This window comes from Melospiza melodia, chromosome W (genome assembly GCF_035770615.1).
Source record: "Melospiza melodia melodia isolate bMelMel2 chromosome W, bMelMel2.pri, whole genome shotgun sequence".
Taxonomy (NCBI): Eukaryota; Metazoa; Chordata; class Aves; order Passeriformes; family Passerellidae; genus Melospiza; species Melospiza melodia.
The window spans coordinates 50,867,344-50,939,432 of NC_086225.1; positions in this window are offsets into that span (position 1 = coordinate 50,867,344).

Below are 72,089 nucleotides of genomic sequence, written 5' to 3' on the forward strand. Positions count from 1 at the left end.
TCCCTTCACTGAAAAATTACTGTTTACAACGAATAAGCAATTGACGATCAAAATTGATTGAAAGCATCTTAAACATGTCAAGTATTTCATTGTAGATGATCTGTGATCCAAATGCTTCTTCCACCTTCGAGAGGGACAGAAGAATTCTTCCATATCATGATGGTTTAAAATTGTATCAACCAATGTTTTCTGCTGAAAAGATATCATCTATTTTTTTCTATTTTTGGAAGAAAATATTCCTAGACATACAACAGGTGAGAACTAAGTAATTTTAAAGAAACAAATGAAATTAAAATATTCTGTAAATAGAATGAAATGAAAAGCTGTGTTTTAAATAGGAGCTAAATATGAAACAGAATTTTTGTACCAGGCATTTGAATTACTGCACCAGCTCTTTTGCCCATCAAGAGAGGCATTTAGCATTTCAGTCTTTTCCAAGGTGTTCATGATCTGCTATGCTGATCTCTGTGTGTGCCTAGGTGTGTGTGGAAGGGGGGGCATGTGAAGGGGAGTGTGTATGTTTGCTTTACAATTGTTGTGGCAGATTCATGCCTCAGCTCCACATTTTGTTTTAAAAAGGTCACACCGAGTGGATATGAAGTTTACTATCAACAAGAGATCAATTCCCAAATCATCCATTTGACTCTCCCTTATAAATCATGTGCTTTGTTGCATATTTTATCAAATATACTTTCAAGCCAGATGGAGGAAGGAGGATGTGGGAATCCCTCCACCATCTTGCAACTTTTATGCAAGTAGGTTTTCAAGAAAATCATCATTTCTCTTTTAAATATGTCTGGAACAGGCATGATGGTAGTGTCAACCTGTTGGAGCTTTTGTTGCTGGAAGAAGTTGTACAAAAGGATTGGTTTTTACATTGACCAGTTACTGAATCAAGCGCAGGAATACATTGGAAATTTAGCTGGGGGTTCCTTTTCCCAGCAGACTACTTCTAGAACGAGCTTGTACACTGAAGCTGACTCTTTTGCTCTCTTTTTGTTTCTTTCCTATTTTCTTGGCTTCTTTGCCACTATCTAGACAATTTTGGAACTTTGTTCCCAACTAAAATGGTTTCAATAGTCTGATTGTGATCATACATTTTTACAAGGAATTTTTAAAATCTTTCCTCGAGTTCAGAAAGTCAAGGACTTAGATCTTTTTCTTCCCTTATCAATATTGCAATGAAATTGATAAATAAAGACCAACTCTTTATTTTTGTTTTTAACCCACGTAGATAATTCCCATCCATTAATCCATTTTGTGGACCAATAGTTGCCATTCTGATGGAAGCTGTCACTTCTTAACAATAGGCATTCTGTGACTATGTTGACAGCACTTTGGGTGAAGATCCTAACTGGTCTTAGATACACATAGGGAGAAATTTGCTCAGCCAGTGTCAGTCTTAAGCATGCGTATCAGAAGATCTTTCTAGAGCTGGGAATTTTCCCATGAAAGGGATTCAGTTAGGGAAGAGACACTTGTGCCAGAGTTTTACATTCTTCTTGAACACTGCTTAAGGAACTTAGATGCCATGTCCATTTGGATCTCTGTCTGCACAGAACTTTGTCATGCCAGTGCTTGAAATGCATCTTGAAGAGAATTCACTAGCACAGAATGAAAGAGAGTGGAAGGGGTTGGTGGGGCTAACCAGGCCCAACCCCCCTGCCTAAACCAGGATACCTAGAGCCTCTTGCCCAGGATTCTATCTGGGTCTACTTTTAATGTCTTCAAAGATCCAGGCTCCACAATCTTTCTGGGCAGTCTGTGCCGTGGTTCAGTCACCCTCACAGTAAAGAAACATTTACTGATGTTCAAAGGCAATCTCCTGTATTTCAGTGTGTGCCCACTGCCTCTTGTCTTTTCCCTCAGCATCACTGAAAAGACACTGATTCCCTCCCCTTTGCACTATTGCTTCCATATGTATGTGTGCTGCCATGTAGAGATATGTCAAAAACCGCCCTGAAGCCCAGGCAGATAATATTCCCTTCATCTACCAGTCAAGTTGATTCATCAGAGGAGTTTAAAGTGATGTTCAGCATGAAATTCCCCTGAAAAATCATGCTAACTACATTATTTGGTCGTCTTTCATGTGCCTGGCAAGGATTTCCAGGAAGAGCTGCTTCATCAACTTCCTGGGGATAAAAAAGAGGCTGGCTGGTTTGTACTATCGCGAGTCCTCTTAATTGCCTTTTATGAAGATGGGTGTCATTTGCTTACATCCACTCTTTAGCCTCTCTTGTCGTCTACATCTTAGCAAAAAGCTTTTCCACTACATCAGGCAAGGTGAAATTGTGCCAGCACAGAAAACATCTCCCATCGTGTTCTAGACATTGCACGGAGGTCTGCCAAGTGTTTGGCAGGAAGAAAAGTTGTCCAAAACAGCTTCTAATCGAATGTTCATGTGATTGGAAAAGTCAGGAGAGTGCAAAGGTACTGTTTTCTATCAGTTGGCAAGGTGCGCACACAATCCCAGTGTTGTACAGCTTGCTTCTTCACCTTTCCGAAGCTGCCGCTCTCTCCGTCTCCCGGAGCCGAAGAAGCGGCTTCTTCGCGCAAAGACGATTGTGCCGCTCACAGTGCTCTCCTTAGCGCGGCTTCTGCTGAAAGACGCCCGGGAGCGGCTCTTAGCTCCGGAGAGCATCCTACCTTCGTCTTTAGCGTCTCTTCTCATCTACATCTCAGCAAAAAGCTTTTCCACTATGTCTGGCTAGGAAAAACTGTGCCAGCACAGAAAACATCTCCCAAGGTGTTCTAGAAGTTGCAGAGATGTCTGCCAAGTGTTTGGCAGGAAGAAAAGAAAAGTTGTCCAAAACAGCTTCCAATCGAATGTTCATGTGACTGGAAAAGTCAGGAGAGTGCAAAAGTACTGTTTTCTATTAGTTGGCAAAGTGCGCACACAATCCCAGTGTTGTACAGTTTGCTTCTTCACCTTCCCGAAGTTGCCGCTCTCTCCGGCTCCCGGAGCCGAAGAAGCGGCTTCTTCGCGCAAAGACGATTGTGCCGCTCACAGTGCTCTCCTTAGCGCGGCTTCTGCCGAAAGACGCCCCGGAGCGCCTCTTAGCTCCGTACCTTCCAATTCAATTTTTTGGCTCGACAAACCAAATGGTATACTTGCAGCAGTAGGGCAGGACAGTGAACTGGACTTTCTCCTTGTAGAGAGAAGCTAACGATGAAGTTTCACTGCAATCAGAGCAGGCTGTCAAACAAGAAAAATGTCATGAAAATAAGCCAGCCTTATCCTCTTAGTCTTGCTTGTTGTGATTGGCCAAGAATGAAATGTGTCAACTCTGTGTTTCTGGGTATCACATCAGTAACAGGTACTTCAGCTGCTGTACTTCTCTCCTAAAGTTAAGAACAGAATCCAAGGAATTGTGATTCCATGGTCTCAATTCACCCTATGAAAAAGGAGTGGAAGGTGCAGGGGTCAATTAACTTGAATGGCCTATGTCAATCAGCGGCCACTGATTTCCTGAAGGCTTCAACAGGTTACTTGCCCATGTTTTTCTTGGAATTGTTTTAACCTTTGGTCATGTTTTTCTTGGGATTCTTTTACCCTTTCCCCATTTGTTCAGCCTTTGCTCTCAAGCCTTTGCTGACATTTCCAATATCTCAGTAGCCTGGAAAAGTGTTGTCTTGATTGATCACATCATTATTCCCTTCCAAGGGTCGTTTGCCTCAAGTCTCAGTTTGGCTGGTTTTCTGCTAGTTGATTGTCAGAGGGCAGCAGGTGTTTTGTAAGAGCAAGTACACAATCCCATAGCTTGCTTTTCTTTGGATTTGGCCTGTCTAGAAAATGGAATGACTAAACATCTCTGAGAGGCTTTTCTCTCCCCATTAGGTTTCACTGGAAGGGCAGATGCAAATCGTCTACCTAAAGTCTTGGCACAGAAGAAAGTAGTGGTTTGCTGCTGCATATAGCTAGAAGCTTAAAAAAGGAAGGCCTTGGGCTGAGGCCCATTACTTTGGCTAAGTAGAAAAGGACTGTGGGAGGTGAGGAAGCTGAATTAGACGTAAATCAACAAGTTCTAGAACTGTCGTGTGTTCACAGCGTGGTGCATGGTGGTTGGTTGAATTGTGTTTGTTATGGCTTAAAGCTATGGAAGCGATAAAGGCCTGATGTTGGAATCCATAAGGTTAGAGGATTTTTAAGAAATGGTTAAAAAGAAGTACGTAGGCCTTAGACTGGAGTTTTGTTAGCATTGCCGAAAAGTTTCCCATGCAAGCAGAAAAGATTTCCGTGCAAGCAGAAAAGTTTCCCAAGCAGTAGAAGTGAAAAATGGAAACAAGGTTATTTAATGTATATCTTTAGAAGGTTAGCATGAATAGAACTCTGTTCTTTGTCTCTTATCAACTAGTCTTTGTTTTAGCTACGATTACCTATGTTTTATAAGATTGGATAGAATGCTTGTCAAGATGTGTTTTCTGTGTCTGATTGGCTGAATTCTAGTCTGAGATGATTTTATGTATTGCTGTATGAGCCCTGTTGAAGGAGACATTTTTTGGTGTGGATCAGTGAGCTGTCATGTCTCCATTTTGTATTTTGAGACTGATGTGCTGGAAATAAAAGCAAAAATCTCTTCACTGGTCTGGTTACCATGTTATCCATATTTGGATATTTTGCCGCGGCCTAGTGGGTTCCTTTTTTAAGGCGTGGGTTCCTGACACTATTGGACTTATACCTGTCCCGTCCCCCGCATATTGGTGCCTCGTGTGAGGACGTAGAATAGAAGAAAAACAAAGAAAAATCGTGGAAGTACCAGCTGCGGAGACCCAAGTGTTAACAAGGAGCACACTGTATCATCTCTCCCGCCGAAGCCAAGAAAATTGTAAGTAACTTATCTCGGGAGAGCGCTTGGGTGACGTTGGGAGGCAAAATAGCGAAAAAGAAAATTATTAAAAGAACACAAAAATGGGAACGAATTTATCAAAAGTTGAATGGGATGTTTTTCATCAATTAGAGACAATGTTACAAGAAAAAGGTCACTCTGAAATTTCAAAAACTGAGCTTAAAAATTTACTTATCTGGGTTAAAGCGAATACGCAAGATTTAAATCTGCAGTCTGCTTTTACTTTTCATTTTTGGGATCAGATAAACTGGAGAATCTATAAACTAGTCTCTCTCAAAAAAGATGAAAGCTTAAGAGAACTTATGCCGGTTTGTAGAGCGCTGTTGGAGCACTGTTTTAAACAAACGGATAATAATAAGATCAACTTGGACTCAGAAAACAAAGCTTCTGGTTCTGTCTCATTAAATTCCAGTAAACCGGAGACTGTGTGAGTATCGGAGAATGTTACAAGTGTTGTTGCAAATGCTGAAAGTATTGCTTTGAACTCTGTTGAACAAAATCTTTCTTCTCTCTCTCTGGGAAAAAATGAGACTCTTTTGGACTTTTCTTTGCGTTGTTCTGTTAATGTAAAAATATGTGACTCTTGTAAGGGGGATGGAACAAAGTGTGTAAAAGATGGAAATGAAAAAGTGACTGTACTTCCTAAAATTGTTTGTGCAGGGACACTGAAGCCTGAATTGGATTCTGTTGGGCCTGGGGTGGAGGCTAAGGTGGCTGCTTCCACTCGGGAAATTGTGGTTCCGGGGAACTCTTTTTCAGTTAAGCAAAAACATGGTTGTTCTGGTGTTTGTCAATCTATAGATACAGAGAAAGAAAAATTGGCTTTAAGGGTGGAGTCCTTTGAAAGGAAGAGATGGAAGAAACTCGCGACTGTGTTGTTGCTGAAATTCAAAAAGCTGGACTTGAAATCTCTGCAACGAAAATTCAACAAGTTTCACCTTAGAAGTACCTGGGATGGAAGATGATGGAAGACAATGGAAGACGACAATAATACCACAGAAAATTCAGATCCGAACCAGAGTCAACAACCTACAAGAGTTACAACAACTTCTAGGAGAAATCAACTGGGTCAGACCGATGCTGGGAATCACCAATGATGAACTGAGTCCGCTCTTCCATTTGCTGAGAGGAAGTTGCGACATCACTTCGCCAAGAACTTTAACCCCTGAAGCTCGTGCTGCTCTCGGTAAAGTCACAGAAGCTCTTCAAAAAAGACAAGCTCATCGCTGCGTTCCTGAAAATCCTTTCTTTCTTGCAATCTTAGGAGAGAAGATGCAGCTTTGTGGTCTCATTTTCCAGTGGGATGCCACAGAACAAGATCCTTTGTTAATAATGGAATGGGTTTTTCCTCCCTACAGGTTTTCAAAGACCATTTGCTCAGTTTTAGAAATGATTGCATACATTATAATTAAGGCTAGAACCAGATTGTTAACTTTGGCAGGTCAAGAATGTTCAGTTATCTATTTGCCATTGAAAAATGATTATTTCAATTGGGCAATGCAAAATTCTGATGATTTACAATATGCATTCTTAGGTTTTCCAGGTGTTTGTTCCATACACTATCCAGCTCACAAACTACTGCAAGCAAAATTGAGTTTCAGAGGAAAACCTAAATTAAGTGAAGAACCTTTACATGCTGTGACTCTCTTCACTGATGGCTCTGGTAAAAGCCACAAGTCCGTTGTGACTTGGTTTAATCAAAAGACTGATGTTTGGGAATCTGATATTCAAACAGTAGAGGGATCCCCTCAAATTGTTGAGTTTGCTGCAGTAGTTTGAGCTTTTCAGCCGTTTCCTCAGCCTTTTAATTTGGTCACAGATTCTGCTTATGTTGCTAATGTAGTCAGGAGAATAGAAGGTTCCATTTTAAAGGATGTTAGTAATGAAACTTTACATCGTTGGCTTTCATGTCTTTTTATAACTTTGCAATATAGAACTTATCCGTATTTTGTTTCTCACATTAGGGCGCATTCTTCACTTCCTGGATTTTTAGTGGAAGGAAATGCAAGAGCGGACAAGCTGACAATGGTCATTTCTAACACATTGCCAAATATTTTTGAACAAGCAAAATTGAGTCATGCCTTTTTCCACCAAAATGCACAAGCACTCATGCGAATGTTCCAAATCACTAAAAGTCAAGCTAAAGCTATCATTCATACTTGCCCTGACTGTCAATTGGTACAACCTCCTGTTTCTACAGGAGCAATCAACCCCCGAGGCTTACAAAGCCTACAGTTGTGGCAAACAGGTGTTACTAAATAGCCTTCTTTTGGTAAATTTAAAAATATTCATGTTTCCATAGACACGTTCTCTGGTGCAGTTTTTGCTTCCCTTCACACAGGTGAAACTGGCAGCCATGCCTGTCATCATTTCCTGCAAGCTTTTGCTTCATTGGGTATACCCCAAGAAGTAAAAACTGACAATGGTCCCGCATACATATCTCAAAAATTGGCCACATTTTTAAATGAATGGGGTGTTCCACACATTTTTGGTATTCCCCACTCTCCCACAAGCCAAGCAATCATTGAAAGAACACATCAAACCTTAAAACGCATATTAGATCAACAGAGAGGGGGAACGGAAATCACCCCACAGATGAGACTGAGTAAGGCTTTGTATGGTTTTAATTTTCTAAATAGTTCAAGTACAGAACCAGATCCACCAATCTTTAGACACTTTTCAAATAGCACACAGGCAAAACTGAAAGAACATCCTCCTCTTCTAATTAGAAACCCTGACTCTGGACAGATGGAAGGCCCGTTTCAATTAATAACGTGGGGCAAAGGGTATGCTTCTATTTCCACAGGTGCTGGAAGAATTAAGTGGGTTCCTGCCAAAAACGTCAAACCGTATCGCACTTCAGAACCTGTTGTCGAGCCTAGAACTGAGGAAGCGAGTACGCAGACGTGGACCGAATCGAAGGATCCCGGGTCTCGCCTGACGCCTCTTGTGCCTGACGTTCTTTGTGCATCGGTGGAACCCATGAACTCTGATTTTGTGCCAATGTTATTTATGAGTATACGAATTGAATGCTGAATGTTTGTTTAACAAAGCTAATTTTTGGCTGAAAATTTAGGTTATTGTTTTTGTTTAGAAAGAATTCTGCCAAAACTTAGTTCTTGAAAGAGATGGGGAAGAATCAAATGGTATACTTGTTTTGCTTGATTTTAATTGTTTTTTGTCGTGCAGATTTGCCTGTGGATCAACCGAAAACGAGTGTTTGGGTGACCTTAGCCAAGGCTGCCGGATCGGATACTATATGTCTGTCTAATTCAGAACCAGAAAAGCCTTTCTCAACCTGTTTGGTTGGTGTGCCAGTGAAAGAGTTTCCTTTGGTCAGAAAAGAATCCAATGGTAAACCAGGTGGAATTGACAATGGAAACAGTCCTTCCTTCAATTGGAACATTTGTTCGAAAAAACTTCTCAGGGCAGCAAATGTTTCAAACAGTTGGGATGTGTTTCTGGAGACGGACCAATATCCACGGCAATTGCCAAAAGGGTATTGGATCATTTGCGGAGACAGAGGTTGGCAAGGCATTCCAGCCCACCTTGAAGGTGGCCCTTGTAGCATTGGTATGCTTACCATAATTGCCCCCACTGCCAAAGCAGTGATGAAAAAGAAACAAAGGAAAACAAGAGCTGTTCCTCATTATGATGAGAACTGTCAGAGTGATTTTATGCCTTGGAATGCCGCCAGAAGGCTTTCAGCAGGTATATTTCTACCCCAATTGGCTTCAGCTGTGGCATTGAGACAATTAGATCGAGTTGGATGTTGGCTGAGCAAACAAGCTAATGCCACATCCTCCGCAATCAGTGATATGTTGACCGATGTTGATAGTATTAGACATGCGACTCTTCAAAACAGAGCAGCCATTGATTTTCTCTTACTGGCACAAGGACATGGTTGTGAGGAATTGGAAGGATTGTGTTGTATGAATTTGTCTGATCATTCTGAATCCATTCACAAAAGCATTCAAAAATTAAAGGATCTGACAGCCCAAATTAAAGAAGATGGAGGTTCCTGGTTGGATGATTTGTTTCAAAATTGGAGTTTTGCACCTTGGCTAAGGCAGCTTTGCAAGATAGGTCTTTACATATTAGGTGTTCTAATACTGATATTGATAGTGGCACCTTGTATACTCTGTTGTGTTCGGCGAATGATGAACAAAACAGTCCGAGAAGTTTTTGTCATTCAAGCAGGAGAACTAGGAAGTAGAAGCACAGAGAGTGTATGAAATCTCACGAAAGCAGTAGATGAGGGTATTGACATGAACGAAGGTTTTGAATTAAGGCCTTGGAATCGACCAGAGTTTTTTGAACGATGCCTTGTGACTGTTGCCAAACGTGATTCATATCTCTCTTTCAGGGATTGGGTCTTCACAGCATTAAGTTGCTGTGCCGTCATATAGCAATGCTTCAGTTTAGTGAAAATAGGTCTTCAGCAGATAATAAGCAGAAATTTTGCAATAGAGCTATGAAACGCAAATAGCAAGCGACAAGAAAATGAAAGCTTCTGGGTCAAACAGAGAGGGGGAAATGTTGGAATCCATAAGGTTAGAGGATTTTTAAGAAATGGTTACAAAGAAGTATGTAGGCCTTAGACTGGAGTTTTGTTAGCATTGCAGAAAAGTTTCCCATGCAAGCAGAAAAAGTTTTCCATGCAAGCAGAAAAGTTTCCCAAGCAGTAGACGTGACAAATAACAATAGGCTTCTGTAGAATTGGCTTTAGGATGGCAACAAGGTTATTTAATGTATATCTTTAGAAGGTTAGCATGAATAGAACTCTGTTCTTTGTCTCTTATCAACTAGTCTTTGTTTTAGCTACGATTACCTATGTTTTATAAGATTGGATAGAATGCTTGTCAAGATGTGTTTTCTGTGTCTGATTGGCTGAATTCTAGTCTGAGATGATATTATGTATTGCTGTATGAGCCCTGTTGAAGGAGACATTTTTTGGTGTGGATCAGTGAGCTGTCATGTCTCCATTTTGTATTTTGAGACTGATGTGCTGGAAATAAAGGCAAAAATCTCTTCACTGGTCTGGTTACCATGTTATCCATATTTGGATATTTTGCCGCGGCCTAGTGGGTTCCTTTATTAAGGCGTGGGTTCCTGACACTATTGGACTTATACCTGTCCCGTCCCCCGCATATTGGTGCCTCGTGTGAGGACGTAGAATAGAAGAAAAACAAAGAAAAATCGTGGAAGTACCAGCTGCGGAGACCCAAGTGTTAACAAGGAGCACACTGTATCATCTCTCCCGCCGAAGCCAAGAAAATTGTAAGTAACTTATCTCAGGAGAGCGCTTGGGTGACGTTGGGAGGCAAAATAGCGAAAAAGAAAATTATTAAAAGAACACAAAAATGGGAACGAATTTATCAAAAGTTGAATGGGATGTTTTTCATCAATTAGAGACAATGTTACAAGAAAAAGGTCACTCTGAAATTTCAAAAACTGAGCTTAAAAATTTACTTATCTGGGTTAAAGCGAATACGCAAGATTTAAATCTGCAGTCTGCTTTTACTTTTCATTTTTGGGATCAGATAAACTGGAGAATCTATAAACTAGTCTCTCTCAAAAAAGATGAAAGCTTAAGAGAACTTATGCCGGTTTGTAGAGCGCTGTTGGAGCACTGTTTTAAGCAAACTGATAATAATAAGATCAACTTGGACTCAGAAAACAAAGCTTCTGGTTCTGTCTCATTAAATTCCAGTAAACCGGAGACTGTGTGAGTATCGGAGAATGTTACAAGTGTTGTTGCAAATGCTGAAAGTATTGCTTTGAACTCTGTTGAACAAAATCTTTCTTCTCTCTCTCTGGGAAAAAATGAGACTCTTTTGGACTTTTCTTTGCGTTGTTCTGTTAATGTAAAAATATGTGACTCTTGTAAGGGGGATGGAACAAAGTGTGTAAAAGATGGAAATGAAAAAGTGACTGTACTTCCTAAAATTGTTTGTGCAGGGACACTGAAGCCTGAATTGGATTCTGTTGGGCCTGGGGTGGAGGCTGAGGTGGCTGCTTCCACTCGGGAAATTGTGGTTCCGGGGAACTCTTTTTCAGTTAAGCAAAAACATGGTTGTTCTGGTGTTTGTCAATCTATAGATACAGAGGAAGAAAAATTGGCTTTAAGGGTGGAGTCCTTTGAAAGGAAGAGATGGAAGAAACTCGCGACTGTGTTGTTGCTGAAATTCAAAAAGCTGGACTTGAAATCTCTGCAACGAAAATTCAACAAGTTTCACCTTAGAAGTACCTGGGATGGAAGATGATGGAAGACGATGGAAGACGACAATAATACCACAGAAAATTCAGATCCGAACCAGAGTCAACAACCTACAAGAGTTACAACAACTTCTAGGAGAAATCAACTGGGTCAGACCGATGGTGGGAATCACCAATGATGAACTGAGTCCGCTCTTCCATTTGCTGAGAGGAAGTTGCGACATCACTTCGCCAAGAACTTTAACCCCTGAAGCTCGTGCTGCTCTCGACAAAGTCACAGAAGCTCTTCAAAAAAGACAAGCTCATCGCTGCGTTCCTGAAAATCCTTTCTTTCTTGCAATCTTAGGAGAGAAGATGCAGCTTTGTGGTCTCATTTTCCAGTGGGATGCCACAGAACAAGATCCTTTGTTAATAATGGAATGGGTTTTTCCTCCCTACAGGTTTTCAAAGACCATTTGCTCAGTTTTAGAAATGATTGCATACATTATAATTAAGGCTAGAACCAGATTGTTAACTTTGGCAGGTCAAGAATGTTCAGTTATCTATTTGCCATTGAAAAATGATTATTTCAATTGGGCAATGCAAAATTCTGATGATTTACAATATGCATTCTTAGGTTTTCCAGGTGTTTGTTCCATACACTATCCAGCTCACAAACTACTGCAAGCAAAACTGAGTTTCAGAGAAAAACCTAAATTAAGTGAAGAACCTTTACATGCTGCGACTCTCTTCACTGATGGCTCTGGTAAAAGCCACAAGTCCGTTGTGACTTGGTTTAATCAAAAGACTGATGTTTGGGAATCTGATATTCAAACAGTAGAGGGATCCCCTCAAATTGTTGAGCTTGCTGCAGTAGTTTGAGCTTTTCAGCTGTTTCCTCAGCCTTTTAATTTGGTCACAGATTCTGCTTATGTTGCTAATGTAGTCAGGAGAATAGAAGGTTCCATTTTAAAGGATGTTAGTAATGAAACTTTACATCGTTGGCTTTCATGTCTTTTTATAACTTTGCAATATAGAACTTATCCGTATTTTGTTTCTCACATTAGGGCGCATTCTTCACTTCCTGGATTTTTAGTGGAAGGAAATGCAAGAGCGGACAAGCTGACAATGGTCATTTCTAACACATTGCCAAATATTTTTGAACAAGCAAAATTGAGTCATGCCTTTTTCCACCAAAATGCACAAGCACTCATGCGAATGTTCCAAATCACTAAAAGTCAAGCTAAAGCTATCATTCATACTTGCCCTGACTGTCAATTGGTACAACCTCCTGTTTCTACAGGAGCAATCAACCCCCGAGGCTTACAAAGCCTACAGTTGTGGCAAACAGGTGTTACTAAATAGCCTTCTTTTGGTAAATTTAAAAATATTCATGTTTCCATAGACACGTTCTCTGGTGCAGTTTTTGCTTCCCTTCACACAGGTGAAACTGGCAGCCATGCCTGTCATCATTTCCTGCAAGCTTTTGCTTCATTGGGTATACCCCAAGAAGTAAAAACTGACAATGGTCCCGCATACATATCTCAAAAATTGGCCACATTTTTAAATGAATGGGGTGTTCCACACATTTTTGGTATTCCCCACTCTCCCACAAGCCAAGCAATCATTGAAAGAACACATCAAACCTTAAAACGCATATTAGATCAACAGAGAGGGGGAACGGAAATCACCCCACAGATGAGACTGAGTAAGGCTTTGTATGGTTTTAATTTTCTAAATAGTTCAAGTACAGAACCAGATCCACCAATCTTTAGACACTTTTCAAATAGCACACAGGCAAAACTGAAAGAACATCCTCCTCTTCTAATTAGAAACCCTGACTCTGGACAGATGGAAGGCCCGTTTCAATTAATAACGTGGGGCAAAGGGTATGCTTCTATTTCCACAGGTGCTGGAAGAATTAAGTGGGTTCCTGCCAAAAACGTCAAACCGTATCGCACTTCAGAACCTGTTGTCGAGCCTAGAACTGAGGAAGCGAGTACGCAGACGTGGACCGAATCGAAGGATCCCGGGTCTCGCCTGACGCCTCTTGTGCCTGACGTTCTTTGTGCATCGGTGGAACCCATGAACTCTGATTTTGTGCCAATGTTATTTATGAGTATACGAATTGAATGCTGAATGTTTGTTTAACAAAGCTAATTTTTGGCTGAAAATTTAGGTTATTGTTTTTGTTTAGAAAGAATTCTGCCAAAACTTAGTTCTTGAAAGAGATGGGGCAGAATCAAATGGTATACTTGTTTTGCTTGATTTTAATTGTTTTTTGTCGTGCAGATTTGCCTGTGGATCAACCGAAAACGAGTGTTTGGGTGACCTTAGCCAAGGCTGCCGGATCGGATACTATATGTCTGTCTAATTCGGAACCAGAAAAGCCTTTCTCAACCTGTTTGGTTGGTGTGCCAGTGAAAGAGTTTCCTTTGGTCAGAAAAGAATCCAATGGTAAACCAGGTGGAATTGACAATGGAAACAGTCCTTCCTTCAATTGGAACATTTGTTCGAAAAAACTTCTCAGGGCAGCAAATGTTTCAAACAGTTGGGATGTGTTTCTGGAGACGGACCAATATCCACGGCAATTGCCAAAAGGGTATTGGATCAGTTGCGGAGACAGAGGTTGGCAAGGCATTCCAGCCCACCTTGAAGGTGGCCCTTGTAGCATTGGTATGCTTACCATAATTGCCCCCACTGCCAAAGCAGTGATGAAAAAGAAACAAAGGAAAACAAGAGCTGTTCCTCATTATGATGAGAACTGTCAGAGTGATTTTATGCCTTGGAATGCCGCCAGAAGGCTTTCAGCAGGTATATTTCTACCCCAATTGGCTTCAGCTGTGGCATTGAGACAATTAGATCGAGTTGGATGTTGGCTGAGCAAACAAACTAATGCCACATCCTCCGCAATCAGTGATATGTTGACCGATGTTGATAGTATTAGACATGCTACTCTTCAAAACAGAGCAGCCATTGATTTTCTTTTACTGGCACAAGGACATGGTTGTGAGGAATTTGAAGGATTGTGTTGTATGAATTTGTCTGATCATTCCGAATCCATTCAAAAAAGCATTCAAAAATTAAAGGATCTGACAGCCCAAATTAAAGAAGATGGAGGTTCCTGGTTGGATGATTTGTTTCAAAATTGGAGTTTTGCACCTTGGCTAAGGCAGCTTTGCAAGATAGGTCTTTACATATTAGGTGTTCTAATACTGATATTGATAGTGGCACCTTGTATACTCTGTTGTCTTCAGCGAATGATGAACAAAACAGTCCGAGAAGTTTTTGTCATTCAAGCAGGAGAACTAGGAAGTAGAAGCACAGAGAGTGTACGAAATCTCACGAAAGCAGTAGATGAGGGTATTGACATGAACGAAGTTTTTGAATTAAGGCCTTGGAATCGACCAGAGTTTTTTGAACGATGCCTTGTGACTGTTGCCAAACGTGATTCATATCTCTCTTTCAGGGATTGGGTCTTCACAGCATTAAGTTGCTGTGCCGTCATATAGCAATGCTTCAGTTTAGTGAAAATAGGTCTTCAGCAGATAATAAGCAGAAATTTTGCAATAGAGCTATGAAACGCAAATAGCAAGCGACAAGAAAATGAAAGCTTCTGGGTCAAACAGAGAGGGGAAAATGTTGGAATCCATAAGGTTAGAGGATTTTTAAGAAATGGTTACAAAGAAGTATGTAGGCCTTAGACTGGAGTTTTGTTAGCATTGCAGAAAAGTTTCCCATGCAAGCAGAAAAGTTTCCCAAGCAGTAGACGTGACAAATAACAATAGGCTTCTGTAGAATTGGCTTTAGGATGGCAACAAGGTTATTTAATGTATATCTTTAGAAGGTTAGCATGAATAGAACTCTGTTCTTTGTCTCTTATCAACTAGTCTTTGTTTTAGCTACGATTACCTATGTTTTATAAGATTGGATAGAATGCTTGTCAAGATGTGTTTTCTGTGTCTGATTGGCTGAATTCTAGTCTGAGATGATTTTATGTATTGCTGTATGAGCCCTGTTGAAGGAGACATTTTTTGGTGTGGATCAGTGAGCTGTCATGTCTCCATTTTGTATTTTGAGACTGATGTGCTGGAAATAAAAGCAAAAATCTCTTCACTGGTCTGGTTACCATGTTATCCATATTTGGATATTTTGCCGCGGCCTAGTGGGTTCCTTTTTTAAGGCGTGGGTTCCTGACACTATTGGACTTATACCTGTCCCGTCCCCCGCATATTGGTGCCTCGTGTGAGGACGTAGAATAGAAGAAAAACAAAGAAAAATCGTGGAAGTACCAGCTGCGGAGACCCAAGTGTTAACAAGGAGCACACTGTATCATCTCTCCCGCCGAAGCCAAGAAAATTGTAAGTAACTTATCTCGGGAGAGCGCTTGGGTGACGTTGGGAGGCAAAATAGCGAAAAAGAAAATTATTAAAAGAACACAAAAATGGGAACGAATTTATCAAAAGTTGAATGGGATGTTTTTCATCAATTAGAGACAATGTTACAAGAAAAAGGTCACTCTGAAATTTCAAAAACTGAGCTTAAAACCTTACTTATCTGGGTTAAAGCGAATACGCAAGATTTAAATCTGCAGTCTGCTTTTACTTTTCATTTTTGGGATCAGATAAACTGGAGAATCTATAAACTAGTCTCTCTCAAAAAAGATGAAAGCTTAAGAGAACTTATGCCGGTTTGTAGAGCGCTGTTGGAGCACTGTTTTAAACAAACTGATAATAATAAGATCAACTTGGACTCAGAAAACAAAGCTTCTGGTTCTGTCTCATTAAATTCCAGTAAACCGGAGACTGTGTGAGTATCGGAGAATGTTACAAGTGTTGTTGCAAATGCTGAAAGTATTGCTTTGAACTCTGTTGAACAAAATCTTTCTTCTCTCTCTCTGGGAAAAAATGAGACTCTTTTGGACTTTTCTTTGTGTTGTTCTGTTAATGTAAAAATATGTGACTCTTGTAAGGGGGATGGAACAAAGTGTGTAAAAGATGGAAATGAAAAAGTGACTGTACTTCCTAAAATTGTTTGTGCAGGGACACTGAAGCCTGAATTGGATTCTGTTGGGCCTGGGGTGGAGGCTGAGGTGGCTGCTTCCACTCGGGAAATTGTGGTTCCGGGGAACTCTTTTTCAGTTAAGCAAAAACATGGTTGTTCTGGTGTTTGTCAATCTATAGATACAGAGAAAGAAAAATTGGCTTTAAGGGTGGAGTCCTTTGAAAGGAAGAGATGGAAGAAACTCGCGACTGTGTTGTTGCTGAAATTCAAAAAGCTGGACTTGAAATCTCTGCAACGAAAATTCAACAAGTTTCACCTTAGAAGTACCTGGGATGGAAGATGATGGAAGACGATGGAAGACGACAATAATACCACAGAAAATTCAGATCCGAACCAGAGTCAACAACCTACAAGAGTTACAACAACTTCTAGGAGAAATCAACTGGGTCAGACCGATGCTGGGAATCACCAATGATGAACTGAGTCCGCTCTTCCATTTGCTGAGAGGAAGTTGCGACATCACTTCGCCAAGAACTTTAACCCCTGAAGCTCGTGCTGCTCTCGGTAAAGTCACAGAAGCTCTTCAAAAAAGACAAGCTCATCGCTGCGTTCCTGAAAATCCTTTCTTTCTTGCAATCTTAGGAGAGAAGATGCAGCTTTGTGGTCTCATTTTCCAGTGGGATGCCACAGAACAAGATCCTTTGTTAATAATGGAATGGGTTTTTCCTCCCTACAGGTTTTCAAAGACCATTTGCTCAGTTTTAGAAATGATTGCATACATTATAATTAAGGCTAGAACCAGATTGTTAACTTTGGCAGGTCAAGAATGTTCAGTTATCTATTTGCCATTGAAAAATGATTATTTCAATTGGGCAATGCAAAATTCTGATGATTTACAATATGCATTCTTAGGTTTTCCAGGTGTTTGTTCCATACACTATCCAGCTCACAAACTACTGCAAGCAAAATTGAGTTTCAGAGAAAAACCTAAATTAAGTGAAGAACCTTTACATGCTGTGACTCTCTTCACTGATGGCTCTGGTAAAAGCCACAAGTCCGTTGTGACTTGGTTTAATCAAAAGACTGATGTTTGGGAATCTGATATTCAAACAGTAGAGGGATCCCCTCAAATTGTTGAGCTTGCTGCAGTAGTTTGAGCTTTTCAGCTGTTTCCTCAGCCTTTTAATTTGGTCACAGATTCTGCTTATGTTGCTAATGTAGTCAGGAGAATAGAAGGTTCCATTTTAAAGGATGTTAGTAATGAAACTTACATCGTTGGCTTTCATGTCTTTTTATAACTTTGCAATATAGAACTAATCCATATTTTGTTTCTCACATTAGGGCGCATTCTTCACTTCCTGGATTTTTAGTGGAAGGAAATGCAAGAGCGGACAAGCTGACAATGGTCATTTCTAACACATTGCCAAATATTTTTGAACAAGCAAAATTGAGTCATGCCTTTTTCCACCAAAATGCACAAGCACTCATGCGAATGTTCCAAATCACTAAAAGTCAAGCTAAAGCTATCATTCATACTTGCCCTGACTGTCAATTGGTACAACCTCCTGTTTCTACAGGAGCAATCAACCCCCGAGGCTTACAAAGCCTACAGTTGTGGCAAACAGGTGTTACTAAATAGCCTTCTTTTGGTAAATTTAAAAATATTCATGTTTCCATAGACACGTTCTCTGGTGCAGTTTTTGCTTCCCTTCACACAGGTGAAACTGGCAGCCATGCCTGTCATCATTTCCTGCAAGCTTTTGCTTCATTGGGTATACCCCAAGAAGTAAAAACTGACAATGGTCCCGCATACATATCTCAAAAATTGGCCACATTTTTAAATGAATGGGGTGTTCGACACATTTTTGGTATTCCCCACTCTCCCACAAGCCAAGCAATCATTGAAAGAACACATCAAACCTTAAAACGCATATTAGATCGACAGAGAGGGGGAACGGAAATCACCCCACAGATGAGACTGAGTAAGGCTTTGTATGGTTTTAATTTTCTAAATAGTTCAAGTACAGAACCAGATCCACCAATCTTTAGACACTTTTCAAATAGCACACAGGCAAAACTGAAAGAACATCCTCCTCTTCTAATTGGAAGCCCTGACTCTGGACAGATGGAAGGCCCGTTTCAATTAATAACGTGGGGCAAAGGGTATGCTTCTATTTCCACAGGTGCTGGAAGAATTAAGTGGGTTCCTGCCAAAAACGTCAAACCGTATCGCACTTCAGAACCTGTTGTCGAGCCTAGAACTGAGGAAGCGAGTACGCAGACGTGGACCGAATGGAAGCATCCCGGGTCTCGCCTGACGCCTCTTGTGCCTGACGTTCTTTGTGCATCGGTGGAACCCATGAACTCTGATTTTGTGCCAATGTTATTTATGAGTATACGAATTGAATGCTGAATGTTTGTTTAACAAAGCTAATTTTTGGCTGAAAATTTAGGTTATTGTTTTTGTTTAGAAAGAAATCTGCCAAAACTTAGTTCTTGAAAGAGATGGGGAAGAATCAAATGGTATACTTGTTTTGCTTGATTTTAATTGTTTTTTGTCGTGCAGATTTGCCTGTGGATCAACCGAAAACGAGTGTTTGGGTGACCTTAGCCAAGGCTGCCGGATCGGATACTATATGTCTGTCTAATTCGGAACCAGAAAAGCCTTTCTCAACCTGTTTGGTTGGTGTGCCAGTGAAAGAGTTTCCTTTGGTCAGAAAAGAATCCAATGATAAACCAGGTGGAATTGACAATGGAAACAGTCCTTCCTTCAATTGGAACATTTGTTCGAAAAAACTTCTCAGGGCAGCAAATGTTTCAAACAGTTGGGATGTGTTTCTGGAGACGGACCAATATCCACGGCAATTGCCAAAAGGGTATTGGATCATTTGCGGAGACAGAGGTTGGCAAGGCATTCCAGCCCACCTTGAAGGTGGCCCTTGTAGCATTGGTATGCTTACCATAATTGCCCCCACTGCCAAAGCAGTGATGAAAAAGAAACAAAGGAAAACAAGAGCTGTTCCTCATTATGATGAGAACTGTCAGAGTGATTTTATGCCTTGGAATGCCGCCAGAAGGCTTTCAGCAGGTATATTTCTACCCCAATTGGCTTCAGCTGTGGCATTGAGACAATTAGATCGAGTTGGATGTTGGCTGAGCAAACAAGCTAATGCCACATCCTCCGCAATCAGTGATATGTTGACCGATGTTGATAGTATTAGACATGCTACTCTTCAAAACAGAGCAGCCATTGATTTTCTCTTACTGGCACAAGGACATGGTTGTGAGGAATTGGAAGGATTGTGTTGTATGAATTTGTCTGATCATTCTGAATCCATTCACACAAGCATTCAAAAATTAAAGGATCTGACAGCCCAAATTAAAGAAGATGGAGGTTCCTGGTTGGATGATTTGTTTCCAAATTGGAGTTTTGCACCTTGGCTAAGGCAACTTTGCAAGATAGGTCTTTACATATTAGGTGTTCTAATACTGATATTGATAGTGGCACCTTGTATACTCTGTTGTCTTCGGTGAATGATGAACAAAACAGTCCGAGAAGTTTTTGTCATTCAAGCAGGAAAATTAGGAAGTAGAAGCACAGAGAGTGTACGAAATCTCACGAAAGCAGTAGATGAGGGTATTGACATGAACGAAGGTTTTGAATTAAGGCCTTGGAATCGACCAGAGTTTTTTGAACGATGCCTTGTGACTGTTGCCAAACGTGATTCATATCTCTCTTTCAGGGATTGGGTCTTCACAGCATTAAGTTGCTGTGCCGTAATATAGCAATGCTTCAGTTTAGTGAAAATAGGTCTTCAGCAGATAATAAGCAGAAATTTTGCAATAGAGCTATGAAACGCAAATAGCAAGTGACAAGAAAATGAAAGCTTCTGGGTCAAACAGAGAGGGGGAAATGTTGGAATCCATAAGGTTAGAGGATTTTTAAGAAATGGTTACAAAGAAGTATGTAGGCCTTAGACTGGAGTTTTGTTAGCATTGCAGAAAAGTTTCCCATGCAAGCAGAAAAAGTTTTCCATGCAAGCAGAAAAGTTTCCCAAGCAGTAGACGTGACAAATAACAATAGGCTTCTGTAGAATTGGCTTTAGGATGGCAACAAGGTTATTTAATGTATATCTTTAGAAGGTTAGCATGAATAGAACTCTGTTCTTTGTCTCTTATCAACTAGTCTTTGTTTTAGCTACGATTACCTATGTTTTATAAGATTGGATAGAATGCTTGTCAAGATGTGTTTTCTGTGTCTGATTGGCTGAATTCTAGTCTGAGATGATTTTATGTATTGCTGTATGAGCCCTGTTGAAGGAGACGTTTTTTGGTGTGGATCAGTGAGCTGTCATGTCTCCATTTTGTATTTTGAGACTGATGTGCTGGAAATAAAAGCAAAAATCTCTTCACTGGTCTGGTTACCATGTTATCCATATTTGGATATTTTGCCGCGGCCTAGTGGGTTCCTTTTTTAAGGCGTGGGTTCCTGACACTATTGGACTTATACCTGTCCCGTCCCCCGCATATTGGTGCCTCGTGTGAGGACGTAGAATAGAAGAAAAACAAAGAAAAATCGTGGAAGTACCAGCTGCGGAGACCCAAGTGTTAACAAGGAGCACACTGTATCATCTCTCCCGCCGAAGCCAAGAAAATTGTAAGTAACTTATCTCGGGAGAGCGCTTGGGTGACGTGGGGAGGCAAAATAGCGAAAAAGAAAATTATTAAAAGAACACAAAAATGGGAACGAATTTATCAAAAGTTGAATGGGATGTTTTTCATCAATTAGAGACAATGTTACAAGAAAAAGGTCACTCTGAAATTTCAAAAACTGAGCTTAAAAACTTACTTATCTGGGTTAAAGCGAATACGCAAGATTTAAATCTGCAGTCTGCTTTTACTTTTCATTTTTGGGATCAGATAAACTGGAGAATCTATAAACTAGTCTCTCTCAAAAAAGATGAAAGCTTAAGAGAACTTATGCCGGTTTGTAGAGCGCTGTTGGAGCACTGTTTTAAACAAACTGATAATAATAAGATCAACTTGGACTCAGAAAACAAAGCTTCTGGTTCTGTCTCATTAAATTCCAGTAAACCGGAGACTGTGTGAGTATCGGAGAATGTTACAAGTGTTGTTGCAAATGCTGAAAGTATTGCTTTGAACTCTGTTGAACAAAATCTTTCTTCTCTCTCTCTGGGAAAAAATGAGACTCTTTTGGACTTTTCTTTGCGTTGTTCTGTTAATGTAAAAATATGTGACTCTTGTAAGGGGGATGGAACAAAGTGTGTAAAAGATGGAAATGAAAAAGTGACTGTACTTCCTAAAATTGTTTGTGCAGGGACACTGAAGCCTGAATTGGATTCTGTTGGGCCTGGGGTGGAGGCTGAGGTGGCTGCTTCCACTCGGGAAATTGTGGTTCCGGGGAACTCTTTTTCAGTTAAGCAAAAACATGGTTGTTCTGGTGTTTGTCAATCTATAGATACAGAGGAAGAAAAATTGGCTTTAAGGGTGGAGTCCTTTGAAAGGAAGAGATGGAAGAAACTCGCGACTGTGTTGTTGCTGAAATTCAAAAAGCTGGACTTGAAATCTCTGCAACGAAAATTCAACAAGTTTCACCTTAGAAGTACCTGGGATGGAAGATGATGGAAGACGATGGAAGACGACAATAATACCACAGAAAATTCAGATCCGAACCAGAGTCAACAACCTACAAGAGTTACAACAACTTCTAGGAGAAATCAACTGGGTCAGACCGATGCTGGGAATCACCAATGATGAACTGAGTCCGCTCTTCCATTTGCTGAGAGGAAGTTGCGACATCACTTCGCCAAGAACTTTAACCCCTGAAGCTCGTGCTGCTCTCGGTAAAGTCACAGAAGCTCTTCAAAAAAGACAAGCTCATCGCTGCGTTCCTGAAAATCCTTTCTTTCTTGCAATCTTAGGAGAGAAGATGCAGCTTTGTGGTCTCATTTTCCAGTGGGATGCCACAGAACAAGATCCTTTGTTAATAATGGAATGGGTTTTTCCTCCCTACAGGTTTTCAAAGACCATTTGCTCAGTTTTAGAAATGATTGCATACATTATAATTAAGGCTAGAACCAGATTGTTAACTTTGGCAGGTCAAGAATGTTCAGTTATCTATTTGCCATTGAAAAATGATTATTTCAATTGGGCAATGCAAAATTCTGATGATTTACAATATGCATTCTTAGGTTTTCCAGGTGTTTGTTCCATACACTATCCAGCTCACAAACTACTGCAAGCAAAATTGAGTTTCAGAGAAAAACCTAAATTAAGTGAAGAACCTTTACATGCTGTGACTCTCTTCACTGATGGCTCTGGTAAAAGCCACAAGTCCGTTGTGACTTGGTTTAATCAAAAGACTGATGTTTGGGAATCTGATATTCAAACAGTAGAGGGATCCCCTCAAATTGTTGAGCTTGCTGCAGTAGTTTGAGCTTTTCAGCTGTTTCCTCAGCCTTTTAATTTGGTCACAGATTCTGCTTATGTTGCTAATGTAGTCAGGAGAATAGAAGGTTCCATTTTAAAGGATGTTAGTAATGAAACTTTACATCGTTGGCTTTCATGTCTTTTTATAACTTTGCAATATAGAACTAATCCATATTTTGTTTCTCACATTAGGGCGCATTCTTCACTTCCTGGATTTTTAGTGGAAGGAAATGCAAGAGCGGACAAGCTGACAATGGTCATTTCTAACACATTGCCAAATATTTTTGAACAAGCAAAATTGAGTCATGCCTTTTTCCACCAAAATGCACAAGCACTCATGCGAATGTTCCAAATCACTAAAAGTCAAGCTAAAGCTATCATTCATACTTGCCCTGACTGTCAATTGGTACAACCTCCTGTTTCTACAGGAGCAATCAACCCCCGAGGCTTACAAAGCCTACAGTTGTGGCAAACAGGTGTTACTAAATAGCCTTCTTTTGGTAAATTTAAAAATATTCATGTTTCCATAGACACGTTCTCTGGTGCAGTTTTTGCTTCCCTTCACACAGGTGAAACTGGCAGCCATGCCTGTCATCATTTCCTGCAAGCTTTTGCTTCATTGGGTATACCCCAAGAAGTAAAAACTGACAATGGTCCCGCATACATATCTCAAAAATTGGCCACATTTTTAAATGAATGGGGTGTTCCACACATTTTTGGTATTCCCCACTCTCCCACAAGCCAAGCAATCATTGAAAGAACACATCAAACCTTAAAACGCATATTAGATCGACAGAGAGGGGGAACGGAAATCACCCCACAGATGAGACTGAGTAAGGCTTTGTATGGTTTTAATTTTCTAAATAGTTCAAGTACAGAACCAGATCCACCAATCTTTAGACACTTTTCAAATAGCACACAGGCAAAACTGAAAGAACATCCTCCTCTTCTAATTGGAAGCCCTGACTCTGGACAGATGGAAGGCCCGTTTCAATTAATAACGTGGGGCAAAGGGTATGCTTCTATTTCCACAGGTGCTGGAAGAATTAAGTGGGTTCCTGCCAAAAACGTCAAACCGTATCGCACTTCAGAACCTGTTGTCGAGCCTAGAACTGAGGAAGCGAGTACGCAGACGTGGACCGAATGGAAGCATCCCGGGTCTCGCCTGACGCCTCTTGTGCCTGACGTTCTTTGTGCATCGGTGGAACCCATGAACTCTGATTTTGTGCCAATGTTATTTATGAGTATACGAATTGAATGCTGAATGTTTGTTTAACAAAGCTAATTTTTGGCTGAAAATTTAGGTTATTGTTTTTGTTTAGAAAGAATTCTGCCAAAACTTAGTTCTTGAAAGAGATGGGGCAGAATCAAATGGTATACTTGTTTTGCTTGATTTTCATTGTTTTTTGTCGTGCAGATTTGCCTGTGGATCAACCGAAAACGAGTGTTTGGGTGACCTTAGCCAAGGCTGCCGGATCGGATACTATATGTCTGTCTAATTCGGAACCAGAAAAGCCTTTCTCAACCTGTTTGGTTGGTGTGCCAGTGAAAGAGTTTCCTTTGGTCAGAAAAGAATCCAATGATAAACCAGGTGGAATTGACAATGGAAACAGTCCTTCCTTCAATTGGAACATTTGTTCGAAAAAACTTCTCAGGGCAGCAAATGTTTCAAACAGTTGGGATGTGTTTCTGGAGACGGACCAATATCCACGGCAATTGCCAAAAGGGTATTGGATCATTTGCGGAGACAGAGGTTGGCAAGGCATTCCAGCCCACCTTGAAGGTGGCCCTTGTAGCATTGGTATGCTTACCATAATTGCCCCCACTGCCAAAGCAGTGATGAAAAAGAAACAAAGGAAAACAAGAGCTGTTCCTCATTATGATGAGAACTGTCAGAGTGATTTTATGCCTTGGAATGCCGCCAGAAGGCTTTCAGCAGGTATATTTCTACCCCAATTGGCTTCAGCTGTGGCATTGAGACAATTAGATCGAGTTGGATGTTGGCTGAGCAAACAAGCTAATGCCACATCCTCCGCAATCAGTGATATGTTGACCGATGTTGATAGTATTAGACATGCTACTCTTCAAAACAGAGCAGCCATTGATTTTCTTTTACTGGCACAAGGACATGGTTGTGAGGAATTTGAAGGATTGTGTTTTATGAATTTGTCTGATCATTCTGAATCCATTCACAAAAGCATTCAAAAATTAAAGGATCAGACAGCCCAAATTAAAGAAGATGGAGGTTCCTGGTTGGATGATTTGTTTCAAAATTGGAGTTTTGCACCTTGGCTAAGGCAACTTTGCAAGATAGGTCTTTACATATTAGGTGTTCTAATACTGATATTGATAGTGGCACCTTGTATACTCTGTTGTCTTCGGCGAATGATGAACAAAACAGCCCGAGAAGTTTTTGTCATTCAAGCAGGAGAATTAGGAAGTAGAAGCACAGAGAGTGTACGAAATCTCACGAAAGCAGTAGATGAGGGTACTGACATGAACGAAGGTTTTGAATTAAGGCCTTGGAATCGACCAGAGTTTTTTGAACGATGCCTTGTGACTGTTGCCAAACGTGATTCATATCTCTCTTTCAGGGATTGGGTCTTCACAGCATTAAGTTGCTGTGCCGTAATATAGCAATGCTTCAGTTTAGTGAAAATAGGTCTTCAGCAGATAATAAGCAGAAATTTTGCAATAGAGCTATGAAACGCAAATAGCAAGCGACAAGAAAATGAAAGCTTCTGGGTCAAACAGAGAGGGGGAAATGTTGGAATCCATAAGGTTAGAGGATTTTTAAGAAATGGTTACAAAGAAGTATGTAGGCCTTAGACTGGAGTTTTGTTAGCATTGCAGAAAAGTTTCCCATGCAAGCAGAAAAGTTTCCCAAGCAGTAGACGTGACAAATAACAATAGGCTTCTGTAGAATTGGCTTTAGGATGGCAACAAGGTTATTTAATGTATATCTTTAGAAGGTTAGCATGAATAGAACTCTGTTCTTTGTCTCTTATCAACTAGTCTTTGTTTTAGCTACGATTACCTATGTTTTATAAGATTGGATAGAATGCTTGTCAAGATGTGTTTTCTGTGTCTGATTGGCTGAATTCTAGTCTGAGATGATTTTATGTATTGCTGTATGAGCCCTGTTGAAGGAGACATTTTTTGGTGTGGATCAGTGAGCTGTCATGTCTCCATTTTGTATTTTGAGACTGATGTGCTGGAAATAAAAGCAAAAATCTCTTCACTGGTCTGGTTACCATGTTATCCATATTTGGATATTTTGCCGCGGCCTAGTGGGTTCCTTTTTTAAGGCGTGGGTTCCTGACACTATTGGACTTATACCTGTCCCGTCCCCCGCATATTGGTGCCTCGTGTGAGGACGTAGAATAGAAGAAAAACAAAGAAAAATCGTGGAAGTACCAGCTGCGGAGACCCAAGTGTTAACAAGGAGCACACTGTATCATCTCTCCCGCCGAAGCCAAGAAAATTGTAAGTAACTTATCTCGGGAGAGCGCTTGGGTGACGTTGGGAGGCAAAATAGCGAAAAAGAAAATTATTAAAAGAACACAAAAATGGGAACGAATTTATCAAAAGTTGAATGGGATGTTTTTCATCAATTAGAGACAATGTTACAAGAAAAAGGTCACTCTGAAATTTCAAAAACTGAGCTTAAAACCTTACTTATCTGGGTTAAAGCGAATACGCAAGATTTAAATCTGCAGTCTGCTTTTACTTTTCATTTTTGGGATCAGATAAACTGGAGAATCTAAAAACTAGTCTCTCTCAAAAAAGATGAAAGCTTAAGAGAACTTATGCCGGTTTGTAGAGCGCTGTTGGAGCACTGTTTTAAACAAACTGATAATAATAAGATCAACTTGGACTCAGAAAACAAAGCTTCTGGTTCTGTCTCATTAAATTCCAGTAAACCGGAGACTGTGTGAGTATCGGAGAATGTTACAAGTGTTGTTGCAAATGCTGAAAGTATTGCTTTGAACTCTGTTGAACAAAATCTTTCTTCTCTCTCTCTGGGAAAAAATGAGACTCTTTTGGACTTTTCTTTGCGTTGTTCTGTTAATGTAAAAATATGTGACTCTTGTAAGGGGGATGGAACAAAGTGTGTAAAAGATGGAAATGAAAAAGTGACTGTACTTCCTAAAATTGTTTGTGCAGGGACACTGAAGCCTGAATTGGATTCTGTTGGGCCTGGGGTGGAGGCTGAGGTGGCTGCTTCCACTCGGGAAATTGTGGTTCCGGGGAACTCTTTTTCAGTTAAGCAAAAACATGGTTGTTCTGGTGTTTGTCAATCTATAGATACAGAGGAAGAAAAATTGGCTTTAAGGGTGGAGTCCTTTGAAAGGAAGAGATGGAAGAAACTCGCGACTGTGTTGTTGCTGAAATTCAAAAAGCTGGACTTGAAATCTCTGCAACGAAAATTCAACAAGTTTCACCTTAGAAGTACCTGGGATGGAAGATGATGGAAGACGATGGAAGACGACAATAATACCACAGAAAATTCAGATCCGAACCAGAGTCAACAACCTACAAGAGTTACAACAACTTCTAGGAGAAATCAACTGGGTCAGACCGATGCTGGGAATCACCAATGATGAACTGAGTCCGCTCTTCCATTTGCTGAGAGGAAGTTGCGACATCACTTCGCCAAGAACTTTAACCCCTGAAGCTCGTGCTGCTCTCGGTAAAGTCACAGAAGCTCTTCAAAAAAGACAAGCTCATCGCTGCGTTCCTGAAAATCCTTTCTTTCTTGCAATCTTAGGAGAGAAGATGCAGCTTTGTGGTCTCATTTTCCAGTGGGATGCCACAGAACAAGATCCTTTGTTAATAATGGAATGGGTTTTTCCTCCCTACAGGTTTTCAAAGACCATTTGCTCAGTTTTAGAAATGATTGCATACATTATAATTAAGGCTAGAACCAGATTGTTAACTTTGGCAGGTCAAGAATGTTCAGTTATCTATTTGCCATTGAAAAATGATTATTTCAATTGGGCAATGCAAAATTCTGATGATTTACAATATGCATTCTTAGGTTTTCCAGGTGTTTGTTCCATACACTATCCAGCTCACAAACTACTGCAAGCAAAATTGAGTTTCAGAGAAAAACCTAAATTAAGTGAAGAACCTTTACATGCTGTGACTCTCTTCACTGATGGCTCTGGTAAAAGCCACAAGTCCGTTGTGACTTGGTTTAATCAAAAGACTGATGTTTGGGAATCTGATATTCAAACAGTAGAGGGATCCCCTCAAATTGTTGAGCTTGCTGCAGTAGTTTGAGCTTTTCAGCTGTTTCCTCAGCCTTTTAATTTGGTCACAGATTCTGCTTATGTTGCTAATGTAGTCAGGAGAATAGAAGGTTCCATTTTAAAGGATGTTAGTAATGAAACTTTACATCGTTGGCTTTCATGTCTTTTTATAACTTTGCAATATAGAACTAATCCATATTTTGTTTCTCACATTAGGGCGCATTCTTCACTTCCTGGATTTTTAGTGGAAGGAAATGCAAGAGCGGACAAGCTGACAATGGTCATTTCTAACACATTGCCAAATATTTTTGAACAAGCAAAATTGAGTCATGCCTTTTTCCACCAAAATGCACAAGCACTCATGCGAATGTTCCAAATCACTAAAAGTCAAGCTAAAGCTATCATTCATACTTGCCCTGACTGTCAATTGGTACAACCTCCTGTTTCTACAGGAGCAATCAACCCCCGAGGCTTACAAAGCCTACAGTTGTGGCAAACAGGTGTTACTAAATAGCCTTCTTTTGGTAAATTTAAAAATATTCATGTTTCCATAGACACGTTCTCTGGTGCAGTTTTTGCTTCCCTTCACACAGGTGAAACTGGCAGCCATGCCTGTCATCATTTCCTGCAAGCTTTTGCTTCATTGGGTATACCCCAAGAAGTAAAAACTGACAATGGTCCCGCATACATATCTCAAAAATTGGCCACATTTTTAAATGAATGGGGTGTTCGACACATTTTTGGTATTCCCCACTCTCCCACAAGCCAAGCAATCATTGAAAGAACACATCAAACCTTAAAACGCATATTAGATCAACAGAGAGGGGGAACGGAAATCACCCCACAGATGAGACTGAGTAAGGCTTTGTATGGTTTTAATTTTCTAAATAGTTCAAGTACAGAACCAGATCCACCAATCTTTAGACACTTTTCAAATAGCACACAGGCAAAACTGAAAGAACATCCTCCTCTTCTAATTGGAAGCCCTGACTCTGGACAGATGGAAGGCCCGTTTCAATTAATAACGTGGGGCAAAGGGTATGCTTCTATTTCCACAGGTGCTGGAAGAATTAAGTGGGTTCCTGCCAAAAACGTCAAACCGTATCGCACTTCAGAACCTGTTGTCGAGCCTAGAACTGAGGAAGCGAGTACGCAGACGTGGACCGAATGGAAGCATCCCGGGTCTCGCCTGACGCCTCTTGTGCCTGACGTTCTTTGTGCATCGGTGGAACCCATGAACTCTGATTTTGTGCCAATGTTATTTATGAGTATACGAATTGAATGCTGAATGTTTGTTTAACAAAGCTAATTTTTGGCTGAAAATTTAGGTTATTGTTTTTGTTTAGAAAGAATTCTGCCAAAACTTAGTTCTTGAAAGAGATGGGGAAGAATCAAATGGTATACTTGTTTTGCTTGATTTTAATTGTTTTTTGTCGTGCAGATTTGCCTGTGGATCAACCGAAAACGAGTGTTTGGGTGACCTTAGCCAAGGCTGCCGGATCGGATACTATATGTCTGTCTAATTCGGAACCAGAAAAGCCTTTCTCAACCTGTTTGGTTGGTGTGCCAGTGAAAGAGTTTCCTTTGGTCAGAAAAGAATCCAATGATAAACCAGGTGGAATTGACAATGGAAACAGTCCTTCCTTCAATTGGAACATTTGTTCGAAAAAACTTCTCAGGGCAGCAAATGTTTCAAACAGTTGGGATGTGTTTCTGGAGACGGACCAATATCCACGGCAATTGCCAAAAGGGTATTGGATCATTTGCGGAGACAGAGGTTGGCAAGGCATTCCAGCCCACCTTGAAGGTGGCCCTTGTAGCATTGGTATGCTTACCATAATTGCCCCCACTGCCAAAGCAGTGATGAAAAAGAAACAAAGGAAAACAAGAGCTGTTCCTCATTATGATGAGAACTGTCAGAGTGATTTTATGCCTTGGAATGCCGCCAGAAGGCTTTCAGCAGGTATATTTCTACCCCAATTGGCTTCAGCTGTGGCATTGAGACAATTAGATCGAGTTGGATGTTGGCTGAGCAAACAAGCTAATGCCACATCCTCCGCAATCAGTGATATGTTGACCGATGTTGATAGTATTAGACATGCTACTCTTCAAAACAGAGCAGCCATTGATTTTCTCTTACTGGCACAAGGACATGGTTGTGAGGAATTTGAAGGATTGTGTTGTATGAATTTGTCTGATCATTCTGAATCCATTCACACAAGCATTCAAAAATTAAAGGATCTGACAGCCCAAATTAAAGAAGATGGAGGTTCCTGGTTGGATGATTTGTTTCAAAATTGGAGTTTTGCACCTTGGCTAAGGCAACTTTGCAAGATAGGTCTTTACATATTAGGTGTTCTAATACTGATATTGATAGTGGCACCTTGTATACTCTGTTGTCTTCGGTGAATGATGAACAAAACAGTCCGAGAAGTTTTTGTCATTCAAGCAGGAGAATTAGGAAGTAGAAGCACAGAGAGTGTACGAAATCTCACGAAAGCAGTAGATGAGGGTATTGACATGAACGAAGGTTTTGAATTAAGGCCTTGGAATCGACCAGAGGTTTTTGAACGATACCTTGTGACTGTTGCCAAACGTGATTCATATCTCTCTTTCAGGGATTGGGTCTTCACAGCATTAAGTTGCTGTGCCGTAATATAGCAATGCTTCAGTTTAGTGAAAATAGGTCTTCAGCAGATAATAAGCAGAAATTTTGCAATAGAGCTATGAAACGCAAATAGCAAGCGACAAGAAAATGAAAGCTTCTGGGTCAAACAGAGAGGGGGAAATGTTGGAATCCATAAGGTTAGAGGATTTTTAAGAAATGGTTACAAAGAAGTATGTAGGCCTTAGACTGGAGTTTTGTTAGCATTGCAGAAAAGTTTCCCATGCAAGCAGAAAAAGTTTTCCATGCAAGCAGAAAAGTTTCCCAAGCAGTAGACGTGACAAATAACAATAGGCTTCTGTAGAATTGGCTTTAGGATGGCAACAAGGTTATTTAATGTATATCTTTAGAAGGTTAGCATGAATAGAACTCTGTTCTTTGTCTCTTATCAACTAGTCTTTGTTTTAGCTACGATTACCTATGTTTTATAAGATTGGATAGAATGCTTGTCAAGATGTGTTTTCTGTGTCTGATTGGCTGAATTCTAGTCTGAGATGATTTTATGTATTGCTGTATGAGCCCTGTTGAAGGAGACGTTTTTTGGTGTGGATCAGTGGGCTGTCATGTCTCCATTTTGTATTTTGAGACTGATGTGCTGGAAATAAAAGCAAAAATCTCTTCACTGGTCTGGTTACCATGTTATCCATATTTGGATATTTTGCCGCGGCCTAGTGGGTTCCTTTTTTAAGGCGTGGGTTCCTGACACTATTGGACTTATACCTGTCCCGTCCCCCGCATATTGGTGCCTCGTGTGAGGACGTAGAATAGAAGAAAAACAAAGAAAAATCGTGGAAGTACCAGCTGCGGAGACCCAAGTGTTAACAAGGAGCACACTGTATCATCTCTCCCGCCGAAGCCAAGAAAATTGTAAGTAACTTATCTCGGGAGAGCGCTTGGGTGACGTGGGGAGGCAAAATAGCGAAAAAGAAAATTATTAAAAGAACACAAAAATGGGAACGAATTTATCAAAAGTTGAATGGGATGTTTTTCATCAATTAGAGACAATGTTACAAGAAAAAGGTCACTCTGAAATTTCAAAAACTGAGCTTAAAAACTTACTTATCTGGGTTAAAGCGAATACGCAAGATTTAAATCTGCAGTCTGCTTTTACTTTTCATTTTTGGGATCAGATAAACTGGAGAATCTATAAACTAGTCTCTCTCAAAAAAGATGAAAGCTTAAGAGAACTTATGCCGGTTTGTAGAGCGCTGTTGGAGCACTGTTTTAAACAAACTGATAATAATAAGATCAACTTGGACTCAGAAAACAAAGCTTCTGGTTCTGTCTCATTAAATTCCAGTAAACCGGAGACTGTGTGAGTATCGGAGAATGTTACAAGTGTTGTTGCAAATGCTGAAAGTATTGCTTTGAACTCTGTTGAACAAAATCTTTCTTCTCTCTCTCTGGGAAAAAATGAGACTCTTTTGGACTTTTCTTTGCGTTGTTCTGTTAATGTAAAAATATGTGACTCTTGTAAGGGGGATGGAACAAAGTGTGTAAAAGATGGAAATGAAAAAGTGACTGTACTTCCTAAAATTGTTTGTGCAGGGACACTGAAGCCTGAATTGGATTCTGTTGGGCCTGGGGTGGAGGCTGAGGTGGCTGCTTCCACTCGGGAAATTGTGGTTCCGGGGAACTCTTTTTCAGTTAAGCAAAAACATGGTTGTTCTGGTGTTTGTCAATCTATAGATACAGAGAAAGAAAAATTGGCTTTAAGGGTGGAGTCCTTTGAAAGGAAGAGATGGAAGAAACTCGCGACTGTGTTGTTGCTGAAATTCAAAAAGCTGGACTTGAAATCTCTGCAACGAAAATTCAACAAGTTTCACCTTAGAAGTACCTGGGATGGAAGATGATGGAAGACGATGGAAGACGACAATAATACCACAGAAAATTCAGATCCGAACCAGAGTCAACAACCTACAAGAGTTACAACAAGTTCTAGGAGAAATCAACTGGGTCAGACCGATGCTGGGAATCACCAATGATGAACTGAGTCCGCTCTTCCATTTGCTGAGAGGAAGTTGCGACATCACTTCGCCAAGAACTTTAACCCCTGAAGCTCGTGCTGCTCTCGACAAAGTCACAGAAGCTCTTCAAAAAAGACACGCTCATCGCTGCGTTCCTGAAAATCCTTTCTTTCTTGCAATCTTAGGAGAGAAGATGCAGCTTTGTGGTCTCATTTTCCAGTGGGATGCCACAGACCAAGATCCTTTGTTAATAATGGAATGGGTTTTTCCTCCCTACAGGTTTTCAAAGACCATTTGCTCAGTTTTAGAAATGATTGCATACATTATAATTAAGGCTAGAACCAGATTGTTAACTTTGGCAGGTCAAGAATGTTCAGTTATCTATTTGCCATTGAAAAATGATTATTTCAATTGGGCAATGCAAAATTCTGATGATTTACAATATGCATTCTTAGGTTTTCCAGGTGTTTGTTCCATACACTATCCAGCTCACAAACTACTGCAAGCAAAATTGAGTTTCACAGAAAAACCTAAATTAAGTGAAGAACCTTTACATGCTGCGACTCTCTTCACTGATGGCTCTGGTAAAAGCCACAAGTCCGTTGTGACTTAGTTTAATCAAAAGACTGATGTTTGGGAATCTGATATTCAAACAGTAGAGGGATCCCCTCAAATTGTTGAGCTTGCTGCAGTAGTTTGAGCTTTTCAGCTGTTTCCTCAGCCTTTTAATTTGGTCACAGATTCTGCTTATGTTGCTAATGTAGTCAGGAGAATAGAAGGTTCCATTTTAAAGGATGTTAGTAATGAAACTTTACATCGTGGGCTTTCATGTCTTTTTATAACTTTGCAATATAGAACTAATCCATATTTTGTTTCTCACATTAGGGCGCATTCTTCACTTCCTGGATTTTTAGTGGAAGGAAATGCAAGAGCGGACAAGCTGACAATGGTCATTTCTAACACATTGCCAAATATTTTTGAACAAGCAAAATTGAGTCATGCCTTTTTCCACCAAAATGCACAAGCACTCATGCGAATGTTCCAAATCACTAAAAGTCAAGCTAAAGCTATCATTCATACTTGCCCTGACTGTCAATTGGTACAACCTCCTGTTTCTACAGGAGCAATCAACCCCCAAGGCTTACAAAGCCTACAGTTGTGGCAAACAGGTGTTACTAAATAGCCTTCTTTTGGTAAATTTAAAAATATTCATGTTTCCATAGACACGTTCTCTGGTGCAGTTTTTGCTTCCCTTCACACAGGTGAAACTGGCAGCCATGCCTGTCATCATTTCCTGCAAGCTTTTGCTTCATTGGGTATACCCCAAGAAGTAAAAACTGACAATGGTCCCGCATACATATCTCAAAAATTGGCCACATTTTTAAATGAATGGGGTGTTCCACACATTTTTGGTATTCCCCACTCTCCCACAAGCCAAGCAATCATTGAAAGAACACATCAAACCTTAAAACGCGTATTAGATCAACAGAGAGGGGGAACGGAAATCACCCCACAGATGAGACTGAGTAAGGCTTTGTATGGTTTTAATTTTCTAAATAGTTCAAGTACAGAACCAGATCCACCAATCTTTAGACACTTTTCAAATAGCACACAGGCAAAACTGAAAGAACATCCTCCTCTTCTAATTAGAAACCCTGACTCTGGACAGATGGAAGGCCCGTTTCAATTAATAACGTGGGGCAAAGGGTATGCTTCTATTTCCACAGGTGCTGGAAGAATTAAGTGGGTTCCTGCCAAAAACGTCAAACCGTATCGCACTTCAGAACCTGTTGTCGAGCCTAGAACTGAGGAAGCGAGTACGCAGACGTGGACCGAATGGAAGCATCCCGGGTCTCGCCTGACGCCTCTTGTGCCTGACGTTCTTTGTGCATCGGTGGAACCCATGAACTCTGATTTTGTGCCAATGTTATTTATGAGTATACGAATTGAATGCTGAATGTTTGTTTAACAAAGCTAATTTTTGGCTGAAAATTTAGGTTATTGTTTTTGTTTAGAAAGAATTCTGCCAAAACTTAGTTCTTGAAAGAGATGGGGAAGAATCAAATGGTATACTTGTTTTGCTTGATTTTAATTGTTTTTTGTCGTGCAGATTTGCCTGTGGATCAACCGAAAACGAGTGTTTGGGTGACCTTAGCCAAGGCTGCCGGATCGGATACTATATGTCTGTCTAATTCGGAACCAGAAAAGCCTTTCTCAACCTGTTTGATTGGTGTGCCAGTGAAAGAGTTTCCTTTGGTCAGAAAAGAATCCAATGGTAAACCAGGTGGAATTGACAATGGAAACAGTCCTTCCTTCAATTGGAACATTTGTTTGAAAAAACTTCTCAGGGCAGCAAATGTTTCAAACAGTTGGGATGTGTTTCTGGAGACGGACCAATATCCACGGCAATTGCCAAAAGGGTATTGGATCATTTGCGGAGACAGAGGTTGGCAAGGCATTCCAGCCCACCTTGAAGGTGGCCCTTGTAGCATTGGTATGCTTACCATAATTGCCCCCACTGCCAAAGCAGTGATGAAAAAGAAACAAAGGAAAACAAGAGCTGTTCCTCATTATGATGAGAACTGTCAGAGTGATTTTATGCCTTGGAATGCCGCCAGAAGGCTTTCAGCAGGTATATTTCTACCCCAATTGGCTTCAGCTGTGGCATTGAGACAATTAGATCGAGTTGGATGTTGGCTGAGCAAACAAGCTAATGCCACATCCTCCGCAATCAGTGATATGTTGACCGATGTTGATAGTATTAGACATGCTACTCTTCAAAACAGAGCAGCCATTGATTTTCTCTTACTGGCACAAGGACATGGTTGTGAGGAATTTGAAGGATTGTGTTGTATGAATTTGTCTGATCATTCTGAATCCATTCACACAAGCATTCAAAAATTAAAGGATCTGACAGCCCAAATTAAAGAAGATGGAGGTTCCTGGTTGGATGATTTGTTCCCAAATTGGAGTTTTGCACCTTGGCTAAGGCAACTTTGCAAGATAGGTCTTTACATATTAGGTGTTCTAATACTGATATTGATAGTGGCACCTTGTATACTCTGTTGTCTTCGGTGAATGATGAACAAAACAGTCCGAGAAGTTTTTGTCATTCAAGCAGGAGAATTAGGAAGTAGAAGCACAGAGAGTGTACGAAATCTCACGAAAGCAGTAGATGAGGGTATTGACATGAACGAAGGTTTTGAATTAAGGCCTTGGAATCGACCAGAGTTTTTTGAACGATGCCTTGTGACTGTTGCCAAACGTGATTCATATCTCTCTTTCAGGGATTGGGTCTTCACAGCATTAAGTTGCTGTGCCGTAATATAGCAATGCTTCAGTTTAGTGAAAATAGGTCTTCAGCAGATAATAAGCAGAAATTTTGCAATAGAGCTATGAAACGCAAATAGCAAGCGACAAGAAAATGAAAGCTTCTGGGTCAAACAGAGAGGGGGAAATGTTGGAATCCATAAGGTTAGAGGATTTTTAAGAAATGGTTACAAAGAAGTATGTAGGCCTTAGACTGGAGTTTTGTTAGCATTGCAGAAAAGTTTCCCATGCAAGCAGAAAAAGTTTTCCATGCAAGCAGAAAAGTTTCCCAAGCAGTAGACGTGACAAATAACAATAGGCTTCTGTAGAATTGGCTTTAGGATGGCAACAAGGTTATTTAATGTATATCTTTAGAAGGTTAGCATGAATAGAACTCTGTTCTTTGTCTCTTATCAACTAGTCTTTGTTTTAGCTACGATTACCTATGTTTTATAAGATTGGATAGAATGCTTGTCAAGATGTGTTTTCTGTGTCTGATTGGCTGAATTCTAGTCTGAGATGATTTTATGTATTGCTGTATGAGCCCTGTTGAAGGAGACATTTTTTGGTGTGGATCAGTGAGCTGTCATGTCTCCATTTTGTATTTTGAGACTGATGTGCTGGAAATAAAAGCAAAAATCTCTTCACTGGTCTGGTTACCATGTTATCCATATTTGGATATTTTGCCGCGGCCTAGTGGGTTCCTTTTTTACGGCGTGGGTTCCTGACACTATTGGACTTATACCTGTCCCGTCCCCCGCATATTGGTGCCTCGTGTGAGGACGTAGAATAGAAGAAAAACAAAGAAAAATCGTGGAAGTACCAGCTGCGGAGACCCAAGTGTTAACAAGGAGCACACTGTATCATCTCTCCCGCCGAAGCCAAGAAAATTGTAAGTAACTTATCTCGGGAGAGCGCTTGGGTGACGTTGGGAGGCAAAATAGCGAAAAAGAAAATTATTAAAAGAACACAAAAATGGGAACGAATTTATCAAAAGTTGAATGGGATGTTTTTCATCAATTAGAGACAATGTTACAAGAAAAAGGTCACTCTGAAATTTCAAAAACTGAGCTTAAAAACTTACTTATCTGGGTTAAAGCGAATACGCAAGATTTAAATCTGCAGTCTGCTTTGACTTTTCATTTTTGGGATCAGATAAACTGGAGAATCTATAAACTAGTCTCTCTCAAAAAAGATGAAAGCTTAAGAGAACTTATGCCGGTTTGTAGAGCGCTGTTGGAGCACTGTTTTAAACAAACTGATAATAATAAGATCAACTTGGACTCAGAAAACAAAGCTTCTGGTTCTGTCTCATTAAATTCCAGTAAACCGGAGACTGTGTGAGTATCGGAGAATGTTACAAGTGTTGTTGCAAATGCTGAAAGTATTGCTTTGAACTCTGTTGAACAAAATCTTTCTTCTCTCTCTCTGGGAAAAAATGAGACTCTTTTGGACTTTTCTTTGCGTTGTTCTGTTAATGTAAAAATATGTGACTCTTGTAAGGGGGATGGAACAAAGTGTGTAAAAGATGGAAATGAAAAAGTGACTGTACTTCCTAAAATTGTTTGTGCAGGGACACTGAAACCTGAATTGGATTCTGTTGGGCCTGGGGTGGAGGCTGAGGTGGCTGCTTCCACTCGGGAAATTGTGGTTCCGGGGAACTCTTTTTCACTTAAGCAAAAACATGGTTGTTCTGGTGTTTGTCAATCTATAGATACAGAGAAAGAAAAATTGGCTTTAAGGGTGGAGTCCTTTGAAAGGAAGAGATGGAAGAAACTCGCGACTGTGTTGTTGCTGAAATTCAAAAAGCTGGACTTGAAATCTCTGCAACGAAAATTCAACAAGTTTCACCTTAGAAGTACCTGGGATGGAAGATGATGGAAGACGATGGAAGACGACAATAATACCACAGAAAATTCAGATCCGAACCAGAGTCAACAACCTACAAGAGTTACAACAACTTCTAGGAGAAATCAGCTGGGTCAGACCGATGTTGGGAATCACCAATGATGAACTGAGTCCGCTCTTCCATTTGCTGAGAGGAAGTTGCGACATCACTTCGCCAAGAACTTTAACCCCTGAAGCTCGTGCTGCTCTCGACAAAGTCACAGAAGCTCTTCAAAAAAGACAAGCTCATCGCTGCGTTCCTGAAAATCCTTTCTTTCTTGCAATCTTAGGAGAGAAGATGCAGCTTTGTGGTCTCATTTTCCAGTGGGATGCCACAGAACAAGATCCTTTGTTAATAATGGAATGGGTTTTTCCTCCCTACAGGTTTTCAAAGACCATTTGCTCAGTTTTAGAAATGATTGCATACATTATAATTAAGGCTAGAACCAGATTGTTAACTTTGGCAGGTCAAGAATGTTCAGTTATCTATTTGCCATTGAAAAATGATTATTTCAATTGGGCAATGCAAAATTCTGATGATTTACAATATGCATTCTTAGGTTTTCCAGGTGTTTGTTCCATACACTATCCAGCTCACAAACTACTGCAAGCAAAATTGAGTTTCAGAGAAAAACCTAAATTAAGTGAAGAACCTTTACATGCTGTGACTCTCTTCACTGATGGCTCTGGTAAAAGCCACAAGTCCGTTGTGACTTGGTTTAATCAAAAGACTGATGTTTGGGAATCTGATATTCAAACAGTAGAGGGATCCCCTCAAATTGTTGAGCTTGCTGCAGTAGTTTGAGCTTTTCAGCTGTTTCCTCAGCCTTTTAATTTGGTCACAGATTCTGCTTATGTTGCTAATGTAGTCAGGAGAATAGAAGGTTCCATTTTAAAGGATGTTAGTAATGAAACTTTACATCGTGGGCTTTCATGTCTTTTTATAACTTTGCAATATAGAACTAATCCATATTTTGTTTCTCACATTAGGGCGCATTCTTCACTTCCTGGATTTTTAGTGGAAGGAAATGCAAGAGCGGACAAGCTGGCAATGGTCATTTCTAACACATTGCCAAATATTTTTGAACAAGCAAAATTGAGTCATGCCTTTTTCCACCAAAATGCACAAGCACTCATGCGAATGTTCCAAATCACTAAAAGTCAAGCTAAAGCTATCATTCATACTTGCCCTGACTGTCAATTGGTACAACCTCCTGTTTCTACAGGAGCAATCAATCCCCGAGGCTTACAAAGCCTACAGTTGTGGCAAACAGGTGTTACTAAATAGCCTTCTTTTGGTAAATTTAAAAATATTCATGTTTCCATAGACACGTTCTCTGGTGCAGTTTTTGCTTCCCTTCACACAGGTGAAACTGGCAGCCATGCCTGTCATCATTTCCTGCAAGCTTTTGCTTCATTGGGTATACCCCAAGAAGTAAAAACTGACAATGGTCCCGCATACATATCTCAAAAATTGGCCACATTTTTAAATGAATGGGGTGTTCCACACATTTTTGGTATTCCCCACTCTCCCACAAGCCAAGCAATCATTGAAAGAACACATCAAACCTTAAAACGCATATTAGATCAACAGAGAGGGGGAACGGAAATCACCCCACAGATGAGACTGAGTAAGGCTTTGTATGGTTTTAATTTTCTAAATAGTTCAAGTACAGAACCAGATCCACCAATCTTTAGACACTTTTCAAATAGCACACAGGCAAAACTGAAAGAACATCCTCCTCTTCTAATTGGAAGCCCTGACTCTGGACAGATGGAAGGCCCGTTTCAATTAATAACGTGGGGCAAAGGGTATGCTTCTATTTCCACAGGTGCTGGAAGAATTAAGTGGGTTCCTGCCAAAAACGTCAAACCGTATCGCACTTCAGAACCTGTTGTCGAGCCTAGAACTGAGGAAGCGAGTACGCAGACGTGGACCGAATGGAAGCATCCCGGGTCTCGCCTGACGCCTCTTGTGCCTGACGTTCTTTGTGCATCGGTGGAACCCATGAACTCTGATTTTGTGCCAATGTTATTTATGAGTATACGAATTGAATGCTGAATGTTTGTTTAACAAAGCTAATTTTTGGCTGAAAATTTAGGTTATTGTTTTTGTTTAGAAAGAATTCTGCCAAAACTTAGTTCTTGAAAGAGATGGGGAAGAATCAAATGGTATACTTGTTTTGCTTGATTTTAATTGTTTTTTGTCGTGCAGATTTGCCTGTGGATCAACCGAAAACGAGTGTTTGGGTGACCTTAGCCAAGGCTGCCGGCTCGGATACTATATGCCTGTCTAATTCGGAACCAGAAAAGCCTTTCTCAACCTGTTTGGTTGGTGTGCCAGTGAAAGAGTTTCCTTTGGTCAGAAAAGAATCCAATGGTAAACCAGGTGGAATTGACAATGGAAACAGTCCTTCCTTCAATTGGAACATTTGTTCGAAAAAACTTCTCAGGGCAGCAAATGTTTCAAACAGTTGGGATGTGTTTCTGGAGACGGACCAATATCCACGGCAATTGCCAGAAGGGTATTGGATCATTTGCGGAGACAGAGGTTGGCAAGGCATTCCAGCCCACCTTGAAGGTGGCCCTTGTAGCATTGGTATGCTTACCATAATTGCCCCCACTGCCAAAGCAGTGATGAAAAAGAAACAAAGGAAAACAAGAGCTGTTCCTCATTATGATGAGAACTGTCAGAGTGATTTTATGCCTTGGAATGCCGCCAGAAGGCTTTCAGCAGGTATATTTCTACCCCAATTGGCTTCAGCTGTGGCATTGAGACAATTAGATCGAGTTGGATGTTGGCTGAGCAAACAAGCTAATGCCACATCCTCCGCAATCAGTGATATGTTGACCGATGTTGATAGTATTAGACATGCTACTCTTCAAAACAGAGCAGCCATTGATTTTCTTTTACTGGCACAAGGACATGGTTGTGAGGAATTTGAAGGATTGTGTTGTATGAATTTGTCTGATCATTCTGAATCCATTCACAAAAGCATTCAAAAATTAAAGGATCAGACAGCCCAAATTAAAGAAGATGGAGGTTCCTGGTTGGATGATTTGTTTCAAAATTGGAGTTTTGCACCTTGGCTAAGGCAACTTTGCAAGATAGGTCTTTACATATTAGGTGTTCTAATACTGATATTGATAGTGGCACCTTGTATACTCTGTTGTCTTCGGCGAATGATGAACAAAACAGCCCGAGAAGTTTTTGTCATTCAAGCAGGAGAATTAGGAAGTAGAAGCACAGAGAGTGTACGAAATCTCACGAAAGCAGTAGATGAGGGTATTGACATGAACGAAGGTTTTGAATTAAGGCCTTGGAATCGACCAGAGTTTTTTGAACGATGCCTTGTGACTGTTGCCAAACGTGATTCATATCTCTCTTTCAGGGATTGGGTCTTCACAGCATTAAGTTGCTGTGCCGTAATATAGCAATGCTTCAGTTTAGTGAAAATAGGTCTTCAGCAGATAATAAGCAGAAATTTTGCAATAGAGCTATGAAACGCAAATAGCAAGCGACAAGAAAATGAAAGCTTCTGGGTCAAACAGAGAGGGGGAAATGTTGGAATCCATAAGGTTAGAGGATTTTTAAGAAATGGTTACAAAGAAGTATGTAGGCCTTAGACTGGAGTTTTGTTAGCATTGCAGAAAAGTTTCCCATGCAAGCAGAAAAAGTTTTCCATGCAAGCAGAAAAGTTTCCCAAGCAGTAGATGTGACAAATAACAATAGGCTTCTGTAGAACTGGCTTTAAGATGGCAACAAGGTTATTTAATGTATATCTTTAGAAGGTTAGCATGAATAGAACTCTGTTCTTTGTCTCTTATCAACTAGTCTTTGTTTTAGCTACGATTACCTATGTTTTATAAGATTGGATAGAATGCTTGTCAAGATGTGTTTTCTGTGTCTGATTGGCTGAATTCTAGTCTGAGATGATTTTATGTATTGCTGTATGAGCCCTGTTGAAGGAGACATTTTTTGGTGTGGATCAGTGAGCTGTCATGTCTCCATTTTGTATTTTGAGACTGATGTGCTGGAAATAAAAGCAAAAATCTCTTCACTGGTCTGGTTACCATGTTATCCATATTTGGATATTTTGCCGCGGCCTAGTGGGTTCCTTTTTTAAGGCGTGGGTTCCTGACACTATTGGACTTATACCTGTCCCGTCCCCCGCATATTGGTGCCTCGTGTGAGGACGTAGAATAGGTGAAAAACAAAGAAAAATCGTGGAAGTACCAGCTGCGGAGACCCAAGTGTTAACAAGGAGCACACTGTATCATCTCTCCCGCCGAAGCCAAGAAAATTGTAAGTAACTTATCTCGGGAGAGCGCTTGGGTGACGTTGGGAGGCAAAATAGCGAAAAAGAAAATTATTAAAAGAACACAAAAATGGGAACGAATTTATCAAAAGTTGAATGGGATGTTTTTCATCAATTAGAGACAATGTTACAAGAAAAAGGTCACTCTGAAATTTCAAAAACTGAGCTTAAAAACTTACTTATCTGGGTTAAAGCGAATACGCAAGATTTAAATCTGCAGTCTGCTTTGACTTTTCATTTTTGGGATCAGATAAACTGGAGAATCTATAAACTAGTCTCTCTCAAAAAAGATGAAAGCTTAAGAGAACTTATGCCGGTTTGTAGAGCGCTGTTGGAGCACTGTTTTAAACAAACTGATAATAATAAGATCAACTTGGACTCAGAAAACAAAGCTTCTGGTTCTGTCTCATTAAATTCCAGTAAACCGGAGACTGTGTGAGTATCGGAGAATGTTACAAGTGTTGTTGCAAATGCTGAAAGTATTGCTTTGAACTCTGTTGAACAAAATCTTTCTTCTCTCTCTCTGGGAAAAAATGAGACTCTTTTGGACTTTTCTTTGCGTTGTTCTGTTAATGTAAAAATATGTGACTCTTGTAAGGGGGATGGAACAAAGTGTGTAAAAGATGGAAATGAAAAAGTGACTGTACTTCCTAAAATTGTTTGTGCAGGGACACTGAAACCTGAATTGGATTCTGTTGGGCCTGGGGTGGAGGCTGAGGTGGCTGCTTCCACTCGGGAAATTGTGGTTCCGGGGAACTCTTTTTCACTTAAGCAAAAACATGGTTGTTCTGGTGTTTGTCAATCTATAGATACAGAGAAAGAAAAATTGGCTTTAAGGGTGGAGTCCTTTGAAAGGAAGAGATGGAAGAAACTCGCGACTGTGTTGTTGCTGAAATTCAAAAAGCTGGACTTGAAATCTCTGCAACGAAAATTCAACAAGTTTCACCTTAGAAGTACCTGGGATGGAAGATGATGGAAGACGATGGAAGACGACAATAATACCACAGAAAATTCAGATCCGAACCAGAGTCAACAACCTACAAGAGTTACAACAACTTCTAGGAGAAATCAACTGGGTCAGACCGATGCTGGGAATCACCAATGATGAACTGAGTCCGCTCTTCCATTTGCTGAGAGGAAGTTGCGACATCACTTCGCCAAGAACTTTAACCCCTGAAGCTCGTGCTGCTCTCGACAAAGTCACAGAAGCTCTTCAAAAAAGACAAGCTCATCGCTGCGTTCCTGAAAATCCTTTCTTTCTTGCAATCTTAGGAGAGAAGATGCAGCTTTGTGGTCTCATTTTCCAGTGGGATGCCACAGAACAAGATCCTTTGTTAATAATGGAATGGGTTTTTCCTCCCTACAGGTTTTCAAAGACCATTTGCTCAGTTTTAGAAATGATTGCATACATTATAATTAAGGCTAGAACCAGATTGTTAACTTTGGCAGGTCAAGAATGTTCAGTTATCTATTTGCCATTGAAAAATGATTATTTCAATTGGGCAATGCAAAATTCTGATGATTTACAATATGCATTCTTAGGTTTTCCAGGTGTTTGTTCCATACACTATCCAGCTCACAAACTACTGCAAGCAAAATTGAGTTTCAGAGAAAAACCTAAATTAAGTGAAGAACCTTTACATGCTGTGACTCTCTTCACTGATGGCTCTGGTAAAAGCCACAAGTCCGTTGTGACTTGGTTTAATCAAAAGACTGATGTTTGGGAATCTGATATTCAAACAGTAGAGGGATCCCCTCAAATTGTTGAGCTTGCTGCAGTAGTTTGAGCTTTTCAGCTGTTTCCTCAGCCTTTTAATTTGGTCACAGATTCTGCTTATGTTGCTAATGTAGTCAGGAGAATAGAAGGTTCCATTTTAAAGGATGTTAGTAATGAAACTTTACATCGTTGGCTTTCATGTCTTTTTATAACTTTGCAATATAGAACTAATCCATATTTTGTTTCTCACATTAGGGCGCATTCTTCACTTCCTGGATTTTTAGTGGAAGGAAATGCAAGAGCGGACAAGCTGACAATGGTCATTTCTAACACATTGCCAAATATTTTTGAACAAGCAAAATTGAGTCATGCCTTTTTCCACCAAAATGCACAAGCACTCATGCGAATGTTCCAAATCACTAAAAGTCAAGCTAAAGCTATCATTCATACTTGCCCTGACTGTCAATTGGTACAACCTCCTGTTTCTACAGGAGCAATCAACCCCCGAGGCTTACAAAGCCTACAGTTGTGGCAAACAGGTGTTACTAAATAGCCTTCTTTTGGTAAATTTAAAAATATTCATGTTTCCATAGACACGTTCTCTGGTGCAGTTTTTGCTTCCCTTCACACAGGTGAAACTGGCAGCCATGCCTGTCATCATTTCCTGCAAGCTTTTGCTTCATTGGGTATACCCCAAGAAGTAAAAACTGACAATGGTCCCGCATACATATCTCAAAAATTGGCCACATTTTTAAATGAATGGGGTGTTCGACACATTTTTGGTATTCCCCACTCTCCCACAAGCCAAGCAATCATTGAAAGAACACATCAAACCTTAAAACGCATATTAGATCGACAGAGAGGGGGAACGGAAATCACCCCACAGATGAGACTGAGTAAGGCTTTGTATGGTTTTAATTTTCTAAATAGTTCAAGTACAGAACCAGATCCACCAATCTTTAGACACTTTTCAAATAGCACACAGGCAAAACTGAAAGAACATCCTCCTCTTCTAATTGGAAGCCCTGACTCTGGACAGATGGAAGGCCCGTTTCAATTAATAACGTGGGGCAAAGGGTATGCTTCTATTTCCACAGGTGCTGGAAGAATTAAGTGGGTTCCTGCCAAAAACGTCAAACCGTATCGCACTTCAGAACCTGTTGTCGAGCCTAGAACTGAGGAAGCGAGTACGCAGACGTGGACCGAATGGAAGCATCCCGGGTCTCGCCTGACGCCTCTTGTGCCTGACGTTCTTTGTGCATCGGTGGAACCCATGAACTCTGATTTTGTGCCAATGTTATTTATGAGTATACGAATTGAATGCTGAATGTTTGTTTAACAAAGCTAATTTTTGGCTGAAAATTTAGGTTATTGTTTTTGTTTAGAAAGAATTCTGCCAAAACTTAGTTCTTGAAAGAGATGGGGAAGAATCAAATGGTATACTTGTTTTGCTTGATTTTAATTGTTTTTTGTCGTGCAGATTTGCCTGTGGATCAACCGAAAACGAGTGTTTGGGTGACCTTAGCCAAGGCTGCCGGCTCGGATACTATATGCCTGTCTAATTCGGAACCAGAAAAGCCTTTCTCAACCTGTTTGGTTGGTGTGCCAGTGAAAGAGTTTCCTTTGGTCAGAAAAGAATCCAATGGTAAACCAGGTGGAATTGACAATGGAAACAGTCCTTCCTTCAATTGGAACATTTGTTCGAAAAAACTTCTCAGGGCAGCAAATGTTTCAAACAGTTGGGATGTGTTTCTGGAGACGGACCAATATCCACGGCAATTGCCAGAAGGGTATTGGATCATTTGCGGAGACAGAGGTTGGCAAGGCATTCCAGCCCACCTTGAAGGTGGCCCTTGTAGCATTGGTATGCTTACCATAATTGCCCCCACTGCCAAAGCAGTGATGAAAAAGAAACAAAGGAAAACAAGAGCTGTTCCTCATTATGATGAGAACTGTCAGAGTGATTTTATGCCTTGGAATGCTGCCAGAAGGCTTTCAGCAGGTATATTTCTACCCCAATTGGCTTCAGCTGTGGCATTGAGACAATTAGATCGAGTTGGATGTTGGCTGAGCAAACAAGCTAATGCCACATCCTCCGCAATCAGTGATATGTTGACCGATGTTGATAGTATTAGACATGCTACTCTTCAAAACAGAGCAGCCATTGATTTTCTTTTACTGGCACAAGGACATGGTTGTGAGGAATTTGAAGGATTGTGTTGTATGAATTTGTCTGATCATTCTGAATCCATTCACAAAAGCATTCAAAAATTAAAGGATCAGACAGCCCAAATTAAAGAAGATGGAGGTTCCTGGTTGGATGATTTGTTTCAAAATTGGAGTTTTGCACCTTGGCTAAGGCAACTTTGCAAGATAGGTCTTTACATATTAGGTGTTCTAATACTGATATTGATAGTGGCACCTTGTATACTCTGTTGTCTTCGGCGAATGATGAACAAAACAGCCCGAGAAGTTTTTGTCATTCAAGCAGGAGAATTAGGAAGTAGAAGCACAGAGAGTGTACGAAATCTCACGAAAGCAGTAGATGAGGGTATTGACATGAACGAAGGTTTTGAATTAAGGCCTTGGAATCGACCAGAGTTTTTTGAACGATGCCTTGTGACTGTTGCCAAACGTGATTCATATCTCTCTTTCAGGGATTGGGTCTTCACAGCATTAAGTTGCTGTGCCGTAATATAGCAATGCTTCAGTTTAGTGAAAATAGGTCTTCAGCAGATAATAAGCAGAAATTTTGCAATAGAGCTATGAAACGCAAATAGCAAGCGACAAGAAAATGAAAGCTTCTGGGTCAAACAGAGAGGGGGAAATGTTGGAATCCATAAGGTTAGAGGATTTTTAAGAAATGGTTACAAAGAAGTATGTAGGCCTTAGACTGGAGTTTTGTTAGCATTGCAGAAAAGTTTCCCATGCAAGCAGAAAAAGTTTTCCATGCAAGCAGAAAAGTTTCCCAAGCAGTAGACGTGACAAATAACAATAGGCTTCTGTAGAACTGGCTTTAGGATGGCAACAAGGTTATTTAATGTATATCTTTAGAAGGTTAGCATGAATAGAACTCTGTTCTTTGTCTCTTATCAACTAGTCTTTGTTTTAGCTACGATTACCTATGTTTTATAAGATTGGATAGAATGCTTGTCAAGATGTGTTTTCTGTGTCTGATTGGCTGAATTCTAGTCTGAGATGATTTTATGTATTGCTGTATGAGCCCTGTTGAAGGAGACATTTTTTGGTGTGGATCAGTGAGCTGTCATGTCTCCATTTTGTATTTTGAGACTGATGTGCTGGAAATAAAAGCAAAAATCTCTTCACTGGTCTGGTTACCATGTTATCCATATTTGGATATTTTGCCGCGGCCTAGTGGGTTCCTTTTTTAAGGCGTGGGTTCCTGACACTATTGGACTTATACCTGTCCCGTCCCCCGCATATTGGTGCCTCGTGTGAGGACGTAGAATAGAAGAAAAACAAAGAAAAATCGTGGAAGTACCAGCTGCGGAGACCCAAGTGTTAACAAGGAGCACACTGTATCATCTCTCCCGCCGAAGCCAAGAAAATTGTAAGTAACTTATCTCGGGAGAGCGCTTGGGTGACGTTGGGAGGCAAAATAGCGAAAAAGAAAATTATTAAAAGAACACAAAAATGGGAACGAATTTATCAAAAGTTGAATGGGATGTTTTTCATCAATTAGAGACAATGTTACAAGAAAAAGGTCACTCTGAAATTTCAAAAACTGAGCTTAAAAACTTACTTATCTGGGTTAAAGCGAATACGCAAGATTTAAATCTGCAGTCTGCTTTGACTTTTCATTTTTGGGATCAGATAAACTGGAGAATCTATAAACTAGTCTCTCTCAAAAAAGATGAAAGCTTAAGAGAACTTATGCCGGTTTGTAGAGCGCTGTTGGAGCACTGTTTTAAACAAACTGATAATAATAAGATCAACTTGGACTCAGAAAACAAAGCTTCTGGTTCTGTCTCATTAAATTCCAGTAAACCGGAGACTGTGTGAGTATCGGAGAATGTTACAAGTGTTGTTGCAAATGCTGAAAGTATTGCTTTGAACTCTGTTGAACAAAATCTTTCTTCTCTCTCTCTGGGAAAAAATGAGACTCTTTTGGACTTTTCTTTGCGTTGTTCTGTTAATGTAAAAATATGTGACTCTTGTAAGGGGGATGGAACAAAGTGTGTAAAAGATGGAAATGAAAAAGTGACTGTACTTCCTAAAATTGTTTGTGCAGGGACACTGAAACCTGAATTGGATTCTGTTGGGCCTGGGGTGGAGGCTGAGGTGGCTGCTTCCACTCGGGAAATTGTGGTTCCGGGGAACTCTTTTTCACTTAAGCAAAAACATGGTTGTTCTGGTGTTTGTCAATCTATAGATACAGAGAAAGAAAAATTGGCTTTAAGGGTGGAGTCCTTTGAAAGGAAGAGATGGAAGAAACTCGCGACTGTGTTGTTGCTGAAATTCAAAAAGCTGGACTTGAAATCTCTGCAACGAAAATTCAACAAGTTTCACCTTAGAAGTACCTGGGATGGAAGATGATGGAAGACGATGGAAGACGACAATAATACCACAGAAAATTCAGATCCGAACCAGAGTCAACAACCTACAAGAGTTACAACAACTTCTAGGAGAAATCAACTGGGTCAGACCGATGCTGGGAATCACCAATGATGAACTGAGTCCGCTCTTCCATTTGCTGAGAGGAAGTTGCGACATCACTTCGCCAAGAACTTTAACCCCTGAAGCTCGTGCTGCTCTCGACAAAGTCACAGAAGCTCTTCAAAAAAGACAAGCTCATCGCTGCGTTCCTGAAAATCCTTTCTTTCTTGCAATCTTAGGAGAGAAGATGCAGCTTTGTGGTCTCATTTTCCAGTGGGATGCCACAGAACAAGATCCTTTGTTAATAATGGAATGGGTTTTTCCTCCCTACAGGTTTTCAAAGACCATTTGCTCAGTTTTAGAAATGATTGCATACATTATAATTAAGGCTAGAACCAGATTGTTAACTTTGGCAGGTCAAGAATGTTCAGTTATCTATTTGCCATTGAAAAATGATTATTTCAATTGGGCAATGCAAAATTCTGATGATTTACAATATGCATTCTTAGGTTTTCCAGGTGTTTGTTCCATACACTATCCAGCTCACAAACTACTGCAAGCAAAATTGAGTTTCAGAGAAAAACCTAAATTAAGTGAAGAACCTTTACATGCTGTGACTCTCTTCACTGATGGCTCTGGTAAAAGCCACAAGTCCGTTGTGACTTGGTTTAATCAAAAGACTGATGTTTGGGAATCTGATATTCAAACAGTAGAGGGATCCCCTCAAATTGTTGAGCTTGCTGCAGTAGTTTGAGCTTTTCAGCTGTTTCCTCAGCCTTTTAATTTGGTCACAGATTCTGCTTATGTTGCTAATGTAGTCAGGAGAATAGAAGGTTCCATTTTAAAGGATGTTAGTAATGAAACTTTACATCGTTGGCTTTCATGTCTTTTTATAACTTTGCAATATAGAACTAATCCATATTTTGTTTCTCACATTAGGGCGCATTCTTCACTTCCTGGATTTTTAGTGGAAGGAAATGCAAGAGCGGACAAGCTGACAATGGTCATTTCTAACACATTGCCAAATATTTTTGAACAAGCAAAATTGAGTCATGCCTTTTTCCACCAAAATGCACAAGCACTCATGCGAATGTTCCAAATCACTAAAAGTCAAGCTAAAGCTATCATTCATACTTGCCCTGACTGTCAATTGGTACAACCTCCTGTTTCTACAGGAGCAATCAACCCCCGAGGCTTACAAAGCCTACAGTTGTGGCAAACAGGTGTTACTAAATAGCCTTCTTTTGGTAAATTTAAAAATATTCATGTTTCCATAGACACGTTCTCTGGTGCAGTTTTTGCTTCCCTTCACACAGGTGAAACTGGCAGCCATGCCTGTCATCATTTCCTGCAAGCTTTTGCTTCATTGGGTATACCCCAAGAAGTAAAAACTGACAATGGTCCCGCATACATATCTCAAAAATTGGCCACATTTTTAAATGAATGGGGTGTTCGACACATTTTTGGTATTCCCCACTCTCCCACAAGCCAAGCAATCATTGAAAGAACACATCAAACCTTAAAACGCATATTAGATCAACAGAGAGGGGGAACGGAAATCACCCCACAGATGAGACTGAGTAAGGCTTTGTATGGTTTTAATTTTCTAAATAGTTCAAGTACAGAACCAGATCCACCAATCTTTAGACACTTTTCAAATAGCACACAGGCAAAACTGAAAGAACATCCTCCTCTTCTAATTGGAAGCCCTGACTCTGGACAGATGGAAGGCCCGTTTCAATTAATAACGTGGGGCAAAGGGTATGCTTCTATTTCCACAGGTGCTGGAAGAATTAAGTGGGTTCCTGCCAAAAACGTCAAACCGTATCGCACTTCAGAACCTGTTGTCGAGCCTAGAACTGAGGAAGCGAGTACGCAGACGTGGACCGAATGGAAGCATCCCGGGTCTCGCCTGACGCCTCTTGTGCCTGACGTTCTTTGTGCATCGGTGGAACCCATGAACTCTGATTTTGTGCCAATGTTATTTATGAGTATACGAATTGAATGCTGAATGTTTGTTTAACAAAGCTAATTTTTGGCTGAAAATTTAGGTTATTGTTTTTGTTTAGAAAGAATTCTGCCAAAACTTAGTTCTTGAAAGAGATGGGGCAGAATCAAATGGTATACTTGTTTTGCTTGATTTTAATTGTTTTTTGTCGTGCAGATTTGCCTGTGGATCAACCGAAAACGAGTGTTTGGGTGACCTTAGCCAAGGCTGCCGGCTCGGATACTATATGCCTGTCTAATTCGGAACCAGAAAAGCCTTTCTCAACCTGTTTGGTTGGTGTGCCAGTGAAAGAGTTTCCTTTGGTCAGAAAAGAATCCAATGGTAAACCAGGTGGAATTGACAATGGAAACAGTCCTTCCTTCAATTGGAACATTTGTTCGAAAAAACTTCTCAGGGCAGCAAATGTTTCAAACAGTTGGGATGTGTTTCTGGAGACGGACCAATATCCACGGCAATTGCCAGAAGGGTATTGGATCATTTGCGGAGACAGAGGTTGGCAAGGCATTCCAGCCCACCTTGAAGGTGGCCCTTGTAGCATTGGTATGCTTACCATAATTGCCCCCACTGCCAAAGCAGTGATGAAAAAGAAACAAAGGAAAACAAGAGCTGTTCCTCATTATGATGAGAACTGTCAGAGTGATTTTATGCCTTGGAATGCCGCCAGAAGGCTTTCAGCAGGTATATTTCTACCCCAATTGGCTTCAGCTGTGGCATTGAGACAATTAGATCGAGTTGGATGTTGGCTGAGCAAACAAGCTAATGCCACATCCTCCGCAATCAGTGATATGTTGACCGATGTTGATAGTATTAGACATGCTACTCTTCAAAACAGAGCAGCCATTGATTTTCTTTTACTGGCACAAGGACATGGTTGTGAGGAATTTGAAGGATTGTGTTGTATGAATTTGTCTGATCATTCTGAATCCATTCACAAAAGCATTCAAAAATTAAAGGATCAGACAGCCCAAATTAAAGAAGATGGAGGTTCCTGGTTGGATGATTTGTTTCAAAATTGGAGTTTTGCACCTTGGCTAAGGCAGCTTTGCAAGATAGGTCTTTACATATTAGGTGTTCTAATACTGATATTGATAGTGGCACCTTGTATACTCTGTTGTCTTCGGCGAATGATGAACAAAACAGCCCGAGAAGTTTTTGTCATTCAAGCAGGAGAATTAGGAAGTAGAAGCACAGAGAGTGTACGAAATCTCACGAAAGCAGTAGATGAGGGTACTGACATGAACGAAGGTTTTGAATTAAGGCCTTGGAATCGACCAGAGTTTTTTGAACGATGCCTTGTGACTGTTGCCAAACGTGATTCATATCTCTCTTTCAGGGATTGGGTCTTCACAGCATTAAGTTGCTGTGCCGTAATATAGCAATGCTTCAGTTTAGTGAAAATAGGTCTTCAGCAGATAATAAGCAGAAATTTTGCAATAGAGCTATGAAACGCAAATAGCAAGCGACAAGAAAATGAAAGCTTCTGGGTCAAACAGAGAGGGGGAAATGTTGGAAGCCATAAGGTTAGAGGATTTTTAAGAAATGGTTACAAAGAAGTATGTAGGCCTTAGACTGGAGTTTTGTTAGCATTGCAGAAAAGTTTCCCATGCAAGCAGAAAAAGTTTTCCATGCAAGCAGAAAAGTTTCCCAAGCAGTAGACGTGACAAATAACAATAGGCTTCTGTAGAACTGGCTTTAGGATGGCAACAAGGTTATTTAATGTATATCTTTAGAAGGTTAGCATGAATAGAACTCTGTTCTTTGTCTCTTATCAACTAGTCTTTGTTTTAGCTACGATTACCTATGTTTTATAAGATTGGATAGAATGCTTGTCAAGATGTGTTTTCTGTGTCTGATTGGCTGAATTCTAGTCTGAGATGATTTTATGTATTGCTGTATGAGCCCTGTTGAAGGAGACATTTTTTGGTGTGGATCAGTGAGCTGTCATGTCTCCATTTTGTATTTTGAGACTGATGTGCTGGAAATAAAAGCAAAAATCTCTTCACTGGTCTGGTTACCATGTTATCCATATTTGGATATTTTGCCGCGGCCTAGTGGGTTCCTTTTTTAAGGCGTGGGTTCCTGACACTATTGGACTTATACCTGTCCCGTCCCCCGCATATTGGTGCCTCGTGTGAGGACGTAGAATAGAAGAAAAACAAAGAAAAATCGTGGAAGTACCAGCTGCGGAGACCCAAGTGTTAACAAGGAGCACACTGTATCATCTCTCCCGCCGAAGCCAAGAAAATTGTAAGTAACTTATCTCGGGAGAGCGCTTGGGTGACGTTGGGAGGCAAAATAGCGAAAAAGAAAATTATTAAAAGAACACAAAAATGGGAACGAATTTATCAAAAGTTGAATGGGATGTTTTTCATCAATTAGAGACAATGTTACAAGAAAAAGGTCACTCTGAAATTTCAAAAACTGAGCTTAAAAACTTACTTATCTGGGTTAAAGCGAATACGCAAGATTTAAATCTGCAGTCTGCTTTGACTTTTCATTTTTGGGATCAGATAAACTGGAGAATCTATAAACTAGTCTCTCTCAAAAAAGATGAAAGCTTAAGAGAACTTATGCCGGTTTGTAGAGCGCTGTTGGAGCACTGTTTTAAACAAACTGATAATAATAAGATCAACTTGGACTCAGAAAACAAAGCTTCTGGTTCTGTCTCATTAAATTCCAGTAAACCGGAGACTGTGTGAGTATCGGAGAATGTTACAAGTGTTGTTGCAAATGCTGAAAGTATTGCTTTGAACTCTGTTGAACAAAATCTTTCTTCTCTCTCTCTGGGAAAAAATGAGACTCTTTTGGACTTTTCTTCGCGTTGTTCTGTTAATGTAAAAATATGTGACTCTTGTAAGGGGGATGGAACAAAGTGTGTAAAAGATGGAAATGAAAAAGTGACTGTACTTCCTAAAATTGTTTGTGCAGGGACACTGAAACCTGAATTGGATTCTGTTGGGCCTGGGGTGGAGGCTGAGGTGGCTGCTTCCACTCGGGAAATTGTGGTTCCGGGGAACTCTTTTTCACTTAAGCAAAAACATGGTTGTTCTGGTGTTTGTCAATCTATAGATACAGAGAAAGAAAAATTGGCTTTAAGGGTGGAGTCCTTTGAAAGGAAGAGATGGAAGAAACTCGCGACTGTGTTGTTGCTGAAATTCAAAAAGCTGGACTTGAAATCTCTGCAACGAAAATTCAACAAGTTTCACCTTAGAAGTACCTGGGATGGAAGATGATGGAAGACGATGGAAGACGACAATAATACCACAGAAAATTCAGATCCGAACCAGAGTCAACAACCTACAAGAGTTACAACAACTTCTAGGAGAAATCAACTGGGTCAGACCGATGCTGGGAATCACCAATGATGAACTGAGTCCGCTCTTCCATTTGCTGAGAGGAAGTTGCGACATCACTTCGCCAAGAACTTTAACCCCTGAAGCTCGTGCTGCTCTCGACAAAGTCACAGAAGCTCTTCAAAAAAGACAAGCTCATCGCTGCGTTCCTGAAAATCCTTTCTTTCTTGCAATCTTAGGAGAGAAGATGCAGCTTTGTGGTCTCATTTTCCAGTGGGATGCCACAGAACAAGATCCTTTGTTAATAATGGAATGGGTTTTTCCTCCCTACAGGTTTTCAAAGACCATTTGCTCAGTTTTAGAAATGATTGCATACATTATAATTAAGGCTAGAACCAGATTGTTAACTTTGGCAGGTCAAGAATGTTCAGTTATCTATTTGCCATTGAAAAATGATTATTTCAATTGGGCAATGCAAAATTCTGATGATTTACAATATGCATTCTTAGGTTTTCCAGGTGTTTGTTCCATACACTATCCAGCTCACAAACTACTGCAAGCAAAATTGAGTTTCAGAGAAAAACCTAAATTAAGTGAAGAACCTTTACATGCTGTGACTCTCTTCACTGATGGCTCTGGTAAAAGCCACAAGTCCGTTGTGACTTGGTTTAATCAAAAGACTGATGTTTGGGAATCTGATATTCAAACAGTAGAGGGATCCCCTCAAATTGTTGAGCTTGCTGCAGTAGTTTGAGCTTTTCAGCTGTTTCCTCAGCCTTTTAATTTGGTCACAGATTCTGCTTATGTTGCTAATGTAGTCAGGAGAATAGAAGGTTCCATTTTAAAGGATGTTAGTAATGAAACTTTACATCGTTGGCTTTCATGTCTTTTTATAACTTTGCAATATAGAACTAATCCATATTTTGTTTCTCACATTAGGGCGCATTCTTCACTTCCTGGATTTTTAGTGGAAGGAAATGCAAGAGCGGACAAGCTGACAATGGTCATTTCTAACACATTGCCAAATATTTTTGAACAAGCAAAATTGAGTCATGCCTTTTTCCACCAAAATGCACAAGCACTCATGCGAATGTTCCAAATCACTAAAAGTCAAGCTAAAGCTATCATTCATACTTGCCCTGACTGTCAATTGGTACAACCTCCTGTTTCTACAGGAGCAATCAACCCCCGAGGCTTACAAAGCCTACAGTTGTGGCAAACAGGTGTTACTAAATAGCCTTCTTTTGGTAAATTTAAAAATATTCATGTTTCCATAGACACGTTCTCTGGTGCAGTTTTTGCTTCCCTTCACACAGGTGAAACTGGCAGCCATGCCTGTCATCATTTCCTGCAAGCTTTTGCTTCATTGGGTATACCCCAAGAAGTAAAAACTGACAATGGTCCCGCATACATATCTCAAAAATTGGCCACATTTTTAAATGAATGGGGTGTTCGACACATTTTTGGTATTCCCCACTCTCCCACAAGCCAAGCAATCATTGAAAGAACACATCAAACCTTAAAACGCATATTAGATCAACAGAGAGGGGGAACGGAAATCACCCCACAGATGAGACTGAGTAAGGCTTTGTATGGTTTTAATTTTCTAAATAGTTCAAGTACAGAACCAGATCCACCAATCTTTAGACACTTTTCAAATAGCACACAGGCAAAACTGAAAGAACATCCTCCTCTTCTAATTGGAAGCCCTGACTCTGGACAGATGGAAGGCCCGTTTCAATTAATAACGTGGGGCAAAGGGTATGCTTCTATTTCCACAGGTGCTGGAAGAATTAAGTGGGTTCCTGCCAAAAACGTCAAACCGTATCGCACTTCAGAACCTGTTGTCGAGCCTAGAACTGAGGAAGCGAGTACGCAGACGTGGACCGAATGGAAGCATCCCGGGTCTCGCCTGACGCCTCTTGTGCCTGACGTTCTTTGTGCATCGGTGGAACCCATGAACTCTGATTTTGTGCCAATGTTATTTATGAGTATACGAATTGAATGCTGAATGTTTGTTTAACAAAGCTAATTTTTGGCTGAAAATTTAGGTTATTGTTTTTGTTTAGAAAGAATTCTGCCAAAACTTAGTTCTTGAAAGAGATGGGGCAGAATCAAATGGTATACTTGTTTTGCTTGATGTTAATTGTTTTTTGTCGTGCAGATTTGCCTGTGGATCAACCGAAAACGAATGTTTGGGTGACCTTAGCCAAGGCTGCCGGATCGGATACTATATGCCTGTCTAATTCGGAACCAGAAAAGCCTTTCTCAACCTGTTTGGTTGGTGTGCCAGTGAAAGAGTTTCCTTTGGTCAGAAAAGAATCCAATGGTAAACCAGGTGGAATTGACAATGGAAACAGTCCTTCCTTCAATTGGAACATTTGTTCGAAAAAACTTCTCAGGGCAGCAAATGTTTCAAACAGTTGGGATGTGTTTCTGGAGACGGACCAATATCCACGGCAATTGCCAAAAGGGTATTGGATCATTTGCGGAGACAGAGGTTGGCAAGGCATTCCAGCCCACCTTGAAGGTGGCCCTTGTAGCATTGGTATGCTTACCATAATTGCCCCCACTGCCAAAGCAGTGATGAAAAAGAAACAAAGGAAAACAAGAGCTGTTCCTCATTATGATGAGAACTGTCAGAGTGATTTTATGCCTTGGAATGCCACCAGAAGGCTTTCAGCAGGTATATTTCTACCCCAATTGGCTTCAGCTGTGGCATTGAGACAATTAGATCGAGTTGGATGTTGGCTGAGCAAACAAGCTAATGCCACATCCTCCGCAATCAGTGATATGTTGACCGATGTTGATAGTATTAGACATGCTACTCTTCAAAACAGAGCAGCCATTGATTTTCTTTTACTGGCACAAGGACATGGTTGTGAGGAATTTGAAGGATTGGGTTGTATGAATTTGTCTGATCATTCTGAATCCATTCACAAAAGCATTCAAAAATTAAAGGATCTGACAGCCCAAATTAAAGAAGATGGAGGTTCCTGGTTGGATGATTTGTTTCAAAATTGGAGTTTTGCACCTTGGCTAAGGCAACTTTGCAAGATAGGTCTTTACATATTAGGTGTTCTAATACTGATATTGATAGTGGCACCTTGTATACTCTGTTGTCTTCGGCGAATGATGAACAAAACAGCCCGAGAAGTTTTTGTCATTCAAGCAGGAGAATTAGGAAGTAGAAGCACAGAGAGTGTACGAAATCTCACGAAAGCAGTAGATGAGGGTATTGACATGAACGAAGGTTTTGAATTAAGGCCTTGGAATCGACCAGAGTTTTTTGAACGATGCCTTGTGACTGTTGCCAAACGTGATTCATATCTCTCTTTCAGGGATTGGGTCTTCACAGCATTAAGTTGCTGTGCCGTAATATAGCAATGCTTCAGTTTAGTGAAAATAGGTCTTCAGCAGATAATAAGCAGAAATTTTGCAATAGAGCTATGAAACGCAAATAGCAAGCGACAAGAAAATGAAAGCTTCTGGGTCAAACAGAGAGGGGGAAATGTTGGAATCCATAAGGTTAGAGGATTTTTAAGAAATGGTTACAAAGAAGTATGTAGGCCTTAGACAGGAGTTTTGTTAGCATTGCAGAAAAGTTTCCCATGCAAGCAGAAAAAGTTTTCCATGCAAGCAGAAAAGTTTCCCAAGCAGTAGACGTGACAAATAACAATAGGCTTCTGTAGAATTGGCTTTAGGATGGCAACAAGGTTATTTAATGTATATCTTTAGAAGGTTAGCATGAATAGAACTCTGTTCTTTGTCTCTTATCAACTAGTCTTTGTTTTAGCTACGATTACCTATGTTTTATAAGATTGGATAGAATGCTTGTCAAGATGTGTTTTCTGTGTCTGATTGGCTGAATTCTAGTCTGAGATGATTTTATGTATTGCTGTATGAGCCCTGTTGAAGGAGACATTTTTTGGTGTGGATCAGTGAGCTGTCATGTCTCCATTTTGTATTTTGAGACTGATGTGCTGGAAATAAAAGCAAAAATCTCTTCACTGGTCTGGTTACCATGTTATCCATATTTGGATATTTTGCCGCGGCCTAGTGGGTTCCTTTTTTAAGGCGTGGGTTCCTGACACTATTGGACTTATACCTGTCCCGTCCCCCGCATATTGGTGCCTCGTGTGAGGACGTAGAATAGAAGAAAAACAAAGAAAAATCGTGGAAGTACCAGCTGCGGAGACCCAAGTGTTAACAAGGAGCACACTGTATCATCTCTCCCGCCGAAGCCAAGAAAATTGTAAGTAACTTATCTCGGGACAGCGCTTGGGTGACGTTGGGAGGCAAAATAGCGAAAAAGAAAATTATTAAAAGAACACAAAAATGGGAACGAATTTATCAAAAGTTGAATGGGATGTTTTTCATCAATTAGAGACAATGTTACAAGAAAAAGGTCACTCTGAAATTTCAAAAACTGAGCTTAAAAACTTACTTATCTGGGTTAAAGCGAATACGCAAGATTTAAATCTGCAGTCTGCTTTGACTTTTCATTTTTGGGATCAGATAAACTGGAGAATCTATAAACTAGTCTCTCTCAAAAAAGATGAAAGCTTAAGAGAACTTATGCCGGTTTGTAGAGCGCTGTTGGAGCACTGTTTTAAACAAACTGATAATAATAAGATCAACTTGGACTCAGAAAACAAAGCTTCTGGTTCTGTCTCATTAAATTCCAGTAAACCGGAGACTGTGTGAGTATCGGAGAATGTTACAAGTGTTGTTGCAAATGCTGAAAGTATTGCTTTGAACTCTGTTGAACAAAATCTTTCTTCTCTCTCTCTGGGAAAAAATGAGACTCTTTTGGACTTTTCTTCGCGGTGTTCTGTTAATGTAAAAATATGTGACTCTTGTAAGGGGGATGGAACAAAGTGTGTAAAAGATGGAAATGAAAAAGTGACTGTACTTCCTAAAATTGTTTGTGCAGGGACACTGAAGCCTTAATTTGATTCTGTTGGGCCTGGGGTGGAAGCTGAGGTGGCTGCTTCCACTCGGGAAATTGTGGTTCCGGGGAACTCTTTTTCAGTTAAGCAAAAACATGGTTGTTCTGGTGTTTGTCAATCTATAGATACAGAGAAAGAAAAATTGGCTTTAAGGGTGGAGTCCTTTGAAAGGAAGAGATGGAAGAAACTCGCGACTGTGTTGTTGCTGAAATTCAAAAAGCTGGACTTGAAATCTCTGCAACGAAAATTCAACAAGTTTCACCTTAGAAGTACCTGGGATGGAAGATGATGGAAGACGATGGAAGACGACAATAATACCACAGAAAATTCAGATCCGAACCAGAGTCAACAACCTACAAGAGTTACAACAACTTCTAGGAGAAATCAACTGGGTCAGACCGATGCTGGGAATCACCAATGATGAACTGAGTCCGCTCTTCCATTTGCTGAGAGGAAGTTGCGACATCACTTCGCCAAGAACTTTAACCCCTGAAGCTCGTGCTGCTCTCGACAAAGTCACAGAAGCTCTTCAAAAAAGACAAGCTCATCGCTGCGTTCCTGAAAATCCTTTCTTTCTTGCAATCTTAGGAGAGAAGATGCAGCTTTGTGGTCTCATTTTCCAGTGGGATGCCACAGAACAAGATCCTTTGTTAATAATGGAATGGGTTTTTCCTCCCTACAGGTTTTCAAAGACCATTTGCTCAGTTTTAGAAATGATTGCATACATTATAATTAAGGCTAGAACCAGATTGTTAACTTTGGCAGGTCAAGAATGTTCAGTTATCTATTTGCCATTGAAAAATGATTATTTCAATTGGGCAATGCAAAATTCTGATGATTTACAATATGCATTCTTAGGTTTTCCAGGTGTTTGTTCCATACACTATCCAGCTCACAAACTACTGCAAGCAAAATTGAGTTTCAGAGAAAAACCTAAATTAAGTGAAGAACCTTTACATGCTGTGACTCTCTTCACTGATGGCTCTGGTAAAAGCCACAAGTCCGTTGTGACTTGGTTTAATCAAAAGACTGATGTTTGGGAATCTGATATTCAAACAGTAGAGGGATCCCCTCAAATTGTTGAGCTTGCTGCAGTAGTTTGAGCTTTTCAGCTGTTTCCTCAGCCTTTTAATTTGGTCACAGATTCTGCTTATGTTGCTAATGTAGTCAGGAGAATAGAAGGTTCCATTTTAAAGGATGTTAGTAATGAAACTTTACATCGTTGGCTTTCATGTCTTTTTATAACTTTGCAATATAGAACTAATCCATATTTTGTTTCTCACATTAGGGCGCATTCTTCACTTCCTGGATTTTTAGTGGAAGGAAATGCAAGAGCGGACAAGCTGACAATGGTCATTTCTAACACATTGCCAAATATTTTTGAACAAGCAAAATTGAGTCATGCCTTTTTCCACCAAAATGCACAAGCACTCATGCGAATGTTCCAAATCACTAAAAGTCAAGCTAAAGCTATCATTCATACTTGCCCTGACTGTCAATTGGTACAACCTCCTGTTTCTACAGGAGCAATCAACCCCCAAGGCTTACAAAGCCTACAGTTGTGGCAAACAGGTGTTACTAAATAGCCTTCTTTTGGTAAATTTAAAAATATTCATGTTTCCATAGACACGTTCTCTGGTGCAGTTTTTGCTTCCCTTCACACAGGTGAAACTGGCAGCCATGCCTGTCATCATTTCCTGCAAGCTTTTGCTTCATTGGGTATACCCCAAGAAGTAAAAACTGACAATGGTCCCGCATACATATCTCAAAAATTGGCCACATTTTTAAATGAATGGGGTGTTCGACACATTTTTGGTATTCCCCACTCTCCCACAAGCCAAGCAATCATTGAAAGAACACATCAAACCTTAAAACGCATATTAGATCGACAGAGAGGGGGAACGGAAATCACCCCACAGATGAGACTGAGTAAGGCTTTGTATGGTTTTAATTTTCTAAATAGTTCAAGTACAGAACCAGATCCACCAATCTTTAGACACTTTTCAAATAGCACACAGGCAAAACTGAAAGAACATCCTCCTCTTCTAATTAGAAACCCTGACTCTGGACAGATGGAAGGCCCGTTTCAATTAATAACGTGGGGCAAAGGGTATGCTTCTATTTCCACAGGTGCTGGAAGAATTAAGTGGGTTCCTGCCAAAAACGTCAAACCGTATCGCACTTCAGAACCTGTTGTCGAGCCTAGAACTGAGGAAGCGAGTACGCAGACGTGGACCGAATGGAAGGATCCCGGGTCTCGCCTGACGCCTCTTGTGCCTGACGTTCTTTGTGCATCGGTGGAACCCATGAACTCTGATTTTGTGCCAATGTTATTTATGAGTATACGAATTGAATGCTGAATGTTTGTTTAACAAAGCTAATTTTTGGCTGAAAATTTAGGTTATTGTTTTTGTTTAGAAAGAATTTTGCCAAAACTTAGTTCTTGAAAGAGATGGGGCAGAATCAAATGGTATACTTGTTTTGCTTGATTTTAATTGTTTTTTGTCGTGCAGATTTGCCTGTGGATCAACCGAAAACGAGTGTTTGGGTGACCTTAGCCAAGGCTGCCGGATCGGATACTATATGTCTGTCTAATTCGGAACCAGAAAAGCCTTTCTCAACCTGTTTGGTTGGTGTGCCAGTGAAAGAGTTTCCTTTGGTCAGAAAAGAATCCAATGGTAAACCAGGTGGAATTGACAATGGAAACAGTCCCTCCTTCAATTGGAACATTTGGTCCAAAAAACTTCTCAGGGCAGCAAATGTTTCAAACAGTTGGGATGTGTTTCTGGAGACGGACCAATATCCACGGCAATTGCCAAAAGGGTATTGGATCATTTGCGGAGACAGAGGTTGGTAAGGCATTCCAGCCCACCTTGAAGGTGGCCCTTGTAGCATTGGTATGCTTACCATAATTGCCCCCACTGCCAAAGCAGTGATGAAAAAGAAACAAAGGAAAACAAGAGCTGTTCCTCATTATGATGAGAACTGTCAGAGTGATTTTATGCCTTGGAATGCCGCCAGAAGGCTTTCAGCAGGTATATTTCTACCCCAATTGGCTTCAGCTGTGGCATTGAGACAATTAGATCGAGTTGGATGTTGGCTGAGCAAACAAGCTAATGCCACATCCTCCGCAATCAGTGATATGTTGACCGATGTTGACAGTATTAGACATGCTACTCTTCAAAACAGAGCAGCCATTGATTTTCTCTTACTGGCAGAAGGACATGGTTGTGAGGAATTTGAAGGATTGTGTTGTATGAATTTGTCTGATCATTCTGAATCCATTCACAAAAGCATTCAAAAATTAAAGGATCAGACAGCCCAAATTAAAGAAGATGGAGGTTCCTGGTTGGATGATTTGTTTCAAAATTGGAGTTTTGCACCTTGGCTAAGGCAACTTTGCAAGATAGGTCTTTACATATTAGGTGTTCTAATACTGATATTGATAGTGGCACCTTGTATACTCTGTTGTCTTCGGTGAATGATGAACAAAACAGTCCGAGAAGTTTTTGTCATTCAAGCAGGAGAATTAGGAAGTAGAAGCACAGAGAGTGTACGAAATCTCACGAAAACAGTAGATGAGGGTATTGACATGAGCGAAGGTTTTGAATTAAGGCCTTGGAATCGACCAGAGTTTTTTGAACGATGCCTTGTGACTGTTGCCAAACGTGATTCATATCTCTCTTTCAGGGATTGGGTCTTCACAGCATTAAGTTGCTGTGCCGTCATATAGCAATGCTTCAGTTTAGTGAAAATAGGTCTTCAGCAGATAATAAGCAGAAATTTTGCAATAGAGCTATGAAACGCAAATAGCAAGCGACAAGAAAATGAAAGCTTCTGGGTCAAACAGAGAGGGGGAAATGTTGGAATCCATAAGGTTAGAGGATTTTTAAGAAATGGTTACAAAGAAGTATGTAGGCCTTAGACTGGAGTTTTGTTAGCATTGCAGAAAAGTTTCCCATGCAAGCAGAAAAAGTTTTCCATGCAAGCAGAAAAGTTTCCCAAGCAGTAGACGTGACAAATAACAATAGGCTTCTGTAGAATTGGCTTTAGGATGGCAACAAGGTTATTTAATGTATATCTTTAGAAGGTTAGCATGAATAGAACTCTGTTCTTTGTCTCTTATCAACTAGTCTTTGTTTTAGCTACGATTACCTATGTTTTATAAGATTGGATAGAATGCTTGTCAAGATGTGTTTTCTGTGTCTGATTGGCTGAATTCTAGTCTGAGATGATTTTATGTATTGCTGTATGAGCCCTGTTGAAGGAGACATTTTTTGGTGTGGATCAGTGAGCTGTCATGTCTCCATTTTGTATTTTGAGACTGATGTGCTGGAAATAAAAGCAAAAATCTCTTCACTGGTCTGGTTACCATGTTATCCATATTTGGATATTTTGCCGCGACCTAGTGGGTTCCTTTTTTAAGGCGTGGGCTCCTGACACCATTGGACTTATACCTGTCCCGTCCCCCGCATATTGGTGCCTCGTGTGAGGACGTAGAATAGAAGAAAAACAAAGAAAAATCGTGGAAGTACCAGCTGCGGAGACCCAAGTGTTAACAAGGAGCACACTGTATCATCTCTCCCGCCGAAGCCAAGAAAATTGTAAGTAACTTATCTCGGGACAGCGCTTGGGTGACGTTGGGAGGCAAAATAGCGAAAAAGAAAATTATTAAAAGAACACAAAAATGGGAACGAATTTATCAAAAGTTGAATGGGATGTTTTTCATCAATTAGAGACAATGTTACAAGAAAAAGGTCACTCTGAAATTTCAAAAACTGAGCTTAAAAACTTACTTATCTGGGTTAAAGCGAATACGCAAGATTTAAATCTGCAGTCTGCATTTACTTTTCATTTTTGGGATCAGATAAACTGGAGAATCTCTAATCTAGTCTCTCTCAAAAAAGATGAAAGCTTAAGAGAACTTATGCCGGTTTGTAGAGCGCTGTTGGAGCACTGTTTTAAACAAACTGATAATAATAAGATCAACTTGGACTCAGAAAACAAAGCTTCTTGTTCTGTCTCATTAAATTCCAGTAAACCGGAGACTGTGTGAGTATCGGAGAATGTTACAAGTGTTGTTGCAAATGCTGAAAGTATTGCTTTGAACTCTGTTGAACAAAATCTTCTCTCTCTCTGGGAAAAAATGAGACTCTTTTGGACTTTTCTTCGCGTTGTTCTGTTAATGTAAAAATATGTGACTCTTGTAAGGGGGATGGAACAAAGTGTGTAAAAGATGGAAATGAAAAAGTGACTGTACTTCCTAAAATTGTTTGTGCAGGGACACTGAAACCTGAATTGGATTCTGTTGGGCCTGGGGTGGAGGCTGAGGTGGCTGCTTCCACTCGGGAAATTGTGTTCCGGGGAACTCTTTTTCAGTTAAGCAAAAACAGGGTTGTTCTGGTGTTTGTCAATCTATAGATACAGAGAAAGAAAAATTGGCTTTAAGGGTGGAGTCCTTTGAAAGGAAGAGATGGAAGAAACTCGCGACTGTGTTGTTGCTGAAATTCAAAAAGCTGGACTTGAAATCTCTGCAACGAAAATTCAACAAGTTTCACCTTAGAAGTACCTGGGATGGAAGATGATGGAAGACGATGGAAGACGACAATAATACCACAGAAAATTCAGATCCGAACCAGAGTCAACAACCTACAAGAGTTACAACAACTTCTAGGAGAAATCAACTGGGTCAGACCGATGCTGGGAATCACCAATGATGAACTGAGTCCGCTCTTCCATTTGCTGAGAGGAAGTTGCGACATCACTTCGCCAAGAACTTTAACCCCTGAAGCTCGTGCTGCTCTCGACAAAGTCACAGAAGCTCTTCAAAAAAGACAAGCTCATCGCTGCGTTCCTGAAAATCCTTTCTTTCTTGCAATCTTAGGAGAGAAGATGCAGCTTTTTGGTCTCATTTTCCAGTGGGATGCCACAGAACAAGATCCTTTGTTAATAATGGAATGGGTTTTTCCTCCCTACAGGTTTTCAAAGACCATTTGCTCAGTTTTAGAAATGATTGCATACATTATAATTAAGGCTAGAACCAGATTGTTAACTTTGGCAGGTCAAGAATGTTCAGTTATCTATTTGCCATTGAAAAATGATTATTTCAATTGGGCAATGCAAAATTCTGATGATTTACAATATGCATTCTTAGGTTTTCCAGGTGTTTGTTCCATACACTATCCAGCTCACAAACTACTGCAAGCAAAACTGAGTTTCAGAGAAAAACCTAAATTAAGTGAAGAACCTTTACATGCTGTGACTCTCTTCACTGATGGCTCTGGTAAAAGCCACAAGTCCGTTGTGACTTGGTTTAATCAAAAGACTGATGTTTGGGAATCTGATATTCAAACAGTAGAGGGATCCCCTCAAATTGTTGAGCTTGCTGCAGTAGTTTGAGCTTTTCAGCTGTTTCCTCAGCCTTTTAATTTGGTCACAGATTCTGCTTATGTTGCTAATGTAGTCAGGAGAATAGAAGGTTCCATTTTAAAGGATGTTAGTAATGAAACTTTACATCGTTGGCTTTCATGTCTTTTTATAACTTTGCAATATAGAACTAATCCATATTTTGTTTCTCACATTAGGGCGCATTCTTCACTTCCTGGATTTTTAGTGGAAGGAAATGCAAGAGCGGACAAGCTGACAATGGTCATTTCTAACACATTGCCAAATATTTTTGAACAAGCAAAATTGAGTCATGCCTTTTTCCACCAAAATGCACAAGCACTCATGCGAATGTTCCAAATCACTAAAAGTCAAGCTAAAGCTATCATTCATACTTGCCCTGACTGTCAATTGGTACAACCTCCTGTTTCTACAGGAGCAATCAACCCCCGAGGCTTACAAAGCCTACAGTTGTGGCAAACAGGTGTTACTAAATAGCCTTCTTTTGGTAAATTTAAAAATATTCATGTTTCCATAGACACGTTCTCTGGTGCAGTTTTTGCTTCCCTTCACACAGGTGAAACTGGCAGCCATGCCTGTCATCATTTCCTGCAAGCTTTTGCTTCATTGGGTATACCCCAAGAAGTAAAAACTGACAATGGTCCCGCATACATATCTCAAAAATTGGCCACATTTTTAAATGAATGGGGTGTTCGACACATTTTTGGTATTCCCCACTCTCCCACAAGCCAAGCAATCATTGAAAGAACACATCAAACCTTAAAACGCATATTAGATCAACAGAGAGGGGGAACGGAAATCACCCCACAGATGAGACTGAGTAAGGCTTTGTATGGTTTTAATTGTCTAAAAAGTTCAAGTACAGAACCAGATCCACCAATCTTTAGACACTTTTCAAATAGCACACAGGCAAAACTGAAAGAACATCCTCCTCTTCTAATTAGAAACCCTGACTCTGGACAGATGGAAGGCCCGTTTCAATTAATAACGTGGGGCAAAGGGTATGCTTCTATTTCCACAGGTGCTGGAAGAATTAAGTGGGTTCCTGCCAAAAACGTCAAACCGTATCGCACTTCAGAACCTGTTGTCGAGCCTAGAACTGAGGAAGCGAGTACGCAGACGTGGACCGAATGGAAGGATCCCGGGTCTCGCCTGACGCCTCTTGTGCCTGACGTTCTTTGTGCATCGGTGGAACCCATGAACTCTGATTTTGTGCCAATGTTATTTATGAGTATACGAATTGAATGCTGAATGTTTGTTTTACAAAGCTAGTTTTTGGCTGAAAATTTAGGTTATTGTTTTTGTTTAGAAAGAATTCTGCCAAAACTTAGTTCTTGAAAGAGATGGGGCAGAATCAAATGGTATACTTGTTTTGCTTGATGTTAATTGTTTTTTGTCGTGCAGATTTGCCTGTGGATCAACCGAAAACGAATGTTTGGGTGACCTTAGCCAAGGCTGCCGGATCGGATACTATATGCCTGTCTAATTCGGAACCAGAAAAGCCTTTCTCAACCTGTTTGGTTGGTGTGCCAGTGAAAGAGTTTCCTTTGGTCAGAAAAGAATCCAATGGTAAACCAGGTGGAATTGACAATGGAAACAGTCCTTCCTTCAATTGGAACATTTGGTCCAACAAACCTCTTGGGGCAGCAAATGTTTCAAACAGTTGGGATGTGTTTCTGGAGACGGACCAATATCCACGGCAATTGCCAAAAGGGTATTGGATCATTTGCGGAGACAGAGGTTGGCAAGGCATTCCAGCCCACCTTGAAGGTGGCCCTTGTAGCATTGGTATGCTTACCATAATTGCCCCCACTGCCAAAGCAGTGATGAAAAAGAAACAAAGGAAAACAAGAGCTGTTCCTCATTATGATGAGAACTGTCAGAGTGATTTTATGCCTTGGAATGCCGCCAGAAGGCTTTCAGCAGGTATATTTCTACCCCAATTGGCTTCAGCTGTGGCATTGAGACAATTAGATCGAGTTGGATGTTGGCTGAGCAAACAAGCTAATGCCACATCCTCCGCAATCAGTGATATGTTGACCGATGTTGATAGTATTAGACATGCTACTCTTCAAAACAGAGCAGCCATTGATTTTCTCTTACTGGCACAAGGACATGGTTGTGAGGAATTTGAAGGATTGTGTTGTATGAATTTGTCTGATCATTCCGAATCCATTCACAAAAGCATTCAAAAATTAAAGGATCTGACAGCCCAAATTAAAGAAGATGGAGGTTCCTGGTTGGATGATTTGTTTCCAAATTGGAGTTTTGCACCTTGGCTAAGGCAACTTTGCAAGATAGGTCTTTACATATTAGGTGTTCTAATACTGATATTGATAGTGGCACCTTGTATACTCTGTTGTCTTCGGCGAATGATGAACAAAACAGTCCGAGAAATTTTTGTCATTCAAGCAGGAGAACTAGGAAGTAGAAGCACAGAGAGTGTACGAAATCTCACGAAAGCAGTAGATGAGGGTATTGACATGAACGAAGGTTTTGAATTAAGGCCTTGGAATCGACCAGAGTTTTTTGAACGATGCCTTGTGACTGTTGCCAAACATGATTCATATCTCTCTTTCAGGGATTGGGTCTTCACAGCATTAAGTTGCTGTGCCGTAATATAGCAATGCTTCAGTTTAGTGAAAATAGGTCTTCAGCAGATAATAAGCAGAAATTTTGCAATCGAGCTATGAAACGCAAATAGCAAGCGACAAGAAAATGAAAGCTTCTGGGTCAAACAGAGAGGGGGAAATGTTGGAATCCATAAGGTTAGAGGATTTTTAAGAAATGGTTACAAAGAAGTATGTAGGCCTTAGACTGGAGTTTTGTTAGCATTGCAGAAAAGTTTCCCATGCAAGCAGAAAAAGTTTTCCATGCAAGCAGAAAAGTTTCCCAAGCAGTAGACGTGACAAATAACAATAGGCTTCTGTAGAATTGGCTTTAGGATGGCAACAAGGTTATTTAATGTATATCTTTAGAAGGTTAGCATGAATAGAACTCTGTTCTTTGTCTCTTATCAACTAGTCTTTGTTTTAGCTACGATTACCTATGTTTTATAAGATTGGATAGAATGCTTGTCAAGATGTGTTTTCTGTGTCTGATTGGCTGAATTCTAGTCTGAGATGATTTTATGTATTGCTGTATGAGCCCTGTTGAAGGAGACATTTTTTGGTGTGGATCAGTGAGCTGTCATGTCTCCATTTTGTATTTTGAGACTGATGTGCTGGAAATAAAAGCAAAAATCTCTTCACTGGTCTGGTTACCATGTTATCCATATTTGGATATTTTGCCGCGGCCTAGTGGGTTCCTTTTTTAAGGCGTGGTTTCGTGACACTATTGGACTTATACCTGTCCCGTCCCCCGCATATTGGTGCCTCGTGTGAGGACGTAGAATAGAAGAAAAACAAAGAAAAATCTTGGAAGTACCAGCTGCGGAGACCCAAGTGTTAACAAGGAGCACACTGTATCATCTCTCCCGCCGAAGCCAAGAAAATTGTAAGTTACTTATCTCAGGAGAGCGCTTGGGTGACGTTGGGAGGCAAAATAGAGAAAAAGAAAATTATTAAAAGAACACAAAAATGGGAACGAATTTATCAAAAGTTGAATGGGATGTTTTTCATCAATTAGAGACAATGTTACAAGAAAAAGGTCACTCTGAAATTTCAAAAACTGAGCTTAAAAACTTACTTATCTGGGTTAAAGCGAATACGCAAGATTTAAATCTGCAGTCTGCTTTTACTTTTCATTTTTGGGATCAGATAAACTGGAGAATCTATAATCTAGTCTCTCTCAAAAAAGATGAAAGCTTAAGAGAACTTATGCCGGTTTGTAGAGCGCTGTTGGAGCACTGTTTTAAACAAACGGATAATAATAAGATCAACTTGGACTCAGAAAACAAAGCTTCTGGTTCTGTCTCATTAAATTCCAGTAAACCGGAGACTGTGTGAGTATCGGAGAATGTTACAAGTGTTGTTGCAAATGCTGAAAGTATTGCTTTGAACTCTGTTGAACAAAATCTTTCTCCTCTCTCTCTGGGAAAAAATGAGACTCTTTTGGACTTTTCTTCGCGTTGTTCTGTTAATGTAAAAATATGTGACTCTTGTAAGGGGGATGGAACAAAGTGTGTAAAAGATGGAAATGAAAAAGTGACTGTACTTCCTAAAATTGTTTGTGCAGGGACACTGAAACCTGAATTGGATTCTGTTGGGCCTGGGGTGGAGGCTGAGGTGGCTGCTTCCACTCGGGAAATTGTGTTCCGGGGAACTCTTTTTCAGTTAAGCAAAAACAGGGTTGTTCTGGTGTTTGTCAATCTATAGATACAGAGAAAGAAAAATTGGCTTTAAGGGTGGAGTCCTTTGAAAGGAAGAGATGGAAGAAACTCGCGACTGTGTTGTTGCTGAAGTTCAAAAAGCTGGACTTGAAATCTCTGCAACGAAAATTCAACAAGTTTCACCTTAGAAGTACCTGGGATGGAAGATGATGGAAGACGATGGAAGACGACAAGAAGACCACAGAAAATTCAGATCCGAACCAGAGTCAACAACCTACAAGAGTTACAACAACTTCTAGGAGAAATCAACTGGGTCAGACCGATGCTGGGAATCACCAATGATGAACTGAGTCCGCTCTTCCATTTGCTGAGAGGAAGTTGCGACATCACTTCGCCAAGAACTTTAACCCCTGAAGCTCATGCTGCTCTCGACAAAGTCACAGAAGCTCTTCAAAAAAGACAAGCTCATCGCTGCGTTCCTGAAAATCCTTTCTTTCTTGCAATCTTAGGAGAGAAGATGCAGCTTTGTGGTCTCATTTTCCAGTGGGATGCCACAGAACAAGATCCTTTGTTAATAATGGAATGGGTTTTTCCTCCCTACAGGTTTTCAAAGACCATTTGCTCAGTTTTAGAAATGATTGCATACATTATAATTAAGGCTAGAACCAGATTGTTAACTTTGGCAGGTCAAGAATGTTCAGTTATCTATTTGCCATTGAAAAATGATTATTTCAATTGGGCAATGCAAAATTCTGATGATTTACAATATACATTCTTAGGTTTTCCAGGTGTTTGTTCCATACACTATCCAGCCCACAAACTACTGCAAGCAAAACTGAGTTTCAGAGAAAAACCTAAATTAAGTGAAGAACCTTTACATGCTGTGACTCTCTTCACTGATGGCTCTGGTAAAAGCCACAAGTCCGTTGTGACTTGGTTTAATCAAAAGACTGATGTTTGGGAATCTGATATTCAAACAGTAGAGGGATCCCCTCAAATTGTTGAGCTTGCTGCAGTAGTTTGAGCTTTTCAGCTGTTTCCTCAGCCTTTTAATTTGGTCACAGATTCTGCTTATGTTGCTAATGTAGTCAGGAGAATAGAAGGTTCCATTTTAAAGGATGTTAGTAATGAAACTTTACATCGTTGGCTTTCATGTCTTTTTATAACTTTGCAATATAGAACTAATCCATATTTTGTTTCTCACATTAGGGCGCATTCTTCACTTCCTGGATTTTTAGTGGAAGGAAATGCAAGAGCGGACAAGCTGACAATGGTCATTTCTAACACATTGCCAAATATTTTTGAACAAGCAAAATTGAGTCATGCCTTTTTCCACCAAAATGCACAAGCACTCATGCGAATGTTCCAAATCACTAAAAGTCAAGCTAAAGCTATCATTCATACTTGCCCTGACTGTCAATTGGTACAACCTCCTGTTTCTACAGGAGCAATCAACCCCCGAGGCTTACAAAGCCTACAGTTGTGGCAAACAGGTGTTACTAAATAGCCTTCTTTTGGTAAATTTAAAAATATTCATGTTTCCATAGACACGTTCTCTGGTGCAGTTTTTGCTTCCCTTCACACAGGTGAAACTGGCAGCCATGCCTGTCATCATTTCCTGCAAGGTTTTGCTTCATTGGGTATACCCCAAGAAGTAAAAACTGACAATGGTCCCGCATACATATCTCAAAAATTGGCCACATTTTTAAATGAATGGGGTGTTCGACACATTTTTGGTATTCCCCACTCTCCCACAAGCCAAGCAATCATTGAAAGAACACATCAAACCTTAAAACGCATATTAGATCAACAGAGAGGGGGAACGGAAATCACCCCACAGATGAGACTGAGTAAGGCTTTGTATGGTTTTAATTTTCTAAATAGTTCAAGTACAGAACCAGATCCACCAATCTTTAGACACTTTTCAAATAGCACACAGGCAAAACTGAAAGAACATCCTCCTCTTCTAATTGGAAGCCCTGACTCTGGACAGATGGAAGGCCCGTTTCAATTAATAACGTGGGGCAAAGGGTATGCTTCTATTTCCACAGGTGCTGGAAGAATTAAGTGGGTTCCTGCCAAAAACGTCAAACCGTATCGCACTTCAGAACCTGTTGTCGAGCCTAGAACTGAGGAAGCGAGTACGCAGACGTGGACCGAATGGAAGGATCCCGGGTCTCGCCTGACGCCTCTTGTGCCTGACGTTCTTTGTGCATCGGTGGAACCCATGAACTCTGATTTTGTGCCAATGTTATTTATGAGTATACGAATTGAATGCTGAATGTTTGTTTTACAAAGCTAGTTTTTGGCTGAAAATTTAGGTTATTGATTTTGTTTAGAAAGAATTCTGCCAAAACTTAGTTCTTGAAAGAGATGGGGCAGAATCAAATGGTATACTTGTTTTGCTTGATGTTAATTGTTTTTTGTCGGGCAGATTTGCCTGTGGATCAACCGAAAACGAATGTTTGGGTGACCTTAGCCAAGGCTGCCGGATCGGATACTATATGCCTGTCTAATTCGGAACCAGAAAAGCCTTTCTCAACCTGTTTGGTTGGTGTGCCAGTGAAAGAGTTTCCTTTGGTCAGAAAAGAATCCAATGGTAAACCAGGTGGAATTGACAATGGAAACAGTCCTTCCTTCAATTGGAACATTTGTTCCAACAAACTTCTCAGGGCAGCAAATGTTTCAAACAGTTGGGATGTGTTTCTGGAGACGGACCAATATCCACGGCAATTGCCAAAAGGGTATTGGATCATTTGCGGAGACAGAGGTTGGCAAGGCATTCCAGCCCACCTTGAAGGTGGCCCTTGTAGCATTGGTATGCTTACCATAATTGCCCCCACTGCCAAAGCAGTGATGAAAAAGAAACAAAGGAAAACAAGAGCTGTTCCTCATTATGATGAGAACTGTCAGAGTGATTTTATGC